This window comes from Dendropsophus ebraccatus, chromosome 13, assembly GCF_027789765.1.
Source record: "Dendropsophus ebraccatus isolate aDenEbr1 chromosome 13, aDenEbr1.pat, whole genome shotgun sequence".
NCBI lineage: Eukaryota > Metazoa > Chordata > Amphibia > Anura > Hylidae > Dendropsophus > Dendropsophus ebraccatus.
This window is the reverse complement of record NC_091466.1, coordinates 19291358-19363446: the sequence shown is the minus strand read 5'-3', so window position 1 is coordinate 19363446 and position 72089 is coordinate 19291358. Positions and strand designations below refer to the sequence as shown.

Sequence of the window (72089 nt, the reverse complement as noted above, 5' to 3'; positions counted from 1 at the left end):
TAAGCGGTAAACCACCAACCAGGTAGCCGACCTCCTTGCGATATAAAGGAGATGGGGTTGCCACCTGTATCTAAAACTTCTAACACCTCCTCACACAGTGCCATCCACAACCACCCCTCTGCTGCGACGAATAGCAAAGACACACAGCCAATCACCCACCGGACAAAAATCAGGGCGGGCGGGCACCTGGACACCTCTCTATTAACACGCCCTCGCGCTCTGTTCAACCCGTCTACTGAATGGGCATGTGGCCACTTGAATCGGGCAACCACCTCCAACCACACAACAATCACCCCGGGGAACAATGACCAAAGACGAAGGAGATCGAACTTGACGTCCCGAAACTTGAAGTCCCCCCACATGAAGAACTAATACATCCGGCGCCCGATCCAACCTCAAATAGTAGTGGACTTCAGGTAACACTCCACTCCACAGCATGCCGCTAATGCCAATCCACCGAATATTGACTGATGTCCGCGGGAAACCCAGCTGTCTGCTCTCCACTCTGACGTCCGCACGAGACGCCCCTGTATGGATGTACGAATGGGTGAGGATCCAAATTAAACAGACCGGATCTAGAAGAAAGGAAAAAATACAAACCAGGCCAATAAGCAAACAGACAACCCCCACCCACCTCTACATCAGATCTAGACGAACATACGAGCGGAATCTAGCAGACTCCCATCTCCCAATCTGACGCACCACCGATTCCTCAAGTCCCCACCGCACAGCCTCAGTAGCCACCCCTATGCGGAAAGAATGTGACGCAAACTCCTTGTCAGGCAAACCCAACCAAGCCAATCCTTGGCGGAATACAGCCACAAACTGAAAGCGCAAAAGCGCCCTCCCATCCCGATGAACCAAAAATGACCCCCCACATTCAACCGGCTGAACCGCCAAAAAGGCACGCATACAATTCACCGGACAAACCACCGTCCACGGTACCTCATATAACAAAATCCGTCTACCCTTACCAGCCCGGTCAGTCTTAGAGCGACTCAACCAACAGGACACACAGGCATCCCCCAACACCACCTCCCGGAACTGAAGTCCCCCACACACACCACACGCTCACTAATCCGAAAAGCCCCGAAAAAAGCGAGCGAAAAAGCTGCCGAAACAATAAAGTCTCATAACCATCGGAACACAGGTCCCCCAGCATGCTCACCAACCTAACCAAAATCTCAAAAGACACCGGCCTCCTCCCATCCTTGGACACCCGAGACTTTCTATACCCAGCCAAAGCCTGGCATACCACAAAATCCTTAGTAACATCCTGTACACGCAACAGCTTAAACCAATAGGCCAAGCCAGACAACTTCCTGACTATCCCCGAAGCAGACACCCCCGCCCCAAAAGCTTTCCCGATAAAACACAGCAACACCGGAACGAGCTCACCGTGTACGCCAAAAAGCAACCACTTGCACCACGCAGCCACATGACTCCTCCCCGTACTCCTGGATACTGCACGTTCCATTAAGCAAAAGGGCGTCCTGAGATCACTTTCCATAAGCATGTCAGAACGGGCTTCCCATGCTGCTCCGCTTCCGGGGCCAACCAACGGAACCGTTCCAACTGCAAACGAGAAAGGGAATCAGCAATGGAATTAGACACCCCAGGGAGATGACGGGCAGACACCCAAGCATTCAACTCAAGAACCTTTCAAAACCAGCCTATGCAACAACCTCACCACCGGCTGCGAGGAGGCCGTCAAGCTGTTAGCCTGCACAACCGCCAGATTATCGCAACAAAAGCGAACCTTCCTGTTGCGAAACCTGTCCCCCCACACCTCCAATGCCGCCACTATCGGAAACAATTCCAACAGGGCCAAATTGCGCCGTGTTGGCAACCGCACTCAACGCAGCAGGCGCCCCCACCACCCCCACTGACACCGCTACCGACCCGGATGACGCTCCCGCAGTTCCTGACAACGCACTTACCACACTGGGTGTCGAAGCCAGGACGGGCGTAGAGCTGCCACCCAACCATGCTGACACCGGGAACATCTGACCCGCCCTAGCTGTAACACTCTGCGACATCAGATCACGCATACCAGCCAAAAATTGTACAACCACCTCACCAACTCCAGCAAACTGACTCAGGGCAGGAGCCAGAACAGCCGCAGAAGACGCTGTAGGCACAGGACGATCCACGACATGTCCATCTTCCAAGTCCCCACGCTCATCATCTGAAGAAGAGGCCCCCAAGACCTGGTCGCCGGCCAAACTGGGTGCCGGCTGCTGGGGATGCAGCGCGTGAGGCCTCCGGGCCCCCACCCCACCTGTACTCTCCCTGTTGTCACCAGTGGGGGCACCGCCCCCCCCCCCCCCCCCCCCCCCCCGAGACTCACCCTCGGGCCTCCTCCGCGACTTGCCACTCCCCCTCCCAACATTCTTCCTGTGAGGCCTGGTCCCGGCACTCACAGACTTCCTGGCTGCCCCCTGTGACTGGAAGTGGAAGGGGCCAGCTGCCGCAGCTCCGGAGGTGGAAGCTGGTGGTGGGAAGACAGAGGATGCAGCACTTGCCTCGCTCCCAGCACCGGAACCCCTCTGCGATCCGGGATTCCTCCCAGCAGCCCTGCCAGACTGGGATGGAGGAGACCAGACAGCAGGGGCTGGAGGGTCCTAGACAGGGCTCCCTACGCGGCGGGAGCGGCGGGGCAGGTTGGGGCTGAACCGTTTCGGCGGCCGCAGGAGGCGTATGCGGGGATGAGCGCCCTGTGAACCTACCTCGCCCCCCCTCTTCCTCCAAGGACCGCAAGGATCTGTTCCTGTAGCCAGGCAGCCCCATGACGAGCCGCAGCCTCCCTCAAAGAAGCCGTGAAGTCTTCTTGCTCCATGTCCACAGCGGGCAGCGCAGGCAGCAGAAGCGAGTGAGTAAGCCCCTCCCCCTTTCCTATATATCTGCCCCCCCCAAACACGCCTACCTTATGCCTCAAACTGCCCCTTGATTGGTCCAGCATAGCGTCCCTAGCTACCTGCTCCCTACCACATGCTCTTCACGTGAATCTCCTCAGCCCTACACCTCTTAACCCCCTGCTGCCCACCCCTTCATGTACGGGCTGCTGCTATGCTGTGCCCGCTTTCGCCCTCCCTTATACAGTAGCATTCTGTCGTTTTTTTTTATTATTAATCCTTTGAGGACCAAGCCCAAAATGACCCAGTGGACTGCGCAAATTTTCATTTTTGTGTTTTCGTTTTTTCCTCCTCCTGTTCTAAGAGCTGTAGCACTTTCAGTTTTCTATCTACAGGCCATGTAAGTGCTTGTTTTTTACAGGAATAGTTGTACTTTTTAATGGTGTATTTCATTCTACCATAACATATTATGGAACCCCAAAAATTATTATTTATGAAGATATAAATTGGTGAAATCGTAAAAAAAAATATGCAATATGGTAACATTTGGGGGATTCATGTGTCTCCGTAATGCACTATATGGTAACAGCGACAGGATACTATTACTCTATAGGTCAGCCCGAACACAACCATATGCGGGTTACACAGATTCTCTGTTATTATTATTATTATTTTTTTTATTAAATCCTTTTTTTGCAACTAATTATTAATAAAATAGGCCTATTGTGACGCTTATAACAGTTTTAGTTTTTCACCTACAGGGCTGTATGGGGCGTCATTTTTTGCGCCATGATCTCTGTTTTTTATTAATACCCTATTTGTGTAGCTCAGACGTTTTCATCACTTTTTTAAAAACATTTTTTATATATATTGTAACAAAAAAATCGATAATCCTGGTGCTTTTTTTACTCTTTTCGTTTACGCTGTTTGCGATGATGATTGTTATATTTTAATAGATTGGACAGTTACGCACGCTACGGTATCTTATATGTTTATTTATTTATTTTTATATATTTTATTTATATAATGGGAAAGGGAGGTGATTTTAACTTTTATTGGGGTAGGGGCTTGGGGGAGTATTTATAAAAACATTTTTTTTTTTTTTACACAATTTTAGTCCCACTGGGGGACTTTTACCTGCAATCATTAGATTACATACACTCATCACTGCTATGCCATAGGCATAGCATTGATCAGTGTTATGGGCCTTCTGCTGCCTGTGGCAGACTTAACCAGCAGAGCGCCGATCAGACCGCACGGAGGAAGGTCCGAGACATCCGGCGGTCCGATACATCGATCCGGACCCCCGCAGTTACACTGCGGGGGTCCCGATCGGTAAGTAAGAGGGGTACTAAAAATTAAAAGGACGCATCCCCTAGTCTTTCCTATCCCTAACCTTTTGGATATATTCCCATGATGTTTCTTTCCTTAAAGGTGTTATCCATCGTTAGAAAAACATGGCCACTTTCTTCCAGATACAACACAACTTTTGTCTTCAGTTCAGGTGTGGTTTGCAATTAAGCTTCATTCACTTAAGTGAAAGTGAGTTGCAAAATCTGGACCCAAAGAATTGACATGTCAATTCTTTGAGCGGAGGTGCGCGAGCCCTCCCATTCAAAGACATAGCAGTAGGCAATCTGTAGTGTAAACAGGCCCTTAGAAAATGATTTGAAGATTTAGTCAGGAATAATGGTGTCCTCAATGCTAAGAGAAGCAGGTGGATATTTATCCATCATCCAATGTCATCAGAAAGGCAAAGTAGTTTCCAAATTTACTCTGCAGCAGGACAATAACAAGGGCCTCTACAGCCACAAAGCAGAGGGTGCATTTGCACAGAGCCCCATTTCTTCAGGGTCCCCCTGCGTCCAGTGGCATACTACGGTCGCTGTGATCGCATCTTGCCATCTCACTATTTCACCAACCTGGTTTGCGCAGTTGCTTGCATCTATAGGTCACACAGACCCATGGACACTGTCTGCTGCTAAACGGCAAGTGCCAGACCCATGTGAGGTTCAGAGGCCACCCCCACCCCTGGTGTGTCTGACACTCTGCCAGGACACTTCAGCCATAATGGAGGCCTGGGTCAGATGGAGAGGAAAAGGGAAAGTGATGCCTTAGATCAAAAAAGAAGTCACCTTTAGGTCACTGAATAATGTTTTTTTGTATTTTGGTAAGAAACAAGGGGGGGGCAGACACATTTTTTGCATAGGGGCCCTATGCAATCTGTGTCTGCATCTAAACGGGAGCAGTGTATTAAAACGTCCCTGACAGTGACCCAAATATACATCCAATGTCTCTAAGAACTTCTTCAACGTAAACAAGTACATCCAGTCTTCTTGGAATTATATGAACATACAAAAAGACTTGAGCAAAACTGCATTTACAGATGATCTAGGGTTAGTTCCCCACAATGTCCTCCCTGACAAATGCCTTCAAAATCTGTATGCATGTTACCAAGAAGAAGCGGTGTAGTTCCCAAGGCAAAGAGCGGTCACACCAAACAGTAATGTGATTTTAGTTCATTTACACTTTATAAATAATCCGTCTACTCTTCTGTTTTCATATGAATGAAGAAGTGAATATAATTCTGCTTCTCATGTTGTCGGATATTAAACTGTAACCTTATGTACTTAATATTTTTCTATTATTAAAAAAATCTCAAGCTTCTGCTATAGCCTTCAGAACAGGGGTCCCCAAACTTTTCACACAGGGGGCCAGTTTACTGTCCCTAAGACTATCAGAGGGCCGGACTATAAAAAAGCAAACTATAATTAAATCCCAGTGCAAAATGCCACAACCCCCCCCCCCCTCCCTCTTTCTTTCCACCCCTCACCCAGCCCCCACTCAACCCCTCACTCCCCCCTCAACCAGCCTCCCCTCACTCCCCCTTCATCCCCTCAACCAGCCCCCTTACTCCCCCTTCACACCCTCAACCAGCCCCCCCTAACTCCCCCTTCACACCCTCAACCAGCCCCCTCACCCCACTTTTTTAACCCCCCCCCCCCCCCCACTTCACCTTCACCCCCTCAAGCAGCACTCAAGCAGGTATGTGGGTTACCCCCTGTATGTAGGATCCCCTGCTGTGCCCCCATATAGTAATAATGTCCCCTGCATTGACCTCCATATACTAATAATGTGTCCCTGCATTGTCCCTTGTATAGTAATAATGCTCCCTGTTGTGCTCTCTATATCGTAATAATGTCCCCCTGCAATGTCCCCATATAGCAATAATGTTCCCCTGCAATGCCCCCCATATAGTTATATTGTCCCCCTGCAATGTCCCCATATAGTTATATTGTCCCCCTGCAATGTCCCCATATAGATATATTGTCCCCCTGCAATGTCCCCATATAGTTATATTGTCCCCCTGCAATGTCCCCATATAGTTATATTGTCCCCCTGCAATGTCCCCATATAGTTATATTGTCCCCCTGCAATGTCCCCATATAGATATATTGTCCCCCTGCAATGTCCCCCATATAGTTATATTGTCCCCCTGCAATGTCCCCATATAGTTATATTGTCCCCCTGCAATGTCCCCCATATAGTTATATTGTCCCCCTGCAATGTCTACCATATAGTTATATTGTCCCCCTGTTATGACCCCATATAGTTACATTGCCCCCCTGCAATGTCCCCCGAAGCAAGGTGTGTCCATCTACACTACAGCTAGTAGTTTCTTTTCACTTACAGCTCACATGTTTAGCAAGTCGCTGGTGTCTATTTCTTTGTGTGAAATAAGCTACAATTACCACACATCACATATAATTGTTTATTTGTACAGGGACAACCCCTAGGCAATGTTCCCTGTAAATACAGCTAACTTTTATGGTCATTGTCAGGGTATCCTACTGCGGTATCACACAATCAACAGAGCGAGCTATGGAGGACCGAGGTTTATTAGGAGTTCCGATAATAGGAATATACAATCCAATAGGTAGCACGCAGTCCACAATCCAATAGGCTCAGGGTAGAATACAGTCTACAGTCCAGGCTATCAATATTCACAGGAGGGCTCCACTACACAGAGGGTACAAAACATCCAGGAACACAGGAAACGTCCAGCAAAAGTAGATGTCCCAAAAGACAATGGTCACATTCCTTCACTTATAGATCACTATGGTAGTACAGCTCCTGATGCTTCTTCTCTTGGGGGAGCTGGCCTTAGGGCACTACTACACGGGCTGACTACGGCCTGATCATTTTAGTAAATGAGCGCCAATCTGCTAGTTCGGCACTAGTTTACTGGACCGTTAGTCAACCTGCTAATCGGACAGCAAGGGCTGCATAGACATCGTTAGGGATGTCCATGCAGCCCCTTTCCAAACACCTGATACTTTACCTCTCCCAACTCCCAGTCTTCTCTCCTGTGCTCTGCAGCTCCAGCAGCAGCAGCATCTCAACAGTCTGTCAGCTGACAGGCCGTTTAGCCAATCGCAGGACCGCCGCGGCCTGTGATTGGCTGAGCGGTCTGTCAGCCGACTGTGACTGGGACCAGGAAGCTGCGGAGCACATGAGAGAAGAGTGGGAACGGGGAAAGGTAAGGTATCAGGTGTTTGGGCAATCGATTGGCGCTCCGTGTAACAGGGCCCTTAGCATCAGCGTCCCACAAAGGACCTACCACCCCCTGGTCTCTCAGCTTCCCTTCTTATATCCAGGGGTAGGCAGACATGTTCCCTAGTTTCCAGGCTCCCCAGATCTGGGAGTGGAGCCTCAGCAATTAGAGTACTGCAGGGGGGTGATCTTCAGTATTTAGAGAGCAGAGAGGTCATGAATGGACAGTCATGAAATCTCAGCAGGGGTTCATCAGAAGGTCTGGACACCTCTACCCAACACACCATCACAGTCATACCCAGAAGTGCTATGATTCACATGATGATTGTCTAGTTTTTCTAGTGGGTTATATATTTCCTTGGTATTCCTGTGTACATTTATTTCTATACTGTTAGACTCTTCCTATTCCATTGGGGCTGTGCTGGCAGCATTGGGTACAGCCATTGGCTATTTTTTCTCAGTATGTTTACCTACTATACGGGAGCATCCCATTGGTACACTAGCCAGCTCTTTGCAGCCCCCTCCACTCCTCAGGATATCCAGTGTGATGTTCACCATTTGGAGAACCCTGCTTGCAGAATCTTCACCTGGACCTACTGTACCCCAATTCCTGGGGCAAAACAACAACAATTAGGATATTCGTATAAATATACCACTTAATTTCACCAAGCTTATCAAGATCTAGTACCACCTAGATGTGTAATCCCTGCAGGACAATGTAACACACACAAATTTCAAAACTTATGCCAATAAATTCCTTCTATTATTGCCAAAAAAAATCCCAAGTATCCCATAAAAACACTTGGCTCGGTTAACAGGTCAGAGTATACCCCCAGTCCAGACTATACCCGGTGTAACAGGCCAGAGTATACCCCCAGTCCAGACTATACCCGGTGTAACAGGCCAGAGTATACCCCCAGTCCAGACTATACGAGGTGTAACAGGCCAGAGTATAACCCCAGTCCAGACTATACCTGGTGTAACAGGTCAGAGTATACCCCCAGTCCAGACTATACCCGGTGTAACAGGCCAGAGTATACCCCCAGTCCAGACTATACCCGGTGTAACAGGCCAGAGTATACCCCCAGTCCAGACTATACCTGGTGTAACAGGCCAGAGTATACCCCCAGTCCAGACTATACCCAGTATAACAGGCCAGAGTATACCTCCAGTCCAGACTATACCCAGTGTAACAGGCCAATGTATACCCCCAGTCCAGACTATATGCGGTGTAACAGGCCAGAGTATACCCCCAGTCCAGACTATACCCCCAGTCCAGACTATACCCAGTATAACAGGCCAGAGTATACCTCCAGTCCAGACTATACCCAGTGTAACAGGCCAATGTATACCCCCAGTCCAGACTATACGCGGTGTAACAGGCCAGAGTATACCCCCAGTCCAGACTATACACGGTGTAACAGGCCAGAGTATACCCCCAGTCCAGACTATACCCAGTATAACAGGCCAGAGTGTACCTCCAGTCCAGACTATACCCGATGTAACAGGCCAATGTATACCCCCAGTCCAGACTATACGCGGTGTAACAGGCCAGAGTATACCCCCAGTCCAGACTATACGCGGTGTAACAGGCCAATGTATACCCCCAGTCCAGACTATACCCAGTATAACAGGCCAGAGTGTACCTCCAGTCCAGACTATACCCGGTGTAACAGGCCAGAGTATACCCCCAGCCCAGACTATACCCAGTATAACAGGCCAGAGTGTACCTCCAGTCCAGACTATACCCGGTGTAACAGGCCAGAGTATACCCCCAGCCCAGACTATACCCAGTATAACAGGCCAGAGTATACCCCCAGTCCAGACTATACCCGGTGTAACAGGCCAGAGTATACCCCCAGTCCAGACTATATGCGGTGTAACAGGCCAGAGTATACCCCCAGTCCAGACTATATGCGGTGTAACAGGCCAGAGTATACCCCCAGTCCAGACTATACGCGGTGTAACAGGCCAATGTATACCCCCAGCCCAGACTATACCCAGTATAACAGGCCAATGTATACCCCCAGTCCAGACCATACCAGGGGTTAAAATGGCCTAGGCTAGATTATACTCCAGGTATATTTTGGCCTAGGCTAACTCATTCCCCTCAGGCCATATTATACCCCCAGGACATCAGTAGCAATGAGTGATAGACACAAGAATTACTTAATTTCTCAGCATTTTATTAGGGTTTCAGCTTTTTCTGCTGAGATAAGTAAGAAGCTACTAATGACAATCTTAAAAGTCTAAACCCCTAGCGGACATTTATCATTGTTTTTGTGCTATTTATTTTTTTGGCTAATAAGGAGATATTGTGCAATTCATAAAAATCTGCACATGATTTATTAAGGGTCCAATGGATTAAATCCTGGGAAACTGGGAGAAGTTTCCAAGGATTGGATCCAGCTTTTTCAGCATCCTAGGAGGAGCGGCAGGGAGCGGAGCAGCGTTGACAGGCAGACGGATTGATGAGTGGAACGCTGATCAAATCAATCGCTTTGCTTCATTTAGAAGAGCAACTCGCTCATCTCTAGTCATGGTGCACAGAATCCCCACTAAGGGTGCATTCACACGTACCGACTCGCAGCGTTAATAACGCTGCGAGTGGGCTAGGTCCTGGCAGATCACTGTCACTACATACACGCAGTGGTCTGAACGACCGATGCGTGCCGGCCGCTTAACCCCTTCTGATGCCGCCCGCCTCCCGCTCCGCTCTGTATACATACCTTCTCGCTCCACGGGGTCCCGGCGTCCTGCTATCGTGCCCGGCCAATCAGTGTGTTGCCCTGCCGCAGCCACTGATTGGCCGGGCGGGAGAGCAGGACGCCGGGACCCCGTGGAACGAGGAGGTATGTACAGGGCCGGCTCCAGCTTTTTGTGGGCCCTTGGGCGACAGAGCCTCGGCGGGCCCCTTTGAGGAGCAAATCATGGAGAGACAGGTGAGGAAAGATTTGCAGCAGAAGAAACATGCGGCTGCTGCATATCTTTCTCCTCCTGTATCTCCTGATCTCTGCAGTAGTCAGGACTCTAGAGGAGTCAGACCCAGTCACAGGATTATATATATATATATCATGCTGGTGCTGCTAGTTCTCTAGTATACAGCTCCTTCTGTGTGTGTTTGTGTATATACATACACACACACAGAGCAGGAGCTGTATACTAGAGAACTAGCAGCACCAGCATTATATATATATATATATATATATATATATATATATATATATATATATTTATTTATAATATGAACATGGTGAGACCTCTAGTTCTCCTATATTCAGGGCCCTGCAGTGATATACAGTGTGTGTATATATATATATATATATATATATATATATATATATATATATATATACACACACACACACACACACACACACTGTATATCACTGCAGGGCCTGTATATAGGAGAACTAGAGGTCTCACCATGTTCATATGATAGATAGGAGATAGGGAAATAGATAGATAGATAGATAGATAGGAGATAGATAGATACAGATATCTAGTTGTTTTCTGTATAGAGGTCCTGCTGTAATATATATATTTATATATATATATATATATATATATATATATATATATATATATATATATATATATATATATATATCCTGCTGTAATAGATATAGATATATTACAGCAGGACCTCTATACACAAAACAAGTAGAAGACCAGCACATACAGGACACTTAGTTTGCAGAGCCTACCTGCTGCCCTCAGGTCATGTGTCCGATCACATGACCCGTGACATCATCAAAGGTCCTTCAGACTCAAAGGTCCTCTTTCCTACTAGGCTGTAGGGAAGATTTGTGATGGAAGACAGGTGCTCGGGGGCCCCAGTATGGATCGGCGGGCCCCTAACTGTCACATGCGGCCTCTAGGGGCCCAGTCCTCTTTGTTACTACACTTTTTTTTCTTTTTTACTAACAAAAAAAATGTAGTAACAAACGGGAGTGGGCCCCTAGAGGAGCTGGGGGCCCCGGCATTTGCCCTACTTAGCCGGGTGCTGACGCCGGCCCTGGGTATGTATACAGAGCGGAGCGGGAGGCGGGTGGCATCAGAAGGGGTTAAGCGGCCGGCAGAATTACATACAGGCAGCGGTCGTTCACATCAAGGTCGTAAAACAAAATAATAATAATATTAAGTAATCCCAATGGTTTATTCACTTTAACTCCAGCCTGGCTGGGCAGAAGGCAGTGTAAACCTCCTGCTGAGACCAGTTCAGGGCTCTAGCTGGGGGTGCGACAAATCTGGGAAATCTTCTGCCCAGGAGTGGCTATCCCCAGAGCAGTAACTCACCATAGAAAAACATCTACTGGTAATAAGTAAATTACTAGCGCCCTCTTGTGGCAATTTAGAGGCACGGCACCAGAAGCTTGAACGGCTGCACTGCCCATGTTTATCACGTGATCGCAGTCACATGACCCAGTCACATGATAAGTGCAGGTGTTCGCCTGCCGGTCACATGACCAGCGGAGGCGTGCAAGGTTTAGTGTGAGGGCTGCTGCTGCGGGAGCACCCGGGAAATGTCTCGGTCGCCGCCGTCGTTCGGTGAGGAGGAGGAGGAGGCGGCGTCGGCGTCCTTCAGCCGCCTGCGGGAGTTCTTCGGCCGGTGTTTACGTAAGGGACACTGGGAGCTGGCACGGGCCTGTCTGGCACAACTTTCCCGGGGTCCCGATGCTGGTGAAGTGGAGGAGATCTTAGGAGGTCTGGTGAGAGCCCCGCATCTGCTCAGGTGAGTACAGCGCCCCCTACTGCCTGCCCAGCCCGCACTGTGACCGTACACGTCTATGGAGGGAGATCACCGCGTCTGCCCATATACTGACCTGCACTGTGCCCCCTCCCCCCCACATTATACTGACCTGCACTGTGCCCCTCCCCCCCACATTATACTGACCTGCACTGTGCCCCTCCCCCCCACATTATACTGACCTGCACTGTGCCCCCTCCCCCCCAATATTATACTCACCTGCACTGTGCCCCTCCCCCCCACATTATACTGACCTGCACTGTGCCCCTCCCCCCCACATTATACTGACCTGCACTGTGCCCCTCCCCCCCACATTATACTGACCTGCACTGTGCCCCCTCCCCCCCAATATTATACTGACCTGCACTGTGCCCCCTCCCCCCCACATTATACTGACCTGCACTGTGCCCCCTCCCCCCCACATTATACTGACCTGCACTGTGTCCCCTCCCCCCCACATTATACTGACCTGCACTGTGTCCCCTCCCCCCCACATTATACTGACCTGCACTGTGCCCCCTCCCCCCCCCCCACATTATACTGACCTGCACTGTGCCCCCTCCCCCCCACATTATACTGACCTGCACTGTGCCCCCTCCCCCCATATTATACTCACCTGCACGGCCCCCCCCCCCATATTATACTCACCTGCACGGCCCCCCCCCCCCCATATTATACTCACCTGCACGGCCCCCCCCCCCATATTATACTCACCTGCACGGCCCCCCCCCCCATATTATACTCACCTGCAACGGCCCCCCCCCCCATATTATACTCACCTGCACGGCCCCCCCCCCCATATTATACTCACCTGCACGGCCCCCCCCCCCCATATTATACTCACCTGCACGGCCCCCCCCCATATTATACTCACCTGCACGGCCCCCCCCCATATTATACTCACCTGCACAGCGCCCCCCCCCATATTATACTCACCTGCACGGCCCCCCCATATTATACTCACCTGCACGGCCCCCCCCCCCCATATTATACTCACCTGCACGGCCCCCCCCCCCCCATATTATACTCACCTGCACGGCCCCCCCCCCCCATATTATACTCACCTGCACGGCCCCCCCCCCATATTATACTCACCTGCACGGCCCCCCCCCCCATATTATACTCACCTGCACGGCCCCCCCCCCATATTATACTCACCTGCACGGCCCCCCCCCCCATATTATACTCACCTGCACGGCCCCCCCCCCATATTATACTCACCTGCACGGCCCCCCCCCCATATTATACTCACCTGCACAGCCCCCCCCCCATATTATACTCACCTGCACAGCCCCCCCCCCATATTATACTCACCTGCACGGCCCTCCCCATATTATACTCGCCTGCACTGTGCCCCCCTCCCTGTCCTCTCCATATTATACTCACTTGCACTGTGCCCCCCTCCCCCCCAAAAATTGAGAAGCACATCCTCCCTCTCCACCCCCCAATACATTGAGAAGCACGGCCCCCTGACCATCCCCCAATACACTGAGAAGCACGGCCCCCTTGCCCCCCCCCCCCCCCCTGTACACTGAGACACACGTCCCCCCCCCCCATCTTTGTGAACCACTGCCAGGCTAAGCAGCTAATGTAGTGTGAATGCAGAAGACTGATCGCTCTTCTCTCCGTCTTACATGTTTCATCTCTTGTTCTTGTCCCTCTTACAGCTGTGATGAGGAGCACACGCCGCAGAAACTCGCCTGGTTTTGGCTCAATGCATTGGAGCTTTGGCTTGGACGAGCTGATGTAAGTGATTGCGACACTTTGGGATGTTTTAAATGTAGTTATGGCCCTGTCTCCGCCCTTTACCTGGCAGAGGACTGTGACTAGTTACAACCATGTCTGTGCCCATTGCCTGGCAGAGGACTGTGACTAGTTACAACCATGTCTGTGCCCATTGCCTGGCAGAGGACTGTGACTAGTTACAACCTTGTCTCCGCCCTTTGCCTGGCAAAGGACTGTGACTAGTTACAACCTTGTCTGTGCCCACTTCCTGGTGTTCGGTGCTCCGCATACCCCGTGCGTAGGAAATAAAGTATGTTTTCTGGATACAGTTCTTGCTGCTGATGCACGCGCACTATGGTAGGAGAGCACTGTAGCAGCTCTTATGCCCAGTGATCTGCACAGTGGGGCTTGTCCTGTGTTTACAAGACTAGGAGACTTGTAGTATAACAGATGACATACCCACCACCCACCGCTCCCCACGTCTCCATTCTGACACATCCAGGTGCTCTGCTGGTCTTCCTGTTTGTTTTGCAGTGAAAAGCTTGTCTCGTTTGGAGCCCCATAGAGAATTTTGGGGTCTCCATCCCTGAGATGGGGGGGGAGCAGTCTGACCCCCCCAGTTTCTTCAAAGATGTTATGCTCTATGCACAGAATAGGGCATAACTAAGAAACATGAAAACCCCCAGAGCAGCCCTGAGACGTGCAGGTGGTAATATGAGTATTAGTAATGTGAGTGTGGTCTGACAGCCTCACGCTCCGGTTACATGCTGGCCGTCATCCAGGAGAACACGGACGGGACGCACCAGTGAATGTGCTGATTTCTGTTCTGCTTTTTGGTTGTAGAAGAGATGATCTGGATGAGTAAAGACTCTTCTCACACGGGACTTTGTTTACTTTCACTTTTTTTTTTTCCCCTCCTCCCCTTCTAAAAGCCGTAACTTTATTATTTTTCTGTATACAGAGCCAAATGAGGGCTCGTTTTTCTGGGGGATTAAAGGGGATGTCCGGCGAAAAATTTTTTCTTTCAAATCAACTGGTATCAGAAAGTCATATAGATTTGTAATTTACTACTATTAAAAAATTTCAAGTTTTCCCATACTTATTAGCTGCTGTATGCCATGCAGGAAATGTTTTACTTTCAGTCTGACACAGTGCTCTCTGCTGCCATCTCTGGCCGAGACAGGAACTGTCCAGGGCAGGAGAGGTTTTCTATGGGGATTCAGAGAAAACCGAGAGAGAGTTCCTGTCTCGGCCAGAGATGTCAACAGAGAGCACTGTGTCAGACTGAAAATAAAACAACATTTCCTGCAGGACATACAGCAGCTAATAAGTATGGGAAGACTTGAGATTTTTTTAATAGAAGTAAATTACAAATCTATATAACTTTCTGACGCCAGTTGATTTGAAAGTTTTTCGCTGGACAACCCCTTTTAATTGTAATTATAAATGTGGTCAAACACACTGCAGGTGCGGCATCGGTCATTCACCAGCGGGACCCTTAGCAGCGTGGTCTGCTTCACATAGCAGCCCACCCCCATTGTGCCTATAGTGGGTTCAGCTCCTCAGCCAGCTCCTTTGGCCCCCTTACATCAGCTAACACATCTAGCTGGCTGGCGTGAAGGGGTTAATATCCAGAGACGTAAGCCGGCCATTATATGGTATAAAAAGTCAGACCAAATTAGTGAAACTACTTGAGTCACTGTGATAAATGATCAGTAGGTGTTGTCATGGGGACGCCACCATCATTTAGTTGCAGGCACCTGTCCTGATATCTCAGTAATGGGGTAAGTATCTGTTCATGTGTCTATTGTGGGGCAGAAAAGCGACTTTAAAATATCCCCCTCCCCCCGTGACCATCGCTCAGTGTTCTCTCCTTTTGCATTTTAGAAGCTGCTGCCGGATATCCTCAAAGATGAAACCGAGTTTCTTCTTCTCCTTGAGGAGTTTCAGAAAGGAACAACAGAGCAGACTGTGAAGGTGAGAAGCCGAGGAGCTGGTTTTAAGTTTCCTCCAGTGCGAGAGACTCTACCAGCAAAGACTGGGGGCTTCACCATTGTCCCGGCCTCTGGGTTATAGTCATGGTCTCTCCCTATAATCCTGGTATATACTCATGTGCAGGACCTTACATTATAGCAAGCCTGGCCCATCTTGTATAAGGCTGGATGCCAGCAGTGATGTTACTTGGGGAGAGATTAAAGGGGTACTCCAGCGAAAGTCTTTATTTCAAATAAACTGGTTTAAGAAAGTTTTATATAGATTTGTAGTTTACTTCTATTTAAAAATCTCCAAAAGGTGAGAGCACTGTGCAGCAGAGAGCACTGTGCGGGACATACAGCAGCTGATAAGTATGGGAAGACTTGAGATTTAAAAAAAAAAAAAAAAAAGGAAATTACAAATCTATATAACTTTCTGAACAAAGTGGATTTGAAAGAAAAATATTTTCACTGGATAACCCCTTGATAAGAGGCCCAGCAGACACATTAGAGCCAGGGAAATGGCATCCTTACACCTCTGTGCCTCTCCCCCAGCAGGAAGAGTAGAGCTCCTCTTATTGGTGGTCTGTTACACATCTGCCAGTAGGAAATGTTACTGTACTCCTCTGCTAGTCGCCGCAGCAGCCCCCCTTCTTTATACTTCTCTAGTAGTCCCCACAGCAGGGCCCCCCCCCCCCGCCTCTTTACTCCTCAGTAGTCACAGCAGCAGAGCCCCCCCCCCCCCCGTCCTCTGTACTCCTCCGGTAGTCACAGCAGCAGCGCCCCCCTCCTCTGTACTCCTCCGGTAGTAACAGCAGCAGCGCCCCCTTCCTCTGTACTCCTCTAGTAATAACAGCAGCGCCTCCCTCCTCTGTACTCCTCCGGTAGTAACAGCAGCAGTGCCCCCCTCCTCTGTACTCCTCTATTAGTCACAGCAGCAGAGCCCTCCCCCCTCCTCTGTACTCCTCCGGTAGTAACAGCAGCAGCGCCCCCCTCCTCTGTACTCCTCCAGTAGTCACAGCAGCAGAGCCCCCCCCCTCTGTACTCCTCTGGTAGTAACAGCAGCAGAGCCCCCCCCCCTCCTCTGTACTCCTCCAGTAGTCACAGCAGCAGCGCCCCCCTCCTCTGTACTCCTCCAGTAGTCACAGCAGCACCCCCCTCCTCTGCACTCCTCCAGTAGTCACAGCAGCGCCCCCCTCCTCTGTACTCCTCTGGTAGTCGCATCAGTGCCCTCTACTTTTTGATTAAGTGCAGTAGTAATGTGGCTACTATATCCAGTTTAGTAGCCCTTCAAAGCAATTGCCTTTGCGTTTTGCAGACTCCTTCAGCCTCACATTAGACATTCACCTCCTTTGTCTGCCGCACTCCTTGCTTTACATTGCAGCGCTGCTCATTGTTTGATGTAAGCCTAGTGTGTATCTACATGGGGATGTATCTCTTCTACAGACATGTATAATGTATTATAATGCTTTAAATGACCCTAAATGTTACTATGTCTTTCTGAATAACCTTGTTTCCTCCATAGGAGCTGTATGACGCATTTCTATACAGTCACTCTGAGAACAGAAGGGAAAAGCCAAGTCCTCGCTTCAGTGCGGCTACAGTCTCCTCTCTATGGGGATGTTTATCCCAGAATCCTCGGCTGGTGCAGTCACTGATAGGTTTCCTGTTGGTGGATGATTCTCACCCTGCTTCCATGGAGTACAATCACTACCTTCTGAACATCACTGTGAACTTCCTCTTAGACCTGTTGTCTTCACTCCAAAAGGAAGATGAGGCCGGGTCTACAGACAGACATTCAGCCTCATGTACAGTGAATCAGGTATTCGGGGTCTTAAGCACCATGCACTATAATACGGAGGTCCAGGCCGCCGAGCTCAGACGTCTGTGTGAGGAACTATTTGTCTGTGCCGATAAGGGAATCCTCCCAGAAGACGCAATGCAGGCATGCTTGCTGAGGAAGCAGAACTGTGGACTAGTAAGCTTGTATGGTACCGTGTCTAGTGAGAAAATAAGGGCCCAAATAACCACACTGAAGTCTCCTGGAAAAGGTTAGTAGAACAATGTTACTGTTCAAACTATTTGACTTTATACATAAAAACCAATGCAGAGGAGAGACTCTCTTCAATCAGTTATACTCCAGAGCTGCACTCACTATTCTGCTGCTGGGTCATTGTGTACATACATTACTGATTCTGAGTTACATCCTGTATTATACTCCAGAGCTGTAATCACTGTTCTGCTGGTGGGGTCACAGTGTACATACATTACTGCTCTGGAGTATAATACAGGATGTAACTCAGGATCAGTAATGTATGTACACTGTGACCCCACCAGCAGAACATTGATTCCACCTCTGGAGTATAATACAGGATGTAACTCGGGATCAGTAATCACTGTTCTGCGTTACATCCTGTATTATACCCCAGAGCTGCACTCACTATTCTGCTGGTGTACATACATTATATTACTGATCCTGAGTTATATCCTGTATCATACCCCAGAGCTGAGAGCACTATTCTGCTGGTGGGTCACTGTGTATATACATTTTAGATCCTGAATTAAATCCTCTCTTATACTCCCACAGCTGCACTCGTCTGCTGGTGATGTCACTGTCTCCATATATTACGTTACTGGTATTGATTCAGGCTTGCAGGCTGTATAATGCTCCAGAGCTGTATTCCTAATTCTTCTGGTTGCATTTCTGGAAACAATCATCACTCTTGTCCGCAAACACATCAGGACAGTAAGGCTGGGTCCACACTACATTTTTGCAATCCGTTTTTTTTTTTTTTTTGTTCCCCCCCCCCCCCCCCCATCTGCTTTTGCAAAAAAACGGATGCAGTTGTGTGCATTCGTTTTTCCATTGACTTCCATTATAAATAAAGCGGATCACAACGGATACCTTTTTTTAATTTTATTTTTTTTTTATGGAACTCAATGGAAAAACTGATCAAAACGGATGCACACAATTGCGTGTATTTTTTCATCTTTTTTTTTTTTTTCAAATAACGGATTGCAAAAACTTAGTGTGAACCCAGCCTTACTCCTTCGATTGTTTGCTTACTGTACATCTGTGAAGTCACATTGTTTGCAGCAGACACAGGTTAGTTTAGAACAATTCGGCTGGGATAGAGGTCGGGCCAGATCTCATCTATAGCTCTGTAAAGTATTTACACCTACGAGTGTCTGGGACTGATACCCCTGATTGGTAATATGTGTTAAAGGATCCTCTATGTATTTTACATGCTAGTTTTCTCTTTGGCTTGATGTTGATGGGGCTGTATTTCTTTTTGATCTAGTGGAGTGGCCTGCATTTCTATCTTGTTGACAGTCTTGCACTACCATATGGCAATCAAATTCCCATGCCCCCTTTTTTTACTAGGTATATCCCAACAAATGTGGAATTTAAAGGGGTATTCCCCCCAAAATTATTTTTGCATTAATACGTTGCCCACCCGTAGCTTTCCATCTTTCCAATATAAAGTTATTATGGATTCTGCACAGTTTTGCTGTTATCCAGCTGCATTCACCCCCACGGATTGCAGAGAATCATCAGACCTCAGTCCACACCGACACGCTCCCTGCTCCTGGCCCCCACCTTCCGTGTCGGCATCACGTGTCCTCAGTCCCAGCACAGTGAAGTGACTGAGAACACTGATGCGGTGGCTGCTGTTACAGAGGGAGACAGTGATCAGCGCAGCTGTGACTGCATCCCTCTCTAACAGCAGCCGCCCGGTCACCCCCAGCCCAGAGCTCACCCCCTGTGTCCAGAGCCTCCCGATGCACCATCCAGCACTCACTCCCCCCCCCCCCCCGCAATCGCCGCCGGCAAGCTCCGCCCCCGCAATCGCCGCCGGCAAGCTCCGCCAACTCAGCTCTGCTACACCGGCGTCCCCCGAACTCAGCTCTGCTCCGCCGTTCCCTCCCAGCTCTGCTGCGCCGTCACCGCCAACTCGGCTCTGCTGCGCCGTCACCGCCAACTCAGCTCTGCTGCGCCGTCACCGCCAACTCGGCTCTGCTGCGCCGTCACCGCCAGGCAGAAGCATTGCATGATGGGAAATGTAGTTTCCTATCTTGGATATAGACCATGTTTTAGAAAAAGTTGTAACTCAGGAACGGCAGCAGCTAGAAAGATGGGAGACGGCTCAAAATACTCAGGGGGACTTGGTGAGTAAGACCAGCTAGGTTTGGGAGTATTACATTTTTTTTAGCTCTTGGGGGGGGGAATACCCCTTTAACCCCTTAGCGACCCATGACGTATCTGATACGTCATGTGCCGCAGGGGGTGTTCAGAGCGGGGTCCCGCCGGGACCCCGCTCTGAACGGCACCGATCCCGGCTGCAATCTGCAGCCGGGCAGTGCCTCTATTAGCCGGCGCGGGTCCCGTTGCCGCGCCGGCTAATTAAGCCCTTCAATGCAGCTGTCAAACCTGACAGCTGCATTGAAGTGCTTTCCTCCGTGCATCCCTGGTGTCTAGTGGGATGCGATCGCGGGGGGGAGATCCGTTCTTCTGGCCGTGCCGGGCCTCAGCGTCGGAATGACGCTGATCCCGGCTCGGCAATAGATTGCTATGGCCTGCAGCAGGCCATAGTAATCTATGACCGATCTAATGGATCTTTGCTGTGTATATACACAGCATTGATCTCTATATAAGTTATACATGTTATATATCATAGTAATCGTAACGACTTGAGGAACATGCATAACAAGTCAGTTTTACCATAGGGCGAACGGCGTAAATGCAAAACTCCCTGAAATCAAAACAAATTCGTTTTTTTCAACTTGACAGCGCAAATGATTTTTTTTTCCGGTTTCACAACATATTTTATGGAAAAATGATGCCTGTAATTGCAAAGTACAATTGGTTTCGCAAAAAATAAGCGCTCATATAAGTCTCTAGGTGAAAAAATGCAAGCTCTATGGACTTTTAAACATAAAATGGAAAAAGCGAAAATTGGCTTTGACCTTAAGGGGTTAAGTGCCTTTTTTATTGTTTTTGGAAATACCATAGACTTGCATAGAGAGAACTGCAGATATGCTCAGACACCGCTCTGTCTGGGTATGTGCACACTGAGTAATTGTGATTAAAACTTTGTTGCAGAATTCTCAGTTTGCGCCCGTTCACGCACTGCGGCGGGCAGGCGTGTCTCCGCCCGTGTCATAGTTAATTCTTTGGACGGAGGGCGGAATCTGCCCGTGCATATAATGGAGTCTATGACATGGGTGGAAGCTGAGAATTCCACAACAAAGTTTCCGTCACAATTACTCAGTGTGCACATACCCTCAAAGGGAATGTATAACCTACATTTTTATATATTTAAAAATGCTCGGCTTCTATTTCCTGACTAATACATTTTTTTATTTTTTTTTGTTTTGGTATTCGCTATAGTATTATGGAGAAAGCCTGAGCTTTCTGTACAGCATTTCGAGAGATGCTTTACAGCAAGATCCAATGACATAGGGAACATTAGACTGGAACTCTCTTTATTGACATCTATGGGAGAGTATGTAAGTCCTGCAGGAAGTGCAACAGGACTAGACATCCCAGCAGGAACAGCTTGGTTGTTGGTGTCTGTTCACATTCATCCTCTGGTGCACTTGTGGGTATATCACATAGGTTATAATTCTGTGCTTTCTTAGAGCCATATGTTTTGGGTCCCTTTAGGGGTTTGGCTGTGAAGCTCAAGAAGCCCCCTCATCCTATAGAACCTTCATCCCTCCAGCTGTTGCAAAACTTCAATTCGGCTGTCCAGGCATGATGGGAGTTGTAGTTTTGCAACAAGGTTCCCCATCCCCTGCTATAGATTATAACCTGTTGTTCTCCCCTTTTCTAGGATCAACTCCGGAACTGTGTGATACAGAGAGAGCAGTCCTTACTTTATTCTATGACCCGGAGCAGGTGAATCCGTGGAAGAAGATCTATTTCTACAGTATCTCTACAGGCAAACACTTCCTGGAACAGATTGTGGTAAGTGACGTCTCTGCGCCATATTACAAAGCTCAAGTGAAACTTAAGACTGAAATTTCTTCCTGCTATAGGTGGAGCGTGACCCAGCAGAGGGGAACTTTATTGTGTAGGCTCCTGCTGGACTACAGGGATCTCTAGACTACTCTAGCTGACCGTACATCAGCTATAGCTGCCCGCTGTATTCTTACTGTGCGCAAATGTAAACACTGGGATGGGACTGTATTTTTAGTTCAATAAATAAAACGTTTGACATATGTCATTGCTGAGACCCCCACCGATTGAGAGAAGTCGAGAGATGTGCGTGGTAGATTTTACTCCATCCAGCTCCATTATGTCTATGGGGCCTGTGAATGGAAGCACTGCTGTCTGCTCCTTCTGCTAATCGTTGGGGGTCTCTGCAAAGACACACGTTTTATTTACTTTATACAGCAGCAGTAAGACCCCCACCGATCAAGTGACGTTTAAGTTCGACATGCCGGGTCCTCAGCTGCTCCTCTCGCACATTGGATAATCCATCCTGGCAAAGTTGATGAGTTTGGCTGACCTTCCTTTAATATGTATAGCCGCCTTCAGTAGATTGTTTAACTAGACAGCACTTTATTTGGCATCCACGGTGAATGGGTCCACAGTGTGGAAGTGAAACCAACGCTCCTTTTTGAAGGAAGATTCCGGATCCCCTAATCTATAATACTTTCAGGTGGCCTGTAAACTCTTACTATGTGCTACGGAATAGAGTTTGAAGCTCCCAGCATCCTATTTGGTTAGGATGAGGGGAGCTCTGAAACTGCTTTATATCTTTGCGCTACTGTACTTGCATGCGTTGTGAGTACAGTAGCGTGAATGTGCGAATCCTTTTTAAACTTTAAAGGGGTTTTCCAGGATTAGAAAAAGCACGGCTACTTTCATGTCCAAAATTCTCCACCCAGGCTGTCCTCGGATTGTAATACCACACACAACCTAATCTCATTCACATCAATGGAACTGAGCGTCAAAACCCCACACCCAAACAGAGGACAGTCTATTGTAATGCAGCTCAGTCCTATTCACTTCAGTTGAGTTGTATTACCAGACACAACCCATGTGCAAGTGTGCCGTGCAAGTGTGTGTGTTTCTAGAAGATGGCAGCCATGTGTTTCTCTTTTAAAAGCTTAAAAAGTGACATGTCCACGCTTGTATGTTCTATAATATAACAATCTGGGACATGTTGGAGTTCTACATTGCGCTCTCTTATACCTCTAGCTGTTACTGTTCCCCATTCATTGACTGCATCCAGTAAATGCTAATATTAGAGATGAGTGAATTTACGTTACAAATGAAGCAAGGTGCTTTGCTTGCTCGGCAGGTCACTTATACACCGGCTGCCTTTGATCTCCGTGCCTTCACTTTGTAATGTAAATTCGCTCATCTCTAGCTAAAATCTTCACACTGTAAAGAGACTGGTCCTGTGGACAAAAGAAGTGCGAACACCCAACAATTTAATTTACACCTTTCCTGGAGGGAGAACAGATGAATAGCACCTCGGTAATAAAAGCTGGTCGTGAAATGTTAGCTCCTAAAGAATGAGCGTAAAATAGACATAGCGAGGGTGATGGCAACTACTGTAAAACTTTGCGCTTTGCTCTCTGTGCTGCTTTCTTAAGGTTCTTTGTGATGAGCCATAAAATAAGCGATATCCTTGCCACGATGTGATTGGACTTGTTATTTTGCTTGTCTTCCAGCTTACAGCCTTGGCCCTATTGAAAAAAGAAGATTTTGCCAGTCTAGATCTGCTGCTGTCTAAGGGTTTTAAGCCTTTGCGACGTCTTCTGATCCTCTTGGGATGGAGTCACCTTCAGAGTACAGGGTCTGCCAAATCACTACTGGGGGTCATGCACAAAGATATGGTAAGCTTGTACAATCAGGGGTGTAGGGTTCTCCTGCTCATCTGTCTAGGTTTAAAGGGAAACTATCAGCAGGTTAGATGAATCTAACCTGCTGATAGCCCCCTACTACGCACATGGTGCCCAGGAGGAAGGCAAGTCTCTTACCTTACTCCTCCGTGCCGTCCCTGTGCTGTTAGCAGTGTAATCCTCAGCAGGGGCACCGTTGGGCACTGCCAAGCCTCCAGAGTGCCATTCCAGTTTGGGGATTTGGCAGGGCTCCTAATGGTGCTCTGGGCCGAGGATGACACTGCTAACAGCACAGGAATGGCGCAGAGGAGACATGCCTTTCTCCTTGGTTCCCCATGCTCCGTAGGGGATACAGGCATTTTGGTACCTTTATACTGATTTAATACAACAGGGGTACTCAACTTTTAGTGAAGGTCCACTTACCGGGGTCTATTGTCAGGTGAGGGCCTGAGCTGAACATTATTAAGAAAGTGTTGCGCTCCCCCTCCCGTATAGCAAACAAACACCTATACTCACCTGGGTCCGGGCGTCTCCTCTTCTCTTCCCCTCTTGTGGCCACACTGCAGCAGTCACAAGAGGCCGCTCTCAGTTTGTCCCGACGCTCCAGTGACGTGACTCGAGCGCTGAAACCAGAGACAGGACAGAGTGGCCTCTTGTGACTGCTGCGGCTGATGGCTCCCTCTGCCAGTGCTGCTCCTGCATGGTAACTATAAGCGCTCGTTACGAGCACTCGGTTACTGTGCAGCGCAGTTTACAGGTATACTGAGCTGCAGCAGGGGTCCGAACGGCTGGCCTCTGCGGTCTGTCAGTTGAGGACCCCTGTAATACAGTATAAGGGTACTTTACACATTGCCCACAGAGGGCACATAGTGTTTGTGGTTGTTACCGTGGAGGTACATACAGGTCTACATAAGAGTTGGATACACAAAATGAGATTGAGTAGTCATACACATAGGGCTGGGCGATGTGGCCAAAAAATAAAATCTCAATGGTATTGCTTCCTAGTGTGACAGTGCTCCCCCTGTTCCCCCATGTAGTAGACAAGCTCGTTGTGTGCCCCATATAAGTAGTTTTCCTAAATATGTGCCCCATATAGTATAGGAGATCTTCTTTGTGCCTCCATCTAGGTAGGGAGTAGTAGTGGGGGAATAGTGGAATAGTGGGGTGTAGTAGTACAGGTAAACATGAGGAGTGTGGTGGTAGTAGTACAGGTATAGAGGAGGGGTGTAGTAGTACAGGTATAGAGGAGGGGTGTAGTAGTACAGGTATAGAGGAGGGGTGTAGTAGTACAGGTATAGAGGAGGGGTGTAGTAGTACAGGTATAGAGGAGGGGTGTAGTAGTACAGGTATAGAGGAGGGGTGTAGTAGTACAGGTATAGAGGAGGGGTGTAGTAGTACAGATATAGAGGAGGGGTGTAGTAGTAGTAGTAGTAGTAGTACAGGTATAGAGGAGGGGTGTAGTAGTACAGGTATAGAGGAGGGGTGTAGTAGTAGTACAGGTATAGAGGAGGGGTGTAGTAGCAGCAGCAGCATGGGGCAGACTGGGGGTGACAGAGGGGGCATGGGGCAGACTGGGGGTCACTGAAGGGGCATGGGGCAGACTGGGGGTCACTGAGGGGGCAGATTGGGGGTCACTGAGGGGGTATGCGGGCCTAAGGCAGGTACTGTAATGTGTCGGGTCCGGAGAGAGTTGCAGGACTGTGAGATGCAGGGCCGGCAGTCAGGAGAGATGTGGCACTGATGGCTCCAGCCTCTTCACGCTCTCTCTTCCTGGCACACGTGCAGGTCCCCGATCTGTGGAGGAGGCGGCAGGGATTGCAGCAGAAGGAGTGTGTCGCTGCCCGCTGTACAGCTTCAGGACCCGCGCCGCAGCGGCGCTATCTTTCTGCTGCAATCCCTGCCGCCTCCTCCACAGACCGGGGACCTGCACGTGTGCCAGGAAGAGAGCGGGACGCAGCTCAGCGCAGCTCTGCCGTGTAAGGGGCGGGGACAGGTCAGCCGCAGCTCTGTGAAGAGGCTGGACCCGCCGGTGCCGCATCTCTCCTGAATGGCGGCCCTGCACCTCACCTCGCCGTCCTGGAACTCTCCCCGAACCCGACACTTTACCGCGCCGGTCGCCCCTGCACTGCTCTGCCCGCAATGATTTTACGATTTTCACAAAAAATCTAATCGAATTAGTTCGATTAATTCGCCCAGAGAGTTAGAATCGATTAATCGCCCAGCCCTACTTACACACAACACTTGTTCCCTATCCACAGGAAGGGCAATAAGTGTATGATTTCCAGGGTGGCTGCTGGGATCTCAAGAACAGGAGTTCCTTTAGTCCTATAGATATTTTTACAGCTCTTTAGGCACTATTTTGGGGGACCGTTTCATCTGGAAGAAAGGAGCCTACAGTTGATCACAGGGTGTTGGGATCTATGTCGATGGCATTGATGAGGCAGAAGTTGTTCAATTTAGCATATTTTAGGTCTAGATTTTCATATTTTGTGGCTTCTTTGCAGGATCTCTGTAATGATTCGGTATTCAAAGAATTTTGCGATGGCCTCCTGTATCAAGTGGAAGCTCTGGAGTGGTGTCTAGAGCACAGCAGGTACGGTGGAGCAATGTCTTATTATCTATACATTAATGTGTAAGAATACAGATGTGATATGGATATATTTTATGTGAGATACATGTACATTATTTCACTTGTATCTGAATTATGGGGTATAATGTACCGATTATTTTTATGTCTGCATAAAAGACTGGATCAGCTGATGCACGAGAAGTTTGTACACAGGTAAATAATGGTCACAATCGGTCCTAGTCCACAGACTGGATGACACAAGCTACTTCTCTTACTTCCAGTATTCCTTGCAGTAGTAGTTATAAAATAATGAATACATGCATGGCTTTAATGCTTGTATTAGATGATGCTGGAAACCAAATCTTGTATACAGATATTACTTTCTTTAGCATTTAAAGCAAATGGTGAAAGGGGTTTTCCTGCACTAGGATATTACGCCTTGTCAGAAAGGTCCCCTCTCCCGACCGTCCACTGACTGATGGAGGTGATTTTTCATGGAAAATCGCCACCTGACTCCTTTTGTTCTAGGAGAGATAAGCCAGAGCCGGACAGGAGATTTAACTGACAACCGGATGACTGTTCGGCCATCAGTTATGGTCCGCTTTAGAATGGCAGTATTCGATCAGTGAGGGTCGGATTCCCGATTCTCTTCAGTGTTTGCCGGGCACAATGTGTATGTTTGGTAGCAGCTATTCCTTGCACTGCTGCTTAGACCCATTGAAGTGAATGGAAACAAGCTTTTAGATTCTTTGTTTAGTGTGTGTGGTATAGCAAGTACTTACGGATATACGTGACAAGGCACTATATACTGAGTGAATATATGTATATTATAGTATATAACCTGATATTTTACAGTAGTGTAACCTGCTTCTGTTTTGTAACTATGCAGACAAGAAACCTCCAGAAAAGATGTTCTTCATCACCTGTGTACCCTGGACAGTCATTCCGCTTTATACATCCTCCATCATCTCACCAACCTGCCACAGCTTAATGAAGACGACGTTCTGAAGCTTCTGCGCAAAACAGTGACGGAGGAAGGTGCGAAGGCCTTGGGAAAGTGTAATCCAGGGCAAAACTAAGGCTGCTCTTAGATGGGCAGATACCAGCATGGCTGAACCGATTGGCACTAAAAGCAGCGTTTTATATAGTACAGTAGTGATGAGACCCGCACAGTTTTATCTGTAATATACAAATAGATCTTATCCTTGCTACGTAGCAACTGACTTGTGTTTTACTTGCAGAAGAGCTACAGGAACAGACGCAGCATCGTAACATAGTTGTGTTTCAGGCCTTCTGTGCTATGAAGTACGCCATATATGCGCTGTGTGTTAATGCTCTCAGTCATGCCCAGTGCAAGGATTACTACACCAACCAGCTTAACGGCTCGCTGGAGGATGGGGAATATGGGAAAGGTTCAGGTGAGAAGCGCTGTACGGTTAGGCTGGGTTCACACTACGTCTTTGCAATCCGTTTTTTTTTTTTTTTTCATCCGTTTTTTTTGCAAAAAAATGGATGGAAAAAACGGATTCATGTGTGTGCATCCGTTTTTCCATTAAATTCCATTATAAAAGATCAAAACGGATAATTTTATTTTTTTTTACTGACACAAAATTAAGGTTGACTACGTTTTTGTGTCTGTTTAAATTTTTTTTTTTTTTTTTTTGCAGAAATCAATAGTACAGGCGATTTTTAAGAAACTTTGTAATTGGGTTTATTAGCCGAAAAATTCATTTTTATTATGAAAAAGCAGTTTGAAGCTCTCCATCCTGTCTTTATGGTTCTCTTATGGAGAGGGGAGGGGTGGAGGGAGATGATGCACCAAAACCGGACAACAAAGAGTTAATTTACAGCTACTGTACATCTCCTCCTGAAGTCAGCATTGACCTCTGAATACCGGCTTTCATACAGCTCCCACTGTGTAGCCCTTTGTTTTCTGCTGCCTACTAATCTCCCTCCTCCCCTCTCCATAGAACAGACAGGGGCACGTTTGATGTAAACAAGACGTGATTTCCTGATAATGAGCAGTGAATGAAGGGGGGGGGGGCTGCGGAAAGTCTTTTTGAATGCAGATAATAGCATATTTGTCTAATAAACCCAAATACAAAGTTTCTTAAAATCGCCTGGACTATTGATTTTTGCAAAAAAAAAGACGGTGACACTTTAATTGTAGACTTGTCTTCACTTGGTCACTTTCTTTTCTTTGTTTCATTGCAGAGTATCCAAATCTTTTTGTTCAGTATCTAACCAAGTGCCAGTATTATTTATATCCACTGCCGGTGCCACTCAGATTGGAGCTTCTGGAAAACCTCTTCTCCTTAATGTTTACGTCCATAGCTGATCTCCGCTCCGAGCCTACCCTTCCTGTGGAAGACATTGAAGAAGGCTTGGAGCTGAAAGTGGGCAGGCTTGGCAGCCTGGACAGCAGCACTGACAGAGGGGAGTCTACATTGCTCATGTCTCCGATGGAAAGCCCCCATCATGATAATAGTAGTGTAATAATCACTGACCTGAATAATTCAGCCCCAGGATCGACTCCGTGCGCTTTAGAAAACTCTCAGAACAATCTATGGGACCTGGTGGGATCCAACTTTATAGATCTGAAACACTTCACCAGTAGGTTGAGTGGATTTTTGGTGGATGAGGTTGTATTGGACACTTTCTTAAAAATGTTAAAAGAGCAGGTGGACCTGATTAAAGACTCTATTCACACGAGTAATGGTGACCTCGGTGGTGAACGCACATCGGTATCGGAAGAGTTAAAGAACCGAGTAAGCCGGCTGTCTAAATATATTTCTGAAGCCCAGTGGAGATACAAAGTGGTGATGAGCAATAGGAATGCAGGTATGTGTAATAAAGTCTATAATAACGATCAGATGTCTGTGGTCACATGGCATGCTGACGTACACTATTGCATACACCTGACCCATTCACTTTAATGGACCGAATGTAGTCAACCAGTGACAAGTGTTTTTCTGTGTTCCTAAGTCTTCGTCCATTACAGCACCGCAGAAAGTTGACACCCATATGTCTTATAGGAACAGTAAACACAGGTCACCATTCTTTAGTTTCGTGTCAATGGGAGACACACAGAGCTATTGGCTCCAGACCAGTTCCTGCACAGTAGCTTAGTTTTCTCTTACTGATTCTTTATATTTGGACACAGTGAGGGATCTAAACCCCCTCGAGCAACCAGGGCCTTAGCTGAAAACATCCAGACTTCCCCCTACATCACCCATCTTCGCCCACTTTCACCAGCAGAGCTATGTCCCAGCAGAAGCAAGAAGGGAAGGACATATGTTTCCCCTGCCTTTCTCCTTGTGCCACTTGCTACATTTGCCCCCTCCCATTTTGCCATGATGGAGGGCACTAGCAACTGTGTACTTTTCAAATCTGGCACCAGTTCTACTTTGATGGCCGCCCACCACCTCTATACATCCCCTTTCCTCTCCTGCGATATGCCATGCTGTCTTCTCCTTGGTAAGTCCCCCTATATCTGCGGTCCTGTCCACCCTCTGCCTGGGCTTGCTCTTAGTTTTCCAAATCTCCAGTCCTCTGGCCAATTCCTTCCTTTCTTTGGCCAAGGCCAAAGGGATATTGTCTTCCCTTCCTTCTGCTCCTACCTCAGGAAGAAGTCCCTACACCACCTGGACATGTAGTGATCCATTCACATTTATTTTCCTGTGACAGATGACTTCTGTCACTCAGACTCTGTCATACCAGAGTTAAGAGATCATCACCATCTCTTCCCTGATCACCTCTCTCGGGGCAGATGTGGCAGCCCTCATACCCAGTAACGTTATGCCAACACTTATCTAATGCCTATTACCAGCTTTATTCTTTTACTGGACCTAGTTGCAAACTCCTACAAAAGAAGAAAAATCAGTAGCTATTACTGTGTGATAAGGTGTTGCTGATCGGTCACCCTGTCTATAAACCACCTTTTGTGTTTTCTGTAGAGTACGAGCTCGTGTCTGCACGATTACAATTGAGGACTTATAAATCTTCCAGTATTAAAAGACGTAGAAGAGCCAAAGGATGTAAGTAGATGACTGTATTATTGTAAGGAGCAAAATAAGGCTGAGGAAGTCTGGCGAAGATTGAATGTGCGGAGTGTTGGCTGTTCAGAACAGGTTGCTTTACCCAGTTCTCCACTGTTATATCTATGGGGTTCTGACACTACATTATTTATGGTACCTCTTTTCTATTTTATGCACGTGCTTTTTTCTATTTTTATATCTTCTATATTTTTATACAGTCTTTACTTTTGACCGGTTAGACGTTAAAGATCACATCCCGAAATGTAGCCGGGTGAAGCGGGCAGCATGTCTGTGTAAAGAATGGTGACTGAAGTCCTCACATCTGTATGGCATTAACCTGTGGCTTTTATTATTGCAGCCGGATCCAGGAAACAGAATGAAAGCACGAGTAGTGAGCTGAGCACGTCAGGTAATGAACGCTCAGCCAAAGTTATTATACGCTATCTGCTTGCAAGTATCGGTCTTATTACCATTTTCTCGTCTTGTGTTACAGAGAGCACTGCAAGCAATCTGTCAGCCAGAACCGACATGGACGGCAGGAGCTACCTACAGAAGAGAAATAACCTGATCCCTATGATGCTTTCACCGCCGGAGTCACTGCTTATTTCTTGTATATTGAGGGGAAACTATACTGATGCTCATGAGGTAGGTGATGTTTGTGATTGATTGTGGACATCATGGTGGCATAGTGGTTTATACTGCTCACATCCCTGTGATGGATTATACACCATCTATTAAGATGTGGGTAGGTGTATAGAGCGTATACCTCCTACTGCTTACCTCTGATCAGGATACCTCTTTACAGGAATCATATTGTAAGTATGCAGTACCCTGGTGAGGTTGAAGTTGCAAGGAGCAAGAGTCATGTCATAAATGGAAAAATATTATGTATTATATTTTTTATTATATAAAATATAATAATAAATAATAATAATTCTCACTCCTTGCTTGCCACCAATATATAAGAACATATATGTAGACAAACACATGGACATATAACCTTCTTGGGGAAGACCACCCACTATTGCACTGTGATTTTTGGCATGACTGTGACCTTAAAGAGAACCAATCACCTAAAATTAACTGTCCCTATAATAAAAGTTTCTCTCTCCCTAAGTCTATTCCTGAAGATACAGACTGCATTTACAGTCTGTATCTTATACTGTACCCAATCCTGTATAGTAGTGTAAGTATTGCTGGGCGCCGCCATCTTGATGACGTCACTTGCGTTCCAGCGGTGCGTTCCAGCAGTGGAACGCAACTGACGTCATGAAGATGGCGGTGCCCGGGAATACTGCACCGCTATACAGGATTAGGTAAAGTATAAGATACAGACTGCAAAGGCAGTCTGTATCTCAATAAAGTCTACTTATAAAGATACAGACTGCCTGTGCAGTCTGTATCTTATACTTTACCTAATCCTATTTAGCAGTGTAGTGAGCCGTCATTGATGACGTCATTTGCGTTCCAGCGGTGCGTTCCAGTCATCAAGATGGCGCCCGGCTTACTACACTGCTACATAGGATTAGGTAAAGTATAAGATACAGACTGCAAATGTAGTCTGTATCTTCATGAGAAAACTAATAGGTTTAATTAGGACAGATATACACAGCGATCTCCCGCTGTATAGCGCGAGACCGCTGTGTATTTACAGAGCCGCGGGCAAGGGCTCATGGTAGCTCTTCCTGCCGCTCTGCATGCCGGGAGCTTCCTGTCACGCGCCGGCTCTTTTGAAAAGAGCCGGCGCGTGACAGTGAAGAGAGACATGAATAAACTAAAAACGCGGACAGAAAATTCATTAATTCTATTTACAAATATTAATAAAAAAGTAATTTAAATAGAATTAAGGAATAAAAAAAAAAAAAACTTCCGTGATTGGTTCTCTTTAAAGAAAATTATTACCATACATAATGTCTGTTGCTCTGAAAATCCATTGCATATATTCATGATGTTTGTCACCCTTCTCATTGCTTAGGTCTCCAGGATGTTTAATCTGCAGTCTTCTCCAAGCCATGGAGAGCTCATATTTATGGAGCGATATCAGGAAGTCATACGTGAGCTCTCAAAAGTAGAGAAAAAGATGGAAAACCAAACTTCAGAAGTCAGCATGAAAAAGCCAGGCAGCAGCCGCTCTACATTGCAGGCAATAGGGAGCGCAGCGGCAGCAGGTGAACCTTTAAAAAATAAAAAACCTTCAAAGGAAATTATGGAATCTACATAATACTTCATACAGTCATCAAACATGTATCTGATGATAAAGCTGCATATCCTCATAAATGTCCATTGTCTGACACTATAACTGAAAGATTACTGTGTGTTTTCAAGGTGACATGTTCTTTTCATTTTTATGTGAGTCAAGCAGACCTAAAGAGAACAAACTGTGTGCCCCTACGTGTCACCATCTCCTCAGACTATAGGATGTACTTGGGAAGTAAAGAGCACATGCACAGTGCTTGTACCCTTTGCTGTAGTATTAGTTCCATGTCCTGGGAACACCACCTATCAGCAGCATCAATGTGGTAAATGACAGTAACCCAGTCTTGAACCCTCAAACAACTTTAAGTGCAAGTCAAAGGCATGTACCAGTCACATGAGAACTTTGACCGTGCGGCCCTTCCACGTCCTTCCTAGCTGGTAGCAGGTTTAGCAGCTAGGCCTGTGTTAGTCAGCTTGGGTTATTGAGTAATGGCGACCTCTTTCACACATCAAAGCAATGTCTCATGTATTTGGCTGTTTTGATCATGCTGCCCTATGTAACCTTTCCAGGAATGGTATTCTATTCCATATCGGACGTGACGGATAAGTTGGTCGCTCCTGCGGATTGTCTGATTCCAGCTTTACAAGATGATTTCTGGATGAAAAGTGCCCACCTGGAGAAGACTGATAGGTGGAGACATGTGGTGGAAGAGATGAATCCAGCAGCAATGGCAGCGTTTGATCTGGCATGCACACAGGCACATCTCTGGAAAACCTGCAAACAGCTGCTAGAGACGGCCGAGAGACACCTGCAAAAGGGTCTGCAAAGCAAAGGTATTGTAATGTTACTAAATACAGAACGCTGCATGGGTGAAATGAATGGCAAAGATTAAAGGGGGTATCCCAAGAGTCACTGCATAGAGAGATACTAGCTGATCAGAGGACGGTTGAGGAGTAAATGCTCCATTTATTTTCCCCAAATTGCTGAGTGTGGCGCTAGGATATGCTCAGAAGCCCCATAAGAGGATAAATGAAGTGGCAGTGAGTGCGCACGGCCAGGGCGCTAGTTCTTCAGGGAACAATCGTCCTTCGATATTGGGATGTCCTAGCTGCCATACCTCTACTAGATGCTTGGTAATCCCTTTTCCTGGTAAAAGGCAATCTCTATTAATCTTGTGATCACTAAAGGTTACCTTGCTGTAATATTTGGACTGTTGATACACACACACACACACACACACACACACACACACACACACACACACACACACACACACACACTAGAACTTGGTGTCTAAAACTGAATTGGAAGGAACCTGTACCAAGCATTGTTATAATGTAACATGTCCATTGTACTAGTTAAGCCTGACTGTAGATGTTTGTAAGAGCAAACTACTTTCTTGGATTTAACACGGCCATGCCTTACCCATTCTTTTACAATGTGACATTTTTCGCAGGTCGGTCCTCTGATGAGGTTATGGAGCACCCAGAAGGAATCCGAGGGGTCCAAGCTGTTCTTCAGCAAATGAGTAAAATCATTAACTACTCCAGCCTACCCCAAGGGCAAACAGAGATAGGTATAATACCTTACTATTAGAAATGAAATGCAAAAGGACAGCGCTCCATAGCGTGGATCAGTGATATAACAGGGAGAATTTAGTGTGTCCAAAAAACTCTCACCTGGTGGGGTTGTGCTGTAGTCGAGGCACAACACTCATTAACGCATGTGTATGAGGACCGCAGCCACTCCCGCTATCCCAACGGAATAATAAATGTAAAAACACCTCCAACACCACAAAACACGGTTCCAAGGGGCGCAGGTCCAGAAAGAATAAAATGATAATAAAATACTTTGCTTTGAGACCCAACGCGTTTCGGAGCCGTACCGTTTCTTTTTCAAGAGTCATAATGTTTGTCACAGACTCCCCCTCTCTTTGTACAGATGGTACGGCCCATCTCCTCTGCTCCAGAAATTAAACCTCCTGCTGATTGTATACAATCAGCAGGAGGTTTAATTTCTGGAGCAGAGGAGAAGGGCCGCACCATCTGTACAAAGAGAGGGGGAGTCTGTGACAAACATTATGACTCTTGAAAAAGGAACCGGTACGGCTCCGAAACGCGTTGGATATCAATAAAGCAAAGTATTTGATTATCATTTTATTCTTTCTGGACCTGTGCCCCTTGGAACCGTGTTTTGTAGTGTTGGAGGTGTTTTTACATTTACTATTAGAAATGGCTTACACCATTGTCCTTTCCGATTCTGTACATCTCATTCTGCAGCACAATTTTTATAAAGATCCTAAAGGTGGCCATAAATGTTTGGGCGGCAGCTACTCCTCCAGCTCCCCCACTTTAAGTGTCTCACCTTCATGGGCAGCTTTTACATTAGCGTGTCCTCTTTTTTTTTTTTTTTTTTTTTGTGTGCCGCTTCGTCCCAAGAGCCCTCTTTACAAAGTGATCTGAATTGTATTCCTTTTCTACCAATGACATTACAGAGGAGAGAATAAGCACCCAGCTGAAATGTAACATTACGGAGCTTTTACATACCTGCTACTCTGTGCTGAGCGATGAACACATGGTTTGCCATATCACCCTGAGCAACGAACTGGAGAAGAACATTGCACAACTCAAGTCTGCAGTCACTTCTCTTGGTGAGTCTTCATTCTTTTTATTGAAGTTACTGCTCTACCACAACCCCCCCCCCCCCCCCCCCCCCACACACACACACACACACACACACACACACACACACACACACACACACACACACACACACACACACACACACACACACTCTCCAAGGAGCCCAATCAAGATGTTAATTTTACCTTTTTAAAGGGGGAATTCCATCTAAGAGATAGGTGTCAGTTGGATGTGAGACCATTGCAGCCTCCAGTGAGCTTGAGAATAGCAACTCGCTGCGAAACAGCGCAAGTCACACATGCAAGCCTCCACTCCATTCTTTGGTAGTGGAGCTGCTGAAGTGAGCCAAGTGCTATAGAAGACCTGTCATCATTAAAGGGGTTATCCAGCGCTACAAAAACATGGCCACTTTCCCCCTCTCAGATTGGGTGGGGTTTCAAATTGGGTCTTCAGATTGGGTGGGGTTTCAAACTCAGTTCCATTTAAGTAAATGGAGCTTAATTGCAAACCACACCTGAACTGGAGACGAGAGGGGGAAAAGTAGCCATGTTTTTGTAGCGCTGGATAACCCCTTTAAAGGAATTTTCTAACCCAGTACGTTTCAAACCCAGTACGTTTCGGTGTTTGATCACTGGAGTCCATGTTCTAGATCAGGGGTTCCTAGTCACTAATTCCTGTCCACTTGTATGACCACTTTGAAGATAAATTTGAATGGACGTGTGGGCGAACATTGATATTGACCTATTCTGGTATCCAATAATCATTATCATGTACTTTTAATTGCCGTCATACATTGTAACTGTCTTTTTTTTTTTTTTTTTTTTTTTTTTTTTTTTTTTTTTCTGTTGGAAATAGAACCAAAGGGAAATGTGATTCAGTCTGTGATAGACCAGCTGTCAATAAAACCTCATGATGTCCAGACCCATCCAGTTCGCAAGGAAATGTCGCTTCTCCAAGAAAACTTGAATGAGCTTTCACTGTTAGACAGTCATGGCTTAACCTTCAACCCTGTTCGTTGCTTTTTTACATACGTAGACACCCTGGCCAAAGTGATTATCCAAAGTGTAAACTCAGATTTAGGTAAGTAAAAGCAGATGGACTTTTCAGTTAATGCTGGCGGGCCACACCGCCACCTTACACAGGGTATGAAAAATTCCCCTTGGCCTCAGTTATTCAGACCAGACAAATATGCTGGAAAGTAGAGGTCTGTAGCATGAGCAGCTTAAATTTGAACAAATAGGCCGCTATGTAATGTAGTTGATCACCCCTGGTGCAACTGATTTTGCTGGGGAAAGCCAAAGGCTGGCGGCCTCTTCTCTGCGACAGGACAATATAGGATTACCCCTCAACCATTCAGATGAATAGCTGTTTATGTAATGCAAGGATGATTGGATGCAACTAGTTAGTAGTTGCTTATGACCCTCCATGATTAAGGGTACGTGACGTACTAGAAACACGTTGGCCTTAGTCTGACCGAGCAGTGTACTGAATCTCTGTTCCTATGGATCACTGAAAACTGAAAAGTTTTTGAGCACCGCATCGCTGATCCCACGTGACTTCTATTTCCAGTAGTTGATTATACAGAGCCGCCTTGTGTTCTGATTGATAAAAGGGGCTCCAGATGGAAGAAGTCTTTTCTGTGACAACCCATGTTCTCTAAGAGAATATATAGACAGATGTCTTCATTAGATCAGAGGCCTTTAAAGCAGAAGTCCAGCAAAAATTATTAAAGTATTGTATGGCCCCCCCAAAAGTTAAACAAATCACCAATATACACTTATTACAGGAAATGCTTATAAAGTGCTTTTTTCCTTGCACTTAATACTGTATCAAGGCTTCACTTCTGGATAACATGGTGATGTCACTTCCTGGATAACATGGTGATGTCACGACCCGACTCCCAGAGCTGTGTGGGCTGTGGCTGGTGGAGAGGATGATGGCAGAGGGGTGCCCTGTGTCCCTCAGTGTCCTCCTGCCATCATCCTCTCCAGCAGCCACAGCCCGCACAGCTCTGGGAGTCGGGTCGTGACATCACCATGGTATCCAGGAAGTGACATCACCATGGTATCCAGGAAGTGACATCACCATGGTATCCAGGAAGTGACATCACCATGGTATCCAGGAAGTGACATCACCATGGTATCCAGGAAGTGACATCACCATGGTATCCAGGAAGTGACATCACCATGGTATCCAGGAAGTGAAGCCTTGATGCAGTAGTAAGTGCAAGGAAAAAGCACTTTATAAGCATTTCCTGTAAAGTGTATATTGGTAATATGTATACTTTTGGAGGGGAAATATAATACTTGAATAAAAATTTTCACCAGACTTCTCCTTTATGTTGGAAAAGGCCTTGATGTATACCACTGTCTTTATAAGACACACTTTACGTGTTTGTAGAATGCTTGGCTGTCACTTAACATGGGTAATGGTATGAGAGGGTCAAAATGTTTTGTTTTTAACCATGGAACTTTTTCTTTTTTGTAGAAACTTCTTTAGACATAAAGGTGGCAAATCCCTTTGTTCTTCTGCATCAGAAGCCTTCACAGCTGGTATCCCATTTGTTGTTTGAGCGACAAGTTCCCCCAGAAAGGTAATGTAATCCCCTGTAATGTGTGAGTTATATGTAGAAGTTTACCATTCCCAGTCAGACAACCGTGAACTATCTCCAGCTTTGATGGAGGGAGGGGGTCTCACTACTTCCTGATGACTATGTAGGGGTCTGGAACAGACATAATACAACCTAGTGACACAATTTTTAGAGGATTTCTAATAGTATTGTGGATTAATAAGGCAATGTTCTTCCTTTCTTTAAAGGTTGTCCTCCCTGTTGAAGAAAGAGAATCTCGGCCTGAACGTGGAGCAGGTGATCGCAGATTACTGCTGCGGGAACCTGTCCTTCTGCAATATAAGGAAGGCGAATCAGACGCAGTGTCTGTCACTCGGCCTCGTCCAGTCAGCACAGCAGTGTGCGGACACTTTCCTTCCCAACATGGACATAGCAATGTCTATATGTCCCCAGGATAGCGAGGACACTGCTCTGGGTAAACCTACGTCTCCTTCCGATTCCAGCCAATACTCTCTTACAGCCTCTGCCTTGAACTTTTTAAAGACCAAGTCTACCTTATCTGCAGCCGTAGCTTGCTTAAGTGCCACCAAAAATTCAAAGCCAGCCAAGTCTGGACTGTCCTGGATAGAATTACGAGGCAGCAAGAAGGAGAGTCCGCTGGAGATGGATAACCTTGCTAAGGAGTGCGACTCACTGCTGTCAGAGTTCCCTGTCTTTCAGCGGTTCCTGACTTTAATGTCTGCACCTTTTAGAGACTGTTCTCAGGACCCCAGCGGGCTGAGTAGCTTTCTCTGTGGGAAGCCTTGCACTGCCTCAGTCCTCCTAGGACTCCATGCATCATCAGCATCTGCCATATTATCCGAAGCTTTCCAAGATGCACTCTCCAAAAAGAACTGGACAGGTGCACTGCGGCTTATAGACCTCTATGTCCGAGACCTTGATCTTCAACAAGTCAAAGATGCTCTGCTATGCTGTGCTGCTGCTGAAGGTAAACCTAGAATATCTAAGGATAGGTTTACATAGACAATGTCTGTTTGCTGTTTGCTGTCACAGCCTTGTGGGGAGCTGTGGGCAGTGCTGGTGGGGGCATATGGCAGCCATGAAGTCGTGTGAATGTGCACTTAAGGGGTTTAATGCAGCAACCCAACCCCCACTTAATTCACATGGGACAACATAAGTTCTGCGGGGAGTGGGAGACCCACTCAAATATTCCACGCAAACATAACCTTTCATATGTTGCTGCTCTTGGTGAGATTAACAATTCCTTCCATGCTTGTTATTATCTATTCAGTCTCCTTCCTCCGGTTCTCCGCTGCTGCTTTCTGCTGAAGACACAAAAATCTGTGTGTGAGCTTTTTTAAGTCTTTCCCCGCCCTTCCTTCCGAGACAGCTGATATAAACAAATCCCTTTTGCAGCAACTCTGAAATACTAGAGAGTTCATCAGCAGCTTGACCTCCGATTTAACCCAGTGTTACAAAGAAGCAAGAAAGTTGCAGATACAGCCTGCCAGGGACTTGTTTACATCAGCCGCCTGGAGGAGTGGGAGATGGAGAGAAAAACTCATGCAACGTTTTATGTGTCTTCAGCAGAAAGTAGCAGCTCCGAATTGGGGGAAGGAGCCTGAATTGATATGGAAGGAAGTGTTAGTCTCATTGTGGGCAGCAACATATGAAAAGTTGAGTGGAATACTGCTTTAATGGGAAGGCACAATGTGGGCATTGCGTTTAGTAAATACTGGATTATTTTTACTGCATTGTCCCTAATTGTGGTATCTTATGCTTTAGAGAAAGAAGGCTGGAGATACCTTTTCGCTGTTAAAGATCCCACTTTGAGAAGCAAATTAGCCCTCCGCTTTATGGACAAATGGCCTCTGGATGCCTGCAGGGAGATCTTGTTGTACTGTCTTTGTGAGACTGAAATTGAAGATAGCCTTAAACTGGAATTACAGACCAAAAAGAGAGAACTGGAGGTGTACAAGAAGGTATAGAGCAATGTTTGTACTTTTTATATTCTTGTGCTTTTTGTTGTGATTTCAATAATCCACACTTCCCCTTTTTATCTGCTTCACTTGTCTTAAGTAAATGCACACCGTGCCACAGGTAAAGGGTGTTTCAGTGGTATTGGATGTAGCAGTCAATGTGAATTGTGCCTAAAATTACTTCTGTTGCCGTGTGATTAAAGGGGTTGTTCGGCGGTCAACCTTTTTAATAAATTTCTCCTGGTGCATATAAAACAATAAACATGCTCACTGTGTCCTCCGCTGACTGCAGACCCTCCACTTTTGAGATAAACTTGTTTCGGGATAAACAGCCTGCTCAGCCAATCACTGGCCGCGGGCTGTCCCATCAGTGTCAGTGGTTGGCTGAGCAGGCAGTCACTCCCGAGACGACAAGTTGTCTTGAAATTGGAGGGTCTACAGTCAGCAAGAGATATCAGCGACACCAGAGTTGGCGCGCGGACGGGTAAGGATAATGTGTTTATTGTTTTACATGCACCAGCAGCAATATAGTAAATAAGGCCGACTGCCAGACAACCCCTTTAATGCACAGACCGTGACCACCAGCAACGTCTCGGTGTGTGACTTTGAGTTTCTAACCTAGAATAAAAAATGAGCGCTTTGTGCTGTGTATTTTATTTGGTAGATGGCTTGTTTTATAGCTAAAATAACGGGTCTGGCTCCTTTATAGTCTATAAGGCCTGACTTCTACAAGCAGTCAGCACTGGCAGCGGGGCCAGGTAGTGGAATGCGCCGCTCTGCATTTATAACTCACAATTGCTGTGTGTCTCAGGACTGTGACCTGGTATGATGTAAACTTTCATCATGGCCGGACAATGTATCATACATTTATATAAATGACACTGGTGCTTTAAAAGTAACTTGCAAGACCTGAATTTCTCCCTGCGCTCTTTTAGATTCTTAGTCTGCAAGAAGATGTAGTCTGGCAATGTTGGCAGGATTTAAAGGAAGACTGTACCAAAGATCCTCAGGCTATCATTACCCTTATCCTTGACGCAAAGGTATGCTACTTAATGTTTTTTTTTTGTTTTTGTTTTTTTCATTTGTTATAGCTGTACATGTTGTTGCCAAACACCTATTACCACAATTGCATTTTTCCCTTTATTAATAATAAAAAAGTGGTATTCCGTAACTACCGTAACTAAGAAAAGTGTTTATGGGAAAAAGGATAAACTCATACAGCATGCTAATATCAGGTTTGTGTTTGTTAGTTTTTTCCCTTTAAAGTGTCACTGTCAAATTTTTATATTTATTTATTTTTGCAGAAATGAATATTACAGGCGATTTTTTTTTTTTTTTTTTTTTTTTTTTTTTTTTTTTTTTTTTTTTTTTTTTTCTTTGTAATTTAGGTTTATTAGGTTTATTTTTATCATGAAAAAGCAGTTTGAAGCTGTTCCCCCTTTCTTCATTGTTCTCTTATGGAGAGGGGAGGGGGGGAGGGAGATGAGGCACCGAAACAGGACAACTAAGAGTTAATTTACAGCTACATCACCGCCTATCTCCTCTGAAGTCAGCTTGGGACCTCTGATTAGGGGCTTTCAGGGGCTCCCACTGTGTAATCCTTTGTTCTCGGCTCTTTGCTGCTCTTTGCATTTAAAGGGAAACTTATCAGCAGGATAGAAGCATATCTCCCTATAAGCGCACACAGGAAGCTGCGGATGAAGGTTTCTTACTTTCATCTCCTTCGCAAATTCTGTGCTTTTAGCAAATTAATCCTCATGCTAATCAGGAGTTTTTGTGCCGTGTGGGCGCGACTACTGCCCCCCAGTGCACCGATCTGGCCCCAGCCAACCCACCACTCCTAATGACTAACAGAGCTGGGGAGGTCGAACCACCCGGAGTGGATTGCTGCACTATTGGTGATCGTCCCGCTGTGCACCAAAACTCTTTTATAAGCATTCAACTGCTAATAGCACTGAAATGGCATTGAGAATGAAGGTTACAAACTTACCCCGTGTGCTATAGGGAGATATCAGCAGGTTAGATGCTTCTAACCTGCTGATATTTTCCACTAAATCTGCCACCTTCCGCACATCTCCTATTACATGAGGAGATGTGATCGACTGTATAAAATGGCCCTCAGGGAGATGTGAGGTAAACGCCGAATTTTTTAAAAGCGAGCGTTTCTTATTCTCCACTGGACGCCATAGAGAGATCTGCCTGATTTGACAGATATTTGGCCTGTGAAAAAGGGCCTTAATACTGTAGATATCATTGGCCCAGTAATCAGCCATGTGGCCACTGAGCGCCATACTACCGCTTCATTACTTTTTTATCATCTTCCTTGGTTGTCCATCTGATCACTGACAACATTGGCTAGATCACACTGGATTGAATACAATCAATAAGTTGGGTCAAAAGTGAGTAGGACCTGGACCTGATGTCCTTTTCCCTGTGTAGGATTATCTGCTTTGTGAGGACTGGGGACTCTTCTATCCAATACCTGTGGATCTTCTTATAAACCTTTACCGTGAGCATCTGTTGGATCTTCTGGAGAAGAAAGACACTGAGACATCTCTTCAGGTAATCTATCGGGGATGGCACCCTACAAACCATCCACTGGGCCATAGAGTCCGTGCTTACATAAAGCAATCATATTGCACTTTTTACAGATACTGTGCCAAAAATTCTGAGCAATTTCACGAACATTGTGGCAACAAAATGCATTATGTGCACTTAACCTTACTGTTACTTTTTAATACCATACTTGATGTCTATTGGATGCACCTCTGTGCTCTGCATATAGCGCCACCGTGTGCCACTCGACTGACTAAAAGTAGGTGTGCATGCACCATTTTCCTAGTGGTAAATGTGCAAGTATTTCTCATGTACTATATGGTTATGTAACTTGGTGGTCTGATTAAGAAAACAGGATTTTAAGAACTGAAAAGCTCTAGTATCATTATGGTGGATCCGGCCCATCTGCATAGTGAAATCAATGACACCTGATCTGTTATGAGACTGTTGCCATGTGTAAGGGCAGATTAGTATGGCAATGCACCCATTCTACTATTTGCCAAGCACAACGTTTGAGTAATAGGAGTGATCAAAAAACACACTTGTCGTGAATACATCAGATTTATCGGGGACGGGACATGTGTATTCTTTGGTCACTCTTAGACCAAACAGCATAATTTTTTGTGCCTGTTAGGCTATTGAAGAAGCAGGCGTATCCCCGGTTTGTGGCCCTACAGATTTATGCAAAACTGATGGTTTTTATTTTTCTTCTAGCTACTGAAGAGAGTAGATGATCAGGATCTACGTTTAGCGGTCACCGAACAAGCGCTGCTTCAGAATCCCGCCATATTCGCTAGTCACTTCTTATCGGAATACCTGCTGGCACATTTTTCAGATAGTCTTCCGGAGATGCGCTGCAATGAAATAAGAAATATATTCCTGGGGTCAAAGGTAAAGTAACTGGAGTGAATGCCAACCGGGTAAAACCATTCTGTGCTGACTCGTTTCTAGCCCATCTGTATAGCAGGTGGATCTAGTTTTTCCAGAGATCTTGGCAGTAAGATCTGGATTCCTTAAAATGTATCGGTCACTTCCAAAGATGTCTCTACAACTTAACTTTACAATGACCTTGTTAGTGACGTCTCTTCCAGGTCTTGCTGGCCCTTCCGGAGTCTGCTCATCCCAACTACGCACATCTCATCTTCAGCCCGCTGCTTATGCTTGAGCAGCTCCTCATGAACATGAAGATACAGTGGGCCTCTGTTGCAGTACAGACATTGCAGCAGCTCCTCATTGACCCAGATTGCACATTCTCTATTGAAGACATGGACAACTTGCTGTCCACTTATGCTGGCAAAGCCTTGGACATCCCATTCTCCTTCAGAGAGAAAAGAACAGGTTAGTTTGTTCTTTCCCATGAGATCATAGTTTTATTTGCTTTTTTTGCTGCTGTTCTATTGCTTTCCCAGAAATACTGATTTGGCCATTAATCGGCCCGACTAAAAGTGCCAGCAATCACATATTTTCTGCAGTGATGAAATTTACCATTATGGGCTGCACTTCTCTGTGTAAACATATCTCTATATGTGCAGCCAATAACTATGAATGTTAATGGCCACAAGAGTCTGATAGTGGCTGTCGGGCACGTGCTGGGGCCCATAGCACATCAAGGCGCCCCTGCCCCTTTGCTTCCTCCAGATCGCAGGGCCACCAGACACTCATGGATTAATGCCAGCCGCAGCCTTCCTCCCTGTTCCCAGTTTTGCCAAGACTGTACCGGCAAATTAATGCCCTCAGTATGTCCGATAGGCCCCGCCCCTGGGGGCTAACCGCTGGTGGAGGATTAGCCTGAGGATGAAGTGCCTGAGGAGGAGAGGGGCTGTACAGCAGGAAGGCACTGTCATTTGGAGGTCACTTAGCTTTCCCAGCATCTTGTATAGTAAGTATAATGGGGGTCACTCAGGTTTCCCAGCATCTTGTATAATGAAGGTCACTCAGCTTTCCTGGTATCTTGTATAATGGGGGGGGGGTCACTCAGCTTTCCTAGGATTATGTATAATGGAGGTCACTCAGCTTTTCTAGGATCTTATATAATGGATGTCACCCAGCTTTCCTAGCATCTTGTATAATGGGGTCACTCAGCTTTCCCAGCAACTTGTATAGTACGCAGTACAATGGTGGTTACCCAGCTTTCCTAGCATCTTGTATAATGGTCACCCAGCTTTCCCAGCAACCTGTATAGTAAGCAGTATGATGGTGGTCACCCAGCTTTCCTAGCATCTTGTATAGTAGTCATTATAATGGTGGTCACCCAGCTTTTCTAGCATCTTTTATAGTAGTCAGTATAATGGAGGTCACCCAGCTTTCCTAGCATCTTGTAAAATGGTCACCCAGCTTTCCTAGCATCTTGTTTAGTAATAGGGGTCGGCTGAGACCCTCCAATAGTGATGCCACATGATTTTCTATTTAAAGGGACCCTCTGAGGCTCTGTCGCTCCGGGGCCCACAAAAACCTGGAGCCGGCCCTGGTGGTTGTTCAAGCAGCCCAGCCGCTCAATTGATTGTGCTGTGTAAAGGCACTGCAAACCAGCAATCTTGTTCGGCTCTTGTTTGCATCCGTGCACTGCCCCATATCACAGTGTAATAGAACCTTAAGTGACTAAAGAGAGCGTCTTTTATCCTTAGGGTAAATTTAGTTTAACCTAATCCAGAAACAGGCAGCATACATTATGCTTCCCTCACTGGAGACAGCAGAACGTAGGGACAGAGACCTTGTTTTTACAGGTCTGTCCCTTGTGCCTCAGCATTACTTTAGGTTTGGAGCACCTACACCCAATAGTGCACAGCGACAGCCTATTCATGGCAGCTGGACTGTTGTGAGCGATTTTGGAGTCAGTACAGAAGATACCAGGACAGTCAGTGGCGTCATGCAGTGGTTATATGGTATCTGAACAGAGCTGTTATGAGCCTCTAAGTAGTTTGTGTAGGACTATTCCGACCACCTCTGCCTACATATTGGTGTTATGTGCATAGACGATGAGATGGCAAGAAGCCATTAACAGCTGGGAGGTTGGAGACGTCAGCAGGGGGGTCTGGGGGCTGGAGACATCATCAGGGGGGTCTGGGGGCTATGTTCACAGCTGTGCGGTGGAATATAGAGGAAGTTGGTAAATTGCTGCTCCGCATATTAGGGTTCTGTGCAAATCTGGATGCTAGAGACTGGTGGTAAACAGAATCGGACATATTTTGCTTAGCTGCTTTTCTATGTAATTCCCAATATATTGCATTTGCACTGATGCCTTTTTAAAGTGTTAATGTCATTTGTAATAACTTTTGACATGTCACTAGACATGTCAAAAGTTATTTATCGCAGCGGGTCTCAGCAGAGTCTGCTGAGACCCTCTGCGATCCTAAGGTACAGCATGGGGGAGAGTGTGCAGAAGCACGTGTCTCTCTAGCTGTCAATCAGATCTGACTCTTGGGCTTCATTATACTCTTATGAAGCAAAAGAGTCGGATCTTCAGCCGACCAGGAAGGAAGGCACACTTCCGCGGCTGTATTTTGGGATCGTACCGCGAGACCCACAGCTATCAATAACTTTTGACATGTCTGATGACCTGTCAGAATTTATTACAGATGACGGTAACACTTTAAATTCCATTTGTTTAGATTCTGTCAGTCGCCTTCCAGAAAGCAGCATTCAGCCACCAGAGCCAGAACAAGGATCACCACCACCCTCCTCCTCTGGAGAACTATCTAATTCTATTTTTGGAGGTAAGGATTTTCTGGTGTATTTGGTGTAATGTAACAGTAGGGCCCCATGCACACCTCTTGATCTGTAATTCCCAAAAGTTAAAACCTGACCCGGAAGCTTTTCAGAAAGCTTCAGAAAAGCAATCGGTATTTCCTGACAGTAAAAACTGTTAAAAAAAACTATAGTCACCTGCTGCAGTGCTGTTCTTGAGCTTCTCCTTTCCCTTCCCACCCTGCGAGCACACAAGTGATGTCGCTCATTGGGAGAGAGCAGCAGAGTGGTCAGAGGCACAATGCTGTCTCCAACCAAAAGTGTGAGTGACAGGGCAGGGAGCCAATGGCCATAGACTGAAAGGGCCTGGCACAGTACCTGGCAGCACATCAGGAGCTAATGCTCCCATAGACTTCTGTGGGGTCATCTGTGCATGAATTCTGGACCAAAATAGGACAGGCTCTATATTGGCAGTAGCTCTTCGGAAAGGACACCCTTTAAGGGGGAAAAAAGTCCCTGTTAGATTTTACTGTCAGGAAATCTTGGTCAGGAGGCTTCAGAAAACCATCAGTATTTCCCTACCATAGTCCATATTTACTGTCAAAAACCATCAAATTAAAACGAGCCGCCTAATGATGTCACCAACATGTCCCTGGCACATACAGCCCATGTACCCATACATTCATCAAACTACACGCATGCCCATACATTGTACAGACAGTACATTGGAAATAGCAGAAAAAGTAGAGAAAGAAATAACCATTACATTTCAGAAAGATCCCGCGTAAACTGTCCATTAGTTCTGGGCTGTGACTGCTCAAACATCTGCCCTCAGGCAGTATACTGACCCGCTGGGGCCTCATAGCTGAGAGTTTCCTCTGAATACAGGGCACTAAGTCATGTCCATGGAGCTGGATAAATATCTATCTTTTGTATTTATCCACAATGGCCTACTTTCGCATCCACATTAACCGACCAACCCCCCCACCCACACACCCAGCTCTTCCTCTGCTTTGCAGTAGGTCCAGATTTTTAGTTTTTTGCTGGTTTCCGTCCCTTGAAGCTTTCCCTTTCACACAAATCCATTCCTGTCTCCTTCAGCTCTTCCTGCTTTCACACAGGAACATATTGTTTCCCTCCCTGGACCAGAAGATACATGTTCCAGCTCATGTCCAACAGAAACTTGAGTGGTGGCTTTGGTCCTCATTCGCATCTCCCCGCCGCTCTTTTCTTCAATTCACTTGCACATTGTGACCACATGCCAGTGTGCAGGGCTGGGGAGGCGTCTGGCAGGATCAGACAACACGGGGAACTTGGTCCCCTCAGAGCTTCATGCAATACGCCTCTTATTTCTCCACTGGCAAACCCACCTTCAGGGTCTTCCCATCTGGGTGCAAACAAAACGCCACCGCAGAGGCATACTCAAACCATCTAGGCAGAACCTGAAGTAAATTGGCCATGGCAGAAGTGGCACTGATACTCCTGGGTTGAAAGACGTTAAAGCATTATCTGCCGCACATGTACTGGGAGTAGACAATTGGGTCGCCGACTACCAAGTTGCTATCATAGACCCAGGAGAAGGGACTCCACTCCTAAGGTCTTCTCCCAGATTTTCTTGCGAGTGGGAAACCCTGAATGTGGCCTCCTGTCTCAATGACTGTCCTGATGTTTGTCTGTGACGGGACTCAAAGACCCTCGTCACAGATGGCTTGATGATACCTTGGTGCCGATTTGTCTTGCCGTACCTCATCTGACGCGGGTGGTAAAGATCACTGCAGATCACCATGTAAATATCGCCCTGGCACCTTCCAAATTACCAGGACCTTCTCTCTCTCTCTCTCGAAGGCCTCTTTGCCACCATCATTTTCACTCTCCTACATTAGACTGCGTGACTATTAAAACCTTGATACTGAGATCCTGCAGTAAAGTTGAAGTTTACCCTATCAAAGTTGCTGCTCACTCCAACCACTCAAACCTGCAAGGCCGCCTTCTCACGGTTTTACCATGTTGATATCTTCGCACCAGCTGAGGAGCATTTGGTTCTTGCAGGTAGCAGTGGCTCCTTTTGTTTAGCTCCTGGCTTTTGAACGTCCCATGGTACCAGCGTCTTCGAATGGAGACAGAGTATTTATGGTAAGTATTAAAAAAAAAAAAAAAAAAATCCTCTTATCCTCCAGACATGTCGCGCACAGTGTACCAACATGCATCAAAAAGTCACTTCACTGCACATGTGATCCAACCGGTTCCGTCGATGGACCACAGTTCTTCACCTAGTTCAGGGATGGCAACCCTTCAGCATGCCAGCTGTTGCAAAACAAGAATTACTGTCAAACCTGGGCAGCCAAAGCTATAGCTTTGATTGTCCAGGCATGATGGGAATTGTAGTTTTGCTACAGCAGGAAGGCTGAAGGTTTGCCATCACAGCCCTAGCTATACCCTGTGATCACAGTGAGTGTCAGGAGATGTCACATATTATATGTGGAACTTGCAGAGGGACAATATAACTAGAACTAAAATGCACACAATTCCCATTGTTTAAATTGAGATCTAGAAAATAGAAACATTACATATTTTGTGTCTCTACATCAAATTTTACCAAACTCTTAAATTATTACAGTTCTGATCCTGAACGGTTAACGATTGACGCTGCAAAATATATAATACAAAATCTAAAATTGCTGTGTATAGGTCACACCACATCCCACAAAATAATTCACAAAAAGTAATCCATAAATGAAATATATGCAAGAGGGCCCAGATATAAACTGCAGGGGGTTTTTTTGTTTTGTTTTTTTAAAATGTGTGTTTTTGGATTCACTGCAGATTTTCTAAAAAAAAAAAAACAGATGTCATTACGAACTACTATTGGTGTTGCAAAAAAATACTTCACATGAATTTGTCTTTTACAAACTTGGCTGCGTCATTAAAGGGGTGCTCCAGAAGAAAATGTTTTCCAGCGAACTAGTGTCAGAAAGTTAGATGTATAATTTCTGTTAAAAACTCCAGTATTTCAGTACTTATCAGCTGCTGTATGCCTTGCAGGAAGTGGTGTATTCTTTCTAGTCTGACAGTGCTCTCTGCTGCCAACTCTGTCTGTTAGGAACTGTCCAGAGCAGGAGAGGTATTTTATGAGTATTTTCTACTGCTCTGGACAATTCCTGACATGGACAGAAGTGGCAGCAAAGAGCACTGCCAGACAGGAGAGAATACACCACTTACTGCTGGACATACGTCAGCTGATAAGTGTTGGAGATAGATGTTATTTTAAATCTGTATAACTTTCTGGCATCTGTTAGTTTTAAAACTCCTAATATCCATAACATCGGTCAAGAAGCAAAGCTGTTTGGTATACATGCATGACTTCTTCCTATGCTGACTGTCCCCACTCCTTCCTCTTGAGGTCAGCTCTTTTGTGGCATAAGTCATGGCAGGTATTCCTCTCTGTATTCGCTTCCTACACTGTGTTTAAAAAAAAAAAAAAAAATTACATTTTTAAAAGGGGCAGGGAGGGGGGCATACGTACAGAGCTGTCCACACTTTTTGTGGAAAGCGTCTTCCCTCTCCTGGAGCAGCTTCTTTGCCACCTCCATCTAGGCTTGTTCCTTCTGGATGACATCCTTATGGCCATCTAGTTTCTTATACCACAAATGGACCAGTCATGGAATCAGCTGCTCAACCTGTTTCTTCGAGAAGGACCTGCTTTTCTACCAAACACGGTCTAAAAAACAGTGGAAAAAGCATGTGGCACTCACCTTGTTAATTGTGTTTTTCAGTCCTCTGTTTCATCCTTGATACACAGGTAGGGAGAGAGAGCTTGGCAAGCATGCCGCAACATTGGACTTTTCGCGTGTCTTAGCACTTCCATCTGCATGACCCACTCAACACAAAACACTGCCACGCTGGTCTTCACATGGAGATATCTTCTGATGAACATCAGGAAATTGTCTGTAATTCCGGACGCTGCATTAAATTACATCCGTAATCCCGGAACGAATGACCTCGTAGAAGTCTAAGAGCACCCAGAAATCCAGACAATTTCCCCATGTGTATCTTTTCCTGTCCTATGTTTGGAAAGGTCACCCTTCAGGAAAAATAATTGAATGGTGTCCATGCCCAATATAACCCTATGGGTCCGTAAATGTTATCCAGATTTCCTCATAAGAAATCTGGATAAACTTCACGGTCATGTGCATGGGGCCTTAGTGTAACAGTTTGTCTATTATATATTGTCATTTCATATATCACACCATTTGCACAAGATCATTGTTATACCTGCATATGCCCCATAGTCCAAGTATCTGACAGATGTTTTCTGTGGCCTTACAATGGTCCAGATCGTTCTCGGTTGCAGTCACCAGTAGGTCTTCCTGAGAAAGGACACAGGAGAAACAGGTCTTCTCCAGAATTTGTACCTCCTGACAAACCCCCAGCCAAAACACAGTGGATTCCAGATGAGACAGAAGTCACCTGCATGGTCTGTAAGAATGAGAGGTTCACCATGGTAAGAATGGCGACTTTGCCAACTTAGGATTCGCTTATAGTTTGTAGCACAAAGTAGATCATGAAGTTTTATACCCATGTATTATCACCCTTGTAGTTCAACCGCAGACATCATTGCAGACGATGTGGGAGACTGGTCTGTAGCTCCTGCTCCATGAAGAAAATGGTGGTCGAAGGCTGTCGGGAAAATCCAGCCCGGGTGTGTGATCAGTGTCATAACTATTTCTTTGCTGAGTAAGTATTGGAGTTAGTGTGGCCCCAACCATTAAGTCTATGGATAAAACTAAGCAGTACCAAACTGGTTTAAGACGCTCTGTTACTAGTCTTGAAAATGTTAGTAATAAGTTGACAACTGGGTGTCGGCAATCTCACTTCAGTAGCTAATGTCCCTACTTTGAGCGGAGAGCAGTGGAGGAGCGCAGGCTCTCCCATAGACAGTAAATATGAAGGAGCGGCACTCACCGTCAAATAGTGCAGAATTTCGTGCATATTTTATTTTAGCAAATACATATATGCATACGGCTTGCAGGCAAAACGCCAAACGACCATGATATTTTGCCTGCAAGCCGTATGCATATATGTATTTGCTAAAATAAATATGCACGAAATTCTGCACTATTTGACGGTGAGTGCCGCTCCTTCATATTTACAGTAATTATAGATGTTGAATTTCTTGGCTGAGCACCCCATCTAGCAGAAACACATCCCACCCGCACTACTGCACTCAGCAAGTTCACCCGCATTTGCGGGAGAAAGGTCTCCTGGAGGCTTACCTGGTTGTGCCGGTCTGTGTCTTCTTTTGCCTACTTGTGTATGATCTCCCATAGACTGGCAATAACACACTGAGACAGGTGAGATTCCGCCTAATTTACTGTGAACATACCCTAATAGTAGGAAAGATGTTAAAGAATATATTATATTTTTAATAAAATTGACATGTCAGGAAAGCGGTTGCCTCTCTTTTTAGTAGTAGGAGTATTCTTATTTGGGTTAGTATCACCCATCCCCCAGTTATGGTATACCTTGCAGATTGGTGAGGATGTAATCATTCTGATACACACCCATCCCCTAAAACAGTGTAAAATTGCAGCGGCATGGACCACACGTGCACAACCAGCACTCCAATCGTGCTCCATGGGCTTTCTAAATGTTGCCAAGTTCAGTGCTCAGCAACATTCGAAAAGCCCATAGAAAGTAAATAGGTGGTTGTACATGCGCAGTCCACGTTGTTCGCCCTGGGCTTCAGTTTTACTCTATTATGGGGGTTTACAAAGGTCCCAGCGTCAGACACCTAACAGTCCACACATTATCGCCGTCTTGTGGAGAGGGGATAACTTGTCCCAGTGAGACTACCTCTTTACCTGTGTCGTCTGTATTCAATTTGTCACCAGAAAGGAAATTATTGATTTGGCTTTTTTTTTTTTCCTTTTTATTCTAGTGCTAACAAAACAGAAGAGGATTTTGAGCACCTGGAAGGTAATGTCATTGTGTGCAGGACTAGCGGAGAGCAAGGGTGGGCTAATACTATCTAGATATGTAGTTATGGGGCAGGCTGTGCAGTCATTCAGTTATATAACTTTTCATCTATGCTTATAACGTTAGAGAAGAACTGCAAAGTCAATGTAATCTGAATAGACTAGAATAGATATTAGAGTCCTTCTCTGAATGACTTTGCGGACTCTTGTTGCTGAGGAGATGTGGATGGGGCATACTGGGGTAGAGGGGCCAGTTACTTCAGTATAAGGTGGATGTTGTATGCCCCTCCTAATCCATACACATCATGCCTTGGTGATGGGTGCCGTTTATTTTATTTTTCCTGGACTTGTTTGCTATGACTGACACACATTGTTTACCATAGAAAATACTGCTGGGAGTTTGGATCTGTCAGAAGTCCTCCGACTTTCTAAAGCTGCCGAGGTGCAGTGGTGGCTAACGCTCAATGAAGCTGAAAATGAAGTGGAGAGGAGTGAGTTTTATTATGAGCAGGTATGTGTATGATATAGTAGCAAGGTAAAGGTTATGTTAGTCATACTCTCCTTTACCAATACCCTGTATCCCTCTAGTTTGATGCAATTGCTTCATTGCTTCCTCCTGCTTTCAAGATGAGCTGTCTCAGCAGGAACTGCCTGCTCAACCAATCACTGACTGGTGCAGGACACCACTGTGGCCACTGGCTGAGAAGGCCGTTCACACTGGGACTGCCTGTCTCAGTAGCAGGAAGAAACAGTGACAGGTGGGGGCTAGATGTCAAACTTCAAGGGGTCAGGGGGTTAAGTATGTGTATGATATTTGCATGGGGCTACCTGACAAGTCTCCTTACACCTGACCTCATGAGTAAGATCATAAAAAGTGCCGGTGAGGGGGAGGATGGGAAAAAAATAACAAGCACTCACCTCCCCGGCTCCAACACTTGTAGCAGCATACCACTGCTCCTGTCCACTGCCCTTTCCTGGTTTGAGGGGGGAACTGAGATGTGACAATCCAGGCCCACTCAGCCAGTCAGTGGCCGCAGCAGGGTCCCAACTCATTTTTTTTTTTTTTTTTTTTCTTCATTTTTTCCTTTTCATTTTAACATCCTCTCTTGAAAGAAATGTCCCTGCCTGGACTTCTCCTTTTAACATGTCTGCTGCTTACTTGGGAGAGAAGCTAATGCCAAAGGGGTCTGGAAGTGATTATTCACTTTTCCCAAATAAAAAGTTTATAGGTGTATCAGGAGAAATGCCCAACTTTATGAACTTTTTATGGAAGCCAAAAGTTGGCCAATCTTTTTCTTGAAATCAACTGGTGTCAGAAAGTTATACAGATTTGTAATTTACTTCTGTTAAAAAAATCTCAAGTCTTTCCATACTTATCAGCTGCTGTATGTCATGCAGGAAATGTTTTATTTTCAGTCTGACACAGTGCTCTCTGCTGACATCTCGAATTGAGACAGGAACTGTCCAGAGCAGAAGCGGATTTCTTACTAATTTAGTTTTTATTAAAGAGAGAATTTTTTTTTAACAGTTTGAATAAAGTCGCTATTAGTCGCTTGTAAAATATAAAACATGCTAAAATAAGAAAAGGGAAATAGAAAGAAAGGAGAGAAAAAGGGTATGTAGGGAGAGATATGTGTAGCTAGTTCAGTGATTGTAAAAAAAACTACTGGACACAAAATATTCTACTTAAACCATAGTGATTTTTGTCCCAAATTTCTTCCTCAAAATAATTGAAATTTTTTACTCTTAAGCTATATTTACGTCTCAGAAAAATCTCCTAATATGATATTTAAGCTTGAAGAACGGAGCTGTGCATACAAAATATTAAAGATTATTTCCTTATGTGTCTAAGATAGGTGCCAAGGGTTAACAAAATCTTTAAATATGGCTAATGAAAGATTTTACGTTAAACCACGTCTGTGTGTGGGATGTTACTAGTTGCGAGCTTAATTACCAATTTATTTATTTTTTTTTTTTCATGTATGTGTCTATGGCGCCAAAGCCTAAGTTTGAAATAGCTACACAAAAAAAAAAGGAATAAAACACAAAGGAAAGATAGAAAAAACAAAAACAAAAAAACCTCCAAAAAGCGTATCCAGTACGCGGAGGGACTAAGTGTGACAAAAGTCACCACGTCTTGTATGAACAAGACATACTACTGGGGGGACGTGAGTTGGCGCGTAGGCGGAATTTCTTCATATTAACCTGTTCTTGACCTAATTTGTGTTGTAAATAAGGTTATTCTTACTAGAAGGAGTCAGTCTGGAAGGCGCTAGAAAGAAGAATGTGAATCTACTTAGTTATCCGGGAGGCAGGAAGAAAAGAGCATTAGAAAGTGGTAAAGATACAGGACAGATAATACCATAATATATATGTTTACTGTGATCGGCGAAATTTGCATATATCACCATTTAGTTATATATATAGAGCTTACTTGCTGCTTCTTGAGATGAATCAAAAAATATATATGAAAAGAGAACAGATGCTAAAATAGAATTAACAGGTTGCGAATCAGTGTCCACTCAAAACAATAAGTGAAACCTCTCCAGGTTGCTATGTCAGTCAGTCTTATGAAAATTGAAGATTTCCTCTTTTGAAGATTTCTCCAGGTTGTTGTGTCAGTCAGTCTCCTGAAGCTTTTTACCTCCGTTGAAGAACTAGCGCAGAGATTGGAGCAAATCAAAAGTGTCGAAGATAATTAAACTGTATCAACATCCTTTTTCTTGTCAAGTATTTATCTTCTTCCTTTGTGGGAGAGGATCTGACGCTGGAGCTCAGGATGACTTCACAAAGCTTTGATTGCATTATCAGTGGTTGTAGATAGTTCCTGTTTGTTATGTAAAGGCTTATAAATAACAGAGTAAGAAGAAGATGATGATATATCTTCTGGAGAGTTGTCATTTTTGGAATAGAAAGATTCACAATTAGATAAGTCTTTGGTTAGTCTTATAGGGAGTGAGAGCTCTTGAAGGTAATTTGAAACAATATATTTAGCTTCAATAGTTTGAGAGGAAGCAGCCTTAGTAACTTTCTGGGGATTCAATGATTGTGTACCTGCTTGAATATTTCGTGCTGCAGGCTCTATGTTGACTCTTGTGTTAATAAAGGAGCTGTGCTTTCTACAAGTATGAGGACTCAGGCTTGTAAAGGAGGGGGAGGGAGGGGGGGAGACTGCTGCATTGCAACTGCTGATCTCTCTTTGCTGTGAATTTGCACTGTCTCCTGTAATCATGTTTGTCGGCTGAACAGTGTCTCCTGACAGCCCCACATCCCTTCTCACTCTCCTGTAACGTTAGTGAGATAAATCTATTGTAGCTCTGTCCCAGCTGCTTACCGGGCTCTGATGAATGCAGTGTGTCACTCTGATTACTGCTGCCAGTGCCGTTCTGTGTGTGGCCGTGGGCGCCATCTTGAATTCCCGACCGGGAGGAGAACTGTTACCCTGCGGGGGAAAGATTCCCCTCTGCTCTTCCTTGCTGCTACTTGCATTGTAGGGGTGTTCGGTGATCCGATGATGCCGGTAAATGAGCTGTGCGGGCCCCCAATTTCCTCCTCTAGTTGATCAGGTCAGGAGCTCTCCATTCATGCTGCCATCCGCCTCGGCGCCAAGCCACGCCCCCAGAAGCGGATTTCTATGGGGATTCATAGAATACAGACAGAGTTCCTGTCTCGGCCAGAGATGTCAGCAGAGAGCAGTATGGGAAGATTCAAGATTTTTTTTAATAGAAGTAAATTACAAATTTATATAACTTTTCTGATATCAGTTGATTTTTGCTGGACAATCCCTTAAGTCTGTACACCATTTTTTTTTCCCCTTAATGCTGGTATGGGGAGCAAAAAAGATGTGAAGGTATTTTCCCAGATAGACCAGTAATCTGTTCCCCTGTTGCTCCTCACGGCAGTATTCAAAGTCTGCTGTATGAATAATTCTCAGGGTGCTCTTACACACAGCGCTAGTGGCCTTGACTAGTGACTAAATTTTTGATAATTGCAGATGCCACCTGGACTTTGAAGAATATCAGGTGTGGGTGCAGCCAGCATTCATCTGAAGTGCAGGAGCTAGGGATACCTGCTAGTGCTGTGTGTAAGGGCAACTCTAATGTACCAATGAATGTGACAAAAATGGTTCCCTCTCCTCACTCTTGTGGGGGAGAAGAGGGAAAAAGGAAAGTGGTTATTAAAAACTTTTTTTTTTAAAAATCGTTAAATTCAATGAAAGTCTTTAGAACTCAAGTGATCTATATCTGCATTGTTCCTTTGTACTCTGCAGGCCCCAAGTGCATCACTGTGCTCGGCTATCCTTAACCTGCATTCAAAAAGTGATGAGTGCGGCTTCCAGCTGATCAATCGCTGTTGCCACTTGTCCAAGGGGCTGACAAACCCCGAGATGGATAGCCGACTTCTACTGGATATCATGAAAAATTTACTCTTCAACGCCAAAATGATTTTTGTTAAAGCGGCCAGGAGTAATGACCTATCATTGTGCGACAGGTAAGTAGCTCTGAGGTTTCCTTAACAGCCCTATGCCCAGTTTGTATTTTGTTTTTATTCCTAGGTGATGGTGTCTCCTTTGTGATACATAAGGGTTTAATTTAATACCAGCTGATTATTATTTTTAATATAAATTATTTATAGATTTTTTTTTTTTAACTTTTTTTGTGATCATGTAAAAAGTGAAAAGATGTGGCTATAATTTGTCTTTTTTCATTTTCAAAAATGTTTTAAAAATTAAAGTGGCACTAGGCAAATGGGAAAATTAAAACAAAGACCCTGCTGCCTTCTGTTCTGGCCCCTACTGATGGCATCAGCCAATCACACTTATGAGCAGGGGGTATCCTGTCAGAAGGTGCCATACTGGGAGCACAGCCAGGTCCAGAAGAGAGTGGGAGCTGAGGGGGTAAGTATGGGCTCTTTAAAGAGTCACTGTCTTTTTTTTTTTTTTTTTTTTTGCAGAAATCAATAGTCCAGGCGATTTTAAGAAACTTTGTAATTGGGTTTATTAGCCAAATCTGCCATTATCTGCATGTAAAAAGCCTTTTCCCAGGAAGGAGGGAGTTAGCCAGCAGCAGAAAGCAGATAACAGAGGATTACAGGCACGGAGCTGGGTGACAGCTGTAATCTGAGCTCAGACAGGTCACTGGTGACTGTCACAGGAGATATCCCATGAGGGATTTGTAGATTAACTCTTTGTTGTCCTGTTTTGGTCTTTTCTTTAGCTCTCTCCATAGGAGAACAATGAAGACAGGGGGGAGAGCTTCAAACTGCTTTTTCATGATAAAAATGCATTTTTCGGATAATAAACCCAATTACAAAGTTTCTTAAAATCGCCTGGACTATTGATTTCTGCAAAAAAAAATTTCACGACAGTGACACTTTAACCTCTTAAGGACATAGGACGTATGCGTACGTCATATGTCCTCACTTGCACTTCAAAGCGGGGCCGCGCGGCGGCCCCGCTTTGAAGTGCCGCGATCCCGAGTGCCGCGAGTAGCCCGGGACCGCTGCTATTAGCGGGCACGGTCTGATCGCCGTGCCCGCTAATTAGCTAATCGGAGGCAGCTGTCAAAGTTGACAGCTGCCTCCGATTACCGGAGGCAACGTTTCCCTGGGGTCTAGTGGGGGAGATCGCTCCTCCGGGACCTTGTCCCGGAGGAGCGATCTCCGTTACTGATGCCGGCCGGGGACGCGTCCAAGATGGCGCCGTCCTCGGCTCGGCACTCGTTCGTTTTCGGCTGCAGCAGCCGAAAGCAAACGAGTGCCGATCTCATGGATCTCTGCAGCATATCTATGCTGCAGAGATCTCAATGAGAGATCCAAGTGTATATACTAGAAGTCCCCCAGGGGGGCTTCTAGTATATGTGTAAAAAAAAAAAAAAAAAAGTGTTGTTAATAGTAAAAAGCCCCCTCCCCTAATAAAAGTCTGAATCACCCCCCTTTTCCCAGGTTTTAAATAAAAGTAAACAAATAAATAAATAAATAAACATGTTTGCTATCGCCGCGTGCGTAATCGCCCGAACTATTAATTAATCACATTCCTGATCTCGTACGGTAAACGGCGTCAGCGCCAAAAAATTCCCAAAGTGCAAAATTGCGCATTTTTGGTCGCATCAAATCCAGAAAAAATGTAATATAAAGCGATCAAAAAGTCGTATATGCGCAATCAAGGTACCGATAGAAAGATCACATCATGGCGCAAAAAATGACACCTCACACAGCCCCATAGACCAAAGGATAAAAGCGCTATAAGCCTGGGAATGGAGCGATTTTAAGGAACGTATATTGGTTAACAACGGTTTGAATTTTTTACAGGCCATCAGATACAATATAAGTTATACATGTTATATATCGTTTTAATCGTAACGACTTGAGGAACATGCATAACAAGTCAGTTTTACCCCAGGGCGAATGGCGTAAAAACACATTTCCCCCAAATAAAAGAAATGCGTTTTTTTTTTCAATTTCACCACACTTTGAATTTTTTTCTGGTTTCGCAGTGTACTTTATGCAAAAATTCAGCCTGTAATTGCAAAGTACAATTAGTGACGCAAAAAATAAGGGGTCATGTGGGTTTCTAGGTGGAAAAATGCAAGTGCTATGACCTTTTAAACACAAGGAGGAAAAACCGAAAACGTAAAAACGAAAATGGGCCATGTCCTTAAAGGGTTAATGTATTGGGGAAGCAATAACTTTTTTAGTTTTCCCCCCAAAAAAAACCTTAAACTGTGGTGGGTAGGACTAGAAACTATGGTATGGACTATCTGCGGCTGTTTTAATCTTAGCCCCAGTTACATTGGCAATATGGACCTCTAACACTCATTGTAGAGCTCATCTGGGTCTGCTAGGTCCCTACAGCTCCTTCAACTACCCAGGATGGAAAGCATAAGGAATCATGAACAATAGGGAAGGCATCCCTAAACCATCTGTCTGGAGAGTTCAGCTGTCTCTGGCAGCCGCACAATTTTCATGACGCTGCGGGAACATTAGGCCGAATATGTAGCTAGGAGAAAGAGCACTCACCATATCAAGTGATCTTCTTTATTTAACATGCAGTAAAATATTACTGGACATGCTGAACAGCTCGGCAAACGCCAGGCACCTAAGACAGAGTTACAGCTGTTTCGCACGCATGCTTCCTCAGACACTCCTACAAATTCCTTAAGGCGATAGTGTCGGTGGCCTGTTACTTATTAAGACAGCAAGGATGTTAGGAAACTTTCTTGCAGAGTCTTATGTGGACCAGCCGGAAGTTTCATGGCGGATAACAGCAGGATTGTCAGGATGTGGCTCACTTTTGTAATCCATTCTTCTTTCCTTCTATCAGTTACAGCAGCAAGGTTGATCTGCTGAAGATTTTAGTTGCAGCATCCTACAAAGACATCCCTTCTCTGGAGGAGATTGTTAGACCCGCTGCTGTAGTACGCTTAAGAAACCAACTCTTGGAAGCAGAATACTACAATTTAGCTATAGAGGTACGGTATTTCATTGTTTAGTGAGGGATTCTTTCCTCTAAAAGAAACATTGGGGGTAAAACTCTGACCTGTGGTGCTCTTTGTTCTGTATAATTTTGAGTATCCATATAGTTTTGTATAGTGCATTTTTATAACTTTGATATTTTCACTTTTGTTTTCAAACTAGGTATCTACAAAGTCAGGGCTGGACGCTTCTGGTGTGTGGCATGCTTGGGGCATGGCTTGTCTGAAGTCAGATAACTTGCCTGGAGCGAGGGAGAAGTTCAGCAGGTGTATGAAAGCGCCTGTAGATATGAACCAAAAGAATATTGGGTCTAAGCTTCTGGAAGATGTTGTTCAACACTTGGAGTCTGCAGCTAAGCCCATCCTGCTGGTGGTAAGGCTTTATCCTCTGTGGCTCTGTATAGTTACACCCAATGAGCAATTTGGGGTATTTTATTGCACCTCATCGCCACCATGCTGCTAATTCCTTTTCTGGTGGCTTTATTTTCATGTAGTTGACCCATCGGTTTGGCTATTTCGCCACATCCCACAGTGTATGCTCTGTTAACAAGAAGTCACTTTCACTGTTCATTCCTATAACATGTCAGTCCTATAAAGATGAATAATGAAAGTGACATCCGATCCTCACATCAGATGCTGTAGACTTGAGCACGTCTCCCAGATTGAAAAGAGAGCCACTATTAAGGGAATTACCAGTGTGGATGTTTAGCTTATACCAATACCACTTAGGGGGTGAAATAAAAAAAATTTGGTGTCACTTTAAAGGGTCGCCAAGACAATGAAATCCCTGCTCATTCTGTGTTTAGGAGTCCAGTGGGCGGTGTCACTCAATGAACTGGACTCCTTAGCATGGAAACTTCAGAGGTTTCAATAAGGTATATTACAATCCGCTCAGCTCCTTTTGCTCTATAACATGTCAATAGTTTAGGCAGCATTTTCGTGGTGATGGGTTCCCTTTAAGGGACTGGTTTCTAAGGTAAAGCTTGATCATTGAGACTTCAAACACAACTTGTTGTAATTAAGTGCTACCTAAAAATAACCTGTGGACTCAGAATGACACTTATGGTCCTTTTACACGGAACGATTGATCGTTCGAATTTGCACGATAACGATCGAATTCGAACGATAATCTTTTACGATCGACCGAGCAAGAAATCGTTTAATTTGATCTTTCAACATGTTCTCAAATCATCGCTGATCATTCGCAAAAAATTTGCAGATCATTCAGTGTAAACGGTCTTTCAACGATTTCCCCTATGTGTGAGATAGGCTTAAGCGATCGAAAAACGAATATTCCGTACGATGTATCATTCCGTCTAAATGCCTATCGTTATAAAAAAAAATCGTCCATTCAAAATCGTTAATCGTGCGATCGGGCGAATTATCGCTCCGCGTTAAAGTACCATTAGGACGGCGTAAGTTTAGTTTCTTGTCCCTATGTAAATTTCCTACTGCCTTCAAATAGACTCTCCATGCTTTAGGTCTGTGCTGATTTAATATGGAAGATATCTTTGAGGCCATGTTTGATCTTATTTCTTTCCTGCAGAAAGACGATGACTATTTTGCCACCTTAAGAGAACTGGAAGTTACCCTTAAAGCACGCTGCCTTTGGTACGAGATGATGCCAGAGGGGAAGATCCAAAATAACACCTATTACCAAGAGTGCCTGTATTACCTGCATACGTATGGCACACACCTGGGAATTATACAGTTCTATATGAGACATGACCTCATGCGAGACGCTTTACTGCATTTGTTGCACAAGGTAGAATATCCAGAGTTTTCTCTTATTTTACATTACCAATATTTTTATCTGTGCATTCGGCTATTGAACTTTTATAATTTTATTTTGGTTCAGCATCATTTTTAGGATTTGTGCATGCTCTCAATGGATAAGCGTAAGGGCGGGGGGATTTATTAAAGTTTTATTAAACTGCTCATAGCGACCAATCAAAGCTCAGCTTTCAACTTGCATCAAATGAAAGCTGAGCTGTGATTGGTTGCTGTGGGCCATTTACACCAGTCTATATTTATACCCTTTAATAAATCTGGGCCATTGTTTACACCCAGAAGCGTACACAATTACACAACTAATACAGCTAATGTCTGAGACTGTGCTTCACTTGTAATGTGTCTTGTGATGACTCTTACCGGTACCTATACATTTGTGCATGGTTCTCAGCCTGGGCATGTAAACGCAAATGTCCTCATTCATTGACAGAAAGCAGGTTTGTTGAAAATGGTAGGAAATGGACACCTATCCTCCTACCGACCACCTTTTCACAGTGGTTATTCAGAGTACTTATTCTAGGCCACCGCCTTTTCACAGAGAGCCCCCTGTTCAGGGATCGCAGGAGTTGCTTGGTTCCTGGTAGATTAACCCTTTACACACCCTGGTCAGATCATGACTGCAACATGTAAAGAGCCTTCTGCCCCAATGCCTGAGTACCTGGCCTTGTCTGCAGGACACCGACAGACCCGATACACTGCACTTGTGTGACTAGTGCAGTGTACTGTAGGAGTGATCTGTTCATCACTGTAAAAGTCCCAGTTTGGGACGAGTTAAAAAAAACCCATAACCTCTATTATAAACCTAATACTGTTCCTGTCTGTTTGCTTTCTTGGGTTGACTCTTTGCTCTTCATGTAGGAATGTCCTGGAGATATTTTCATTGAAGGCATTTTTGTGCCCAGCTATGAAAGCGGCAAGTTACATACTCTAGAAACGATGCTGGAATCGATCGACCCGTCTCTGGAGAGCTGGAGCATCTACCTCATCGATGCCTGCAAGCATCTCCAGCAGAAGAACTACTTCAACATCTTGTACGAACTGCAGCAGTTTATGAAAGTGAGTTTATGGCCATTCTTATTGTACTCATTCAGACATTGTGTATAGTTTGAAAGGTCACACGATACGGGAACTGATTGATTGACGCCATGTCTGGTCTATGTTAATGATATGTTACTGGGATTGTGTGCTGCAGTTTACGCTATTGTATTTCACTTCAGAAGATCAGGAGAAATACTATAACAAAATTGGACACACTCCTACAGCCCCAACATGTTTCACCAGTGTACATACTGCTTCAGAGGATAACATGGCTCTAAGAGTGTGTCATTTATCATGCCTGTAGCATCCTTATGCCCTCGAAGCTGACAACTCCAATCCCCAACCCGTTCACACCTTGTAATTTGTCACATGGACTTGATGCCTTATTGGCAGTACCTGGAGGATCTTATGGAACTATGTTGTATCCAGTTATGTCAGACTGCTTGATTCTGTTGCTAGAGTGTATTCAGATGCAAACTTCCTGGGTCTGACAACGGTTTCCCCATATGTGAAGGTTAAAGGTCAGCTTTGTACATAGAGATTAATGCAGGCCTAGGGCTGGGCGGTATACCGCAAAAATACCGATACCGTCACTGGCGTCGGTTAACCGACCTCAACTCTGCCAGGACGGTATCTGCGGTATTTCCCCCCCCCACCCGGCGGCCGCGTGCTCTGGTGCAGGGAGAGAGAGGGGTCCCGGGTGAAGAGGTGAAGGCTGGACAGCTGATGATCCGATTTACCTCCCGAGCCAGGACACATATACTGCTGCAGGGGAAGGGATGGAAGATCCTGCTGCGGGGGGCTGAAGAGGAAGACTGGAGATGTGACAGGCTGCACACAGACGGCAGGGTCCCCTCCAGTGAGTGCTTTGTGCTGCTGCTGCCGGGGGCTCACTTCTAGCTTCTCTGGAAGCTGCACGGTGAGCCCTGCCCCCCCTCTCCCGCACATACAGTTGGGGTCAGGTATGGGTCGGCACCACCATGCTTCACTGGCCACCGCACTCTGTCCCACACAGGAATTCTCGGAGCCCCGTTATGTTTTGTCAGTGCTGGAAGCGGCCGTGTGCGACGCTCAGTCCGGAACACAGATACATGTGCTACAGCACCGAGTGACAGGGGCCGAGGATTCCTGTGCGGGAGAGAGAGAGCGGTGCCCGGGGGAACATGGAGGTGCCGACCTATACCTGACCCCCTGCAGCCACTGAGTGACTGGGGATGGATGGATGGATAGATAGAAGATAGATAGATGATATGATATAGATAGATGATATAGATAGGAGATAGATAGATGATATCTATCTATATCATCTATCTATATCATATCATCTATCTCCTATCTATCTATCTATCTATCTATCTGTCAATCAATCATCTATCTATCTATCTATCTATCTATCTACTATTATCTATCGATCTATCTCCTATCTATCTATCTATCTATCTATCTATCTATCTATCTATCACAATTTAGTGCATTCACAGTAATGATAATGGGAGTGCCAGCAACAGAGAATGGGTTAACATCTCCTCTTCAATATCTATCTATTATCTGTCTATCTATCTATCTATCTATTATCTGTCTATCTATCTATCTCCTATATCTATCTATCTATCTGTCAATCAATTATCTATCTATCTCCTATCTATCTATCTCCTATCTATCTATCTATCTATCTATCTATCTCCTATCTATCTCCTATCTATGTATCTATATCATCTATCTCCTATCTATCTATCTATCTATCTCCTATCTATCTATCTCCTATCTATCTATATCATCTATCTCCTATCTATCTCCTATCTATCTCCTATCTATCTCCTATCTATCTATCTATCTATCTCCTATCTATATCATCTATCTATCTATCTATCTCCTATCTATATCATCTATCTATCTATCTATCTCCTATCTATCTCCTATCTATCTATATCCTATCTATCTCCTATCTATCTATCTCCTATCTATCTGTCTATACATACACGCACACACACACACACCCACCACCCACCACACACCACACACACATATATGTGTGTGTGTGTGTATGTATAGACAGATAGATAGGAGATAGATAGATAGATGATATACGTAGATAGGAGATAGATAGATGATATAGATACACTCTGATGGTAATACAAACGTGAATTTATTACATATAACAATGTGCAGCAAACTTTACAAGTAATATACGATGTTTCGCCGTCTCCTACGCCATTTTCAAGTGGCACTTGAAAATGGTGTAGGAGACGCCAAAACGTTGTGTACTACTTGTGAAGTTTGCTTAGTTATATGGAATAAATCCACGTTTGTATTACCATCGGAAAATGGGGTTTTCAAAAGGGGTGTGGCTTTTAAAAGGGGCGTGTCATAATTATCGTTCAATTTATCGTTACCGCGGCTACATGTACGATAAATCGCGATATTCATTTAGGCCATTATCGCCCAGCCCTATGCAGGCCACTCATTCTGTAAACAACCACATCTAAACTGTGGCTTTCACTGAAGTCTACCCAGTAGAGAGATTTATTACATCCGGTAACCGGTCTTATGGGTCCTTAGTGTTAAAGTGTACCAGTCATCATAGAAAACTTCTGACATGTCAAAAGTTTTGATTGGTCCAGGTCTGATCATCAGAACGAGCGGTAGAGGACAGTTCTGCATTGCGTCTGCTCCCCACTCTGTGTCAGCATAATCAGTTCATACCCTTACATTAGGAGCCCGACTGATCATGTGACACAGGCCCAGAAGAGGACTGCGCGGTCTTCTCCTGTCTCGTTCTCCATATCTGTACTGGGCTGAACACTCAGACCCGGACTGCTGAAAATGTTTGTTTTACTATGATAGGTACATTTTAAACGTGAATGTGCCTGTCAAAACAAATGGCCAAACTGTATGAACTGGACTAATACTATCCAAGAATCCTCACTTCTGTGCTAGTGTGGGTGTGACCTTTCTTTCGTTTGTATCTTTTATCACAGGACCATGTTCGGGCTGCCATGACCTGCATACATTTCTTCTCACACAAAGCAAACACCTACCGTGACTTGGCTAACAACCAGACGTGGCTGCTGAAATCCAAGGAACATCTGAAAATCTCTTTACAGGAAGCGTCCCGAAGCAACCGAAGAAAGTCGTATGATACGTTCAGGAAAAAAATGTCTGCAAGTGATGTGTCCAGGTAATTCCTGCAGAATGGTGACACCTGAGAAGCAATGTAGCTAGCTGGGTGCAATTGATGACCTATACAGTCAAATGGGTGGTCACCAATTGTCAGTTCTCAATGGGGAGAGTACTCATGCCCATACTCGTGTATATAGTGGCTGTCACCACTGCTCTCAAGGGGGCATCTCCCTGAGGCTCTCAATAATAAAACATTATCTCAGTGGGAGGGGAGACCTCTTACGGAGTGCAGTAAAGACAGTCTGTCATTGTCTTCCAGGCACATCAACACGGTGGAACTTCAGATGGAAATCACCAAGTTCCTGCAGAGATGTGAGAGCTTGCAGACTGGTCGGGAGTATGACACGCCACCACCTACGTTATTTGGCCATGGTGCCATGATGATAGATGTGGCCTCCAGGGTGAGTCCCCTATTGTTTTTAGGCTGTATTACCAGTATTTTGATTGTTTCTACCAAAGCCAGGGCTCTGTCCAAAACATGGGGGGGGGGGGGTTTACAGATCTTTCCTTCATACCTTTTTCTCTGTGTCTGTTCCACCCCTAGTTTTGCTTAAAAAATTTGCGATAATTGCCAATTCAATGTAGTGAATATAGTTATCCAGTCTGTTCTGGCTTCTGCATGACTTTTTACTCATCCTTACATCCTCAAGAACAGTAATGCAATGCGAGTGGAGAGCGCACATTTTCAAGCTCCCCAGTATCCTTGAAATCACTGGGGTCCCATCCCATGTCCAGGAATTGTTATAATTACTTTTTTTTTTCTGATTTCTATAGGTTATTTTAGGTGGGAAGAATGTAGAAGAAGGATTCGGAATTGCTTTTAGAGTAATTCAGGTAAGATGTAGCTACCATATCGGCCATGTCTGCATTTGAGCAATGTCTAAGCTGTGCTTTTTAGGTTTTTGTATATTGCAGGAGTAACTTAGGAGCCTAATGGTGCATTTGCACACAGATTCTTACAGATTTTTGAAGCCAAGGCCAGGAAGAGACTATAAACAGGGAACAGGTCATAAAGGAAAGACTGAGATTTCTCCTCCTTTTCAAATCCATTCCTGGCTTTGGCTTCAAAAATCTGTCCGATAAATCTGTGTAAACGCACCATAAAGTGACACTGTTATTTCCCACTGCCTACCAAGTTGGTAGCGCTGAAGGATTGATATCAGTAAAAGCATTTTTTTATTTTTTTTTTTGGGGGGGGGGGGGGGTGGCGTTGTAAATAGTGTCATGGAGGCAGGGCCTATAGTTCCTGAGACATAATAGTGCTTGGGCCCAGGGAAAGATGGGCATTGCCTCTGTGACACGATTTACAGCCCAAAAAAATTAGAACAGACCCTGGTAACAGGTATGTTTTTTGTATTCTTCTAGTAAAATTTACGCAGCACTGCCACCAGCTTGGTTGGCACCTTAAAGCCTTACTGCCATTAAGAGGGGAGAAAAAACAACTTGACATGTCATAGAGAATGCCAAGTATTATTCAGTGGGGTCCTAGTAATGAAAGCTCGTTCAAATGCTAAAACAAACAGGAAAAAGCTTTCAGCTATTTGTTCACCCTGAGGTTTTTTGACAGATTCTATAGAAAGTCTATGATCAGGTTCTTTTTAAGGGATTTATCTCTGTTTTATATTTCAAATTTCAGGACTTCCAGCTTGATGCATTTAAGGTATACAGCAAAGTGTGCAAGCAGCTGGTCCAGGAGGAGAACTACACGGAAATCCTCCTCCTGGTCAAGTGCGTGAGCGAGTCTGGGATCGCTACGGAGAAGGACTGTGATCAGATTTTGCTAAGATGCGTTGAAGAAATGGCAGACGTTCCTTCTGATGTGAGATGCTGTTTGTTGTAACTCCTGAAGCTTATGTATAATACATCCCTTATACTATTGTAGTAAATCTAATTGTTTTACTCTGATTCCAGGACCTGGAGAAGCTCATCCAGGGCATGAGAAGTGATGAAACCAAGGTAAGTGTGCTAATAGTAAATCTGCCTCATTGAGTAGAAATAAGAAACTCTAGTCTTATTACAGTTGACCATCCATAAAGGAAGACTCTAGGTAAAATGGTTAGGCCTTATTCACACATTCCATGCCATCCGTGGAAGCCCTGAACTGGAGCCACGCAGCTGCTTCATTTCAGTGCCGCAAATATTCAAAGACTTCCCCACTCCCAACAGCATATAGACAATGTCTTGTGGGAAGAGACTCCACATCAGGTCTTAGGTTGAGTTTACCCTGCACTAAGCAGTGTCCAGTAGTCTAACACAAGCTGCAGGTTATTAGTGCCTGTTGTATGTAATAAACAGATCCATAGACCTCAATTTACTCTAAATGGAGGCCAACATGACACAGATTTGGCCTTCTATTAAGGGAGTATGTATTGTTTTTTTTCTGATAGAATAGCACAGACCACCATACAGCTTCATCCAGCTGTATTCTGTATGATAAATGTATATTCCAGTGTGTATATTGTCCCTTTCCCTTTTTGATACTGTAACTTTCACACACTTTATTAGCATTAGGTTTAGCACTAGGCAGTCCGACATGGTATTAGTTCCCTACTTGACAGCATTTTTCTTCTCGCACTCAGATCAAGGCATTCGTGGCCTGTCGTATGATGCGTTCGGCCTACCTGACCGCCGTGAAGCTGGAGCATATGAGAGCCATTCAGCTAGTCCAGGAAGTACGGCAGGCAGCGCACAACATAAACGACAGCGTGGTCCAGGGCATCTGCTCAAAGTGGCTTGTAGAGCACCCTCCAATTCCATAGCAGACACAAGCCAAACCGAAAGAAGAAAGGCACCAAGATGTCTGGCTTCTCTTCACTGTGGATCAGCAGCGCGCACACCTGTTATGAGATACAAGAACCTTTAGCCAAGTACCTGTATGGTACAACCCAGCTCTCTCCAACATTTGGCTCTCACCATTGTTGATCTATATTTCTATATTTCCTACCTGTCTGGGCATAATAGGGTCTGGAAAGCCAAAGGTTGGAGACAGCTGATGTAGTTTGTACACCTTTGCTATAGAACAAGTGTCTACCTCACTCCTTAACCATAGATGCCGGACTTTTATTGCTGTATTTTGTAATGTTATATGTGCATTCAGCTATGCTGGTCGCCATATGATGGCCTCCCCACTTCGTATGCTTTAGAAGTAGAGCAACAAAGGTTTACACTAACCGATGTTTGCATAATTACTAAATTTTTACTGACAGATGCCATTATATAGTGTTTACAGCCACAATTCTGAGCAAAGCGGGTTCAGATAAAACACTTCTCATGGCCTTAACGTAATGAAAACTTTTGATTATACTTGGCTCTGCTATAGCCATCTGTTTGTCGCCCTCCTTTTACTGCCTTCAGCAATGACGTAGCCCGTTCTGATAAGTCACAGGACTATGGAGGGATTGGTAGGGTTGGTGAATTTTATTATTTTACTATTTTATGGCCCTAAACATGGAAAACCCATTTTAAGTGATCCATAGAGACAGAAGCATTAAGTTCTATATACTTATATTTTCCTTGCCTACATTCTACTTGTCATTCGAGCGGTTAGTAACAATAAATGGAAACTGACAGCACGAATATACATATGTGTGCTGTCAGTTTTCAGATCACAAGTAGTCTATACTTACCAAGCTGCAGGTGTGATCCGGCCTCTGGTTTTCTAGTCCTCTGGCCACTGCTGTAACCTTAGGCTGTTGCCGCCTCCTCCGGAATGATTAACAGCCCAAGGAGATGGGCCCTTAAAATACAGCCGGAGGACTAAAGATGCCAGATCACAAGTGTGGTGGTAAGTGTGAATATGTCTTGTCAGTTTTCAGGGTTGCACAAGTGATACAGTGATCAATTCAACAGCCTGGCTGCTCGATTTGTTGTGCCATGTAAAGACATTGCAAATAATCTCGCTGATCAGCGCTAGTTTTTGGCCGCACTGGCCAACAAATTCTTTTCATCTAAAAGGAACCTTAAGCCAGACATATACATTACACATGTCACAGCTGAACTTATTTGGTTTCTGACTGATCAGGAAGATTGCAATCATGTTAACTAAAAGGGACTTTTGTATTCTGACAATAACTGTCCTAAGATATATAGGTAATGGTTAATCTAACAGGTGTGGGGAGGGGGCTTCCCTTCTTGCATTGACCACAGCCACTAAGCACACTTTATATATACTATCTGTTATTAGATATGTTCCATGTAACAGCAGTGCAGCCCTGAGTCCTTAAGACTGCTGCTCAGGGATGACGTGGAGAAGCACCCTTCATTCCCCTTCATTGCAGAACAGGAGGAGATTTTACAGATATGTGCTTATAGGGATGCACCACAGTCTCAAGAACAGGGTTGGTAGTGTGCAGTCTTGACTGCTCCCCCACTTGGCTATCCTCGCCTCTGCATGTGAAGTATTCTCACTACCATCTGTTTCTTTAGGTTGTTGGAGGGACTAGCAATCAGAGACCTGTTATTGGATGCTTAACCCCCAACCTGTGGATAGATTTTTAGTTTCTATACAGAGCACTGTCACTTTAAAAAAAAAAATTTAAAAAAATGTTCGTAGATATGTAAAAAAAAAAAATCAGGGTCTAGGTGTTAATTTCCTTACTGTAATTCTATGGAGATCAGCAAGTCGGGGGGTGAAGCGCTAAGCTGAGCGCTTCTCCTGACTCTAACACTGGGTGGGGTCTTGATACCCTGACCAGTTAAAACTTTTGGATGTTTAAATTTATTTTTAGTAACTGAAACACTTTATATCGTCCATCTCTCTCCTGTGGTTCCCCACCAGTAGTTGTTTACATTGATGGTGTGCTATACTGACATGCGGCCACCTGCTGGTATCCATGGTTTGTCATCACTGGAGTAATGTAAGCAGAGACCAGGGGGGGAATACACAGGTAAGTATTGGTTTCCCACTTTATTTTAGAAATGATGAACTTGGTGTAGTATGTGATAGAAGTATTAGTATTGATGTAGTTAGATGTTGTGGTTGGCGCTGTTACAAGGATGACGGTCTGATAATACAGTGCTGTCTATAGACGGGTCCCTGTGGTTGTCTTACGGGCACTGCCAGGAGTCCTGCTGGGCACGGCTCGTATCCTATCACATAATGAAGGTCTGAAGATGTCTTCCTGATTTGACCGATACAGCTTCTAGGTCATGAGATTCTGTTCTGTTCTCCTTGTATTGTACGATTGTATATAGTAAATCTATTGGCCGCCATTACAGCTGAACGTAGGAAGGGCAGGACTGATGGGATTGGACTAATGTCTATGCTTCCTGCTATCAGTCAGGACTCCTATATAGCTGAGCGATATGGTCTGGAATATCTAGTAGTCACAGAACTTCTCTGCATCTGTGCCATTAATATATTGTATATTCATCTTTATTGTGCAATAGCGTCTATAGGAGAAGAGGGATGTTCAGCCTCTACGGAACAGTTCTATCTAAAATCATGGCGGTCTCTGCGCTCAAGTTGTTAAAGGAAACTTAATGTAGAAAATATAGAGCAATGTAAAACTCTTCTTGCCATCTTCTCCTCTTGGATCTTATTCCATCTCCTCTTACGATCAAATCTGTTATATCTGTCTCAGGAGATCGGCTACTTAATCACAATTAGAGATGAGTGAATTTACAGTTATAAAGCAAAGCGATTTGTTCGCTCGGCAGTCTGCTTATCAGGCTGCCTTTTATTGTAGTGCCGCTCCTCCATGGGTGCCTGGAAAAGCTGGATCCAGTCCTGGGACACTCACAATCTTGTGCCTGACTGTAATGTAGCTGTCTGCAGCCGGAGCTCTGCCCCGTATGCAGAAGCCATCTTGTCTAAAGGCTGGATTAGATGTTCTGAGCGGCAGGTAAACAAGTGCAAGTCTTAATGGTCTGCGCTCATTTAGTCACCCTAAAATTTATCACATAGGCTGTACCTAGTATTGCAGTTAAGGCCCATTGCAGTGAATGGGGATGAACTACAATACTACAACCAATCTGTGGACAGGAGTGGCACTGTATTTAGAGAAAAAAAGGAATGTTTTTTCCTAGACAACCCTATAACACTATAGGGGAGATTTATCAAACATGGTGTAAAGTGAAACAGGCTCAGTTGCCCCTAGCAAGCAATCAGATTCCACCATTCATTTTCCAAAGAGTCTGGGAATGAGAGATGGAATCTGATTGGTTGCTAGGGGCGACTGAGCCAGTTTCACTTTACACCATGTTTGATAAATCTCCCCCTATATTGTAATCTTGCAAAAATCCAGCATCTCCAGAGACCGCTATAACTTTGACAGCTTGTCGGACGAGGACATCCTTGTAGCAGGAAATGCTCTGTAGAATGTGCACTGAACACTTTGTAGATGAAGGGAATATTTAGCAGTAGCCGTATTGATCAAAGAGTCGCCCAGTGATTTGTATAAGAAGGGTTTGTTGTGTGTGTCTGTAGATCTGCTGGAACACGTATGTAATCGTGATTTATATGTATCGGCCCGATGTCGTCTGACGGCTTCATTGGGAATATATCCTAATCTATGCAATGTTTGTAATGGCTGCGTCATCGTCTTTCTGTTTTGTAATGAGATGTAAGGAGAATCTGATTTGCACTGTGATCCTTGCACTTTATAATTGTGTAATTTTTTTACCGGTGTCTTTTACCTTTTTCTTGTCGAGTCCACAATGAGAGGATCTTAGGGGTTAGGAGG

The 72089-nt window shown here is 45.2% G+C and overlaps 2 protein-coding genes across 3 annotated transcripts; both read left to right on the top strand.

Moving 5' to 3' along the window:
- The first annotated feature begins 11935 nt into the window (after positions 1-11935).
- On the top strand, positions 11936-21938 carry LOC138770450 (zinc finger FYVE domain-containing protein 26-like). Its single transcript, XM_069949553.1, has 6 exons — positions 11936-12144; positions 13827-13905; positions 15772-15861; positions 17383-17908; positions 21695-21828; positions 21900-21938. The coding sequence occupies exons 1-6, from the start codon at positions 11936-11938 to the stop codon at positions 21936-21938; spliced, it is 1077 nt and encodes a 358-aa protein (XP_069805654.1).
- Positions 21939-23559: 1621 nt separating this feature from the next.
- On the top strand, positions 23560-71471 carry ZFYVE26 (zinc finger FYVE-type containing 26). 2 transcript variants are annotated; one of them, XM_069951143.1, is made up of 36 exons: positions 23560-23719; positions 26222-26310; positions 27176-27324; positions 27528-27704; positions 28501-29127; positions 30243-30323; positions 30682-30732; positions 30817-30968; positions 32299-32491; positions 33090-33353; positions 33977-34096; positions 35015-35170; positions 36018-36242; positions 37650-37755; positions 37980-38719; positions 39517-39713; positions 40646-40750; positions 42150-42272; positions 42981-43157; positions 43358-43604; positions 45875-45979; positions 50285-50451; positions 50548-50684; positions 51889-51926; positions 52309-52436; positions 56196-56416; positions 59247-59394; positions 59561-59770; positions 60944-61162; positions 62047-62244; positions 65205-65404; positions 65666-65807; positions 66181-66240; positions 67043-67225; positions 67318-67362; positions 67986-71471. In XM_069951143.1, the coding sequence occupies exons 1-36, from the start codon at positions 23648-23650 to the stop codon at positions 68163-68165; spliced, it is 6432 nt and encodes a 2143-aa protein (XP_069807244.1). In that variant the 5' UTR covers positions 23560-23647; the 3' UTR covers positions 68166-71471. The 2 variants fall into 2 exon arrangements, with proteins under 2 accessions (XP_069807244.1, XP_069807243.1); XM_069951142.1 differs by having other exon boundaries at positions 23608-23711.
- Positions 71472-72089: the final 618 nt, after the last annotated feature.

Bases quoted from the DNA above. Each gene is read 5' to 3' on its own strand.
- LOC138770450 (XM_069949553.1), top strand. From the start codon at position 11,936: ATGTCTCGGTCGCCGCCGTCGTTCGGTGAGGAGGAGGAGGAGGCGGCG. The intron at 12,145-13,826 runs GTGAGTACAGCG...TCCCTCTTACAG, and splicing joins AGAGCCCCGCATCTGCTCAG to CTGTGATGAGGAGCACACGC. The intron at 17,909-21,694 runs GTTAGTAGAACA...CCCCTTTTCTAG, and splicing joins ACTGAAGTCTCCTGGAAAAG to GATCAACTCCGGAACTGTGT.
- ZFYVE26 (XM_069951143.1), top strand. From the start codon at position 23,648: ATGGAGTCACCTTCAGAGTACAGGGTCTGCCAAATCACTACTGGGGGT. The intron at 43,158-43,357 runs GTAAAGTAACTG...CGTCTCTTCCAG, and splicing joins ATATATTCCTGGGGTCAAAG to GTCTTGCTGGCCCTTCCGGA. The intron at 56,417-59,246 runs GTAAGTAGCTCT...TCCTTCTATCAG, and splicing joins GACCTATCATTGTGCGACAG to TTACAGCAGCAAGGTTGATC.